The 71,399-nt window shown below is 45.0% G+C and overlaps 1 protein-coding gene across 3 annotated transcripts; it reads left to right on the top strand.

Moving 5' to 3' along the window:
* Window positions 1-26,174: 26,174 nt before the first annotated feature.
* Window positions 26,175-57,202, top strand: LOC122680584 (ubl carboxyl-terminal hydrolase 18-like). Of its 3 annotated transcripts, none has more exons than XM_043882121.1 (11): window positions 26,175-26,269; window positions 36,902-37,012; window positions 38,108-38,204; window positions 39,206-39,351; window positions 46,845-46,924; window positions 47,200-47,346; window positions 47,660-47,755; window positions 48,179-48,346; window positions 54,026-54,157; window positions 54,632-54,681; window positions 56,251-57,202. In XM_043882121.1, exons 2-11 carry the CDS (start codon window positions 37,009-37,011, stop codon window positions 56,294-56,296), a joined length of 966 nt encoding a protein of 321 aa, XP_043738056.1. In that variant the 5' UTR covers window positions 26,175-26,269; window positions 36,902-37,008; the 3' UTR covers window positions 56,297-57,202. The 3 variants fall into 3 exon arrangements, with proteins under 3 accessions (XP_043738056.1, XP_043738057.1, XP_043738058.1); XM_043882122.1 differs by lacking the exon at window positions 26,175-26,269 and adding an exon at window positions 26,276-26,454; XM_043882123.1 differs by lacking the exon at window positions 26,175-26,269 and adding an exon at window positions 35,553-36,088.
* Window positions 57,203-71,399: the final 14,197 nt, after the last annotated feature.

Below are 71,399 nucleotides of genomic sequence, written 5' to 3'. Positions count from 1 at the left end.
TTAATCGGTTTACGTTATACCCTTGTGCTATGTCATTCTTTCAAGGGTTGTGCTCTGCCACCCCTTCCCTCCTGTTGCATGCTCCTTTCCTCAGCCCCATCCGGGCCCACGGTGTTGCCTCTACAATCTTTTAGAGGGACAACCAGAAAATAGCTGGCCTTGGGAAGAAAGTACTGTATAATATCCAACCCCTTAATCCTACCTAGAGCACTGGTCATACTGGAGACATTGGGGATGCCCAAACTCCAGCCCAGGGGTCCCAGGAGGTCATCATGCCTTGACCTGCCCAGGGACCCAATTCTCGGGAGGTCGTCACGCCTTGACCTGCCCGGGGATTCAATCTCTAGGAGTCTGTCACGCCTCAGCCTGCCTGGGGATCTGCGCCCTGACCCGAGGACGCCTGACTCTCAGGTTGCAACAGTACTACGTAGGATGAGCTTACATCATGATATCTATTCCCATCCATGGTGGGCAAACCAGCAATGAGTTAAGATTACAACCCCTTAATTCTACCCAGCACTGGTCACTCTGGAGACTTCGGGGATGCCCAAACTGCAGTCTAGGGGTCCCAGGAGGTCATCATGCTTTGACCTGCCTAGGGATCTGGTCCTTGAAAGGTTGTCATGCCTCCACCTGCTCAGGGATCCGCTAGTCCCAGGGGTCCCAGGAGGTCATCATGCCTCGACCTGCCCAGGAACCCAATTCTCGGGAGGCCATCATGCCTCGACCTGCCTGGGGATTCCATCTCTAGGAGGCTGTCACGCCTCAGCCTGCCTGGGGATCTGCACCCTGACCTGGGGACGCCTGGCTCTCAGGTTGCAACAGTACTGGGTAGGATAAGCTTCAGAAAGCCTATTACTTGTGGGACTATGCCCAGTCTCAGCAATAACTCAGGAGCCCAATGAGAACCCCATTGCCTTTCTGGAAAGGCTAAAAGAGGCCCTCCAAAAGTTTACTAATCTGGATTTAGACTCTTACGAAGGACAGGTGATTTTATTTATTTATTTATTTATTTTTTATTTTATTTATTAATTTTTTAATTTTTATTTTAAAGGACAAATTCCTGTCCCAGTGTGCATCAGTTATCAGAATTAAGTTACAACAGCTACAGCAGCAGGACCCTGCCACCTCTTTAGATGAGATGGTCCAGACAGCCACCAATACTTTTTATAACAGAGAAAAGGAGAAGGCGGCCAAGGCCCAGGAGAAGGAGAGAAAGAGATGAGGCATGCCCAGATGCTGGCCGCCCTCCAGGGAAGCCCTATGGTACACCCCGATTCCTTGAAAGACAAGGCACGAGGCAAATGCCTAATCTGTAGACAGGCGGGGCATTGGGCCAAACCGTGACAGGTCTCCTAAAATGGCTTGCCACAAATGCCATCATCTGGGACATTGGGCGGCACTCTGCCCTCGGGACCCAAGAGCCTCAAGGTCAAGCACCAAGCCTTCCCTCACGATGGTTCAACAGGACAGAAGTGGCCCGCTCCAGCCAGCCCGCCTGTCACAGAGAATCATCACGGGGCTGGAGCCAAGGGTGCAACTGGATGTGGCAGGTAGGTCTGAGAATTTCTTGGTTGACACGGGGGCCACCTACTCTGTCTTGATCTCCTACTCTGGAGCCTTCTCCTCCCAAACCTGTACCATTTTGGGTGCTACAGGAAAAACAACTACTAAAAGATTCACCCAAGCACTTCTTTGTTGCTGGGATGGACAGATATTCTCCCACTAGTTCCTGGTGGTCCCTGAGTCCCTGAGCGTCCTACTCCCTTAATGGGAAGAGACATACTCACTAAACTGGGGGCCACCCGTGTGATGGGAAGCTTTTCAGCCCCTAGAGCTCTACAGCTCCTGGTTACTACTGAAGAACCCATTTCACCTTCTCCAATAGAGAGGGACCAAAAACTATGGGAAGACAAAATTAATCCCCAGGTGTGGGACCAGGGAATTCCTAAATGAGCCCACCAAGCTGAACCAGTCATCATTGTCCTCCGAGATCCCACTTGATTTCCTAACTGGAAACAATATCCCCTCAAAAGAGAGGCTCAAGAGGGACTACAGCCTTTAATAAATAAATTCCTTGCTTGTGGGCTATTGGTCCCGACCAGTTCACCATGTAACACCCCAATCCTCTCAGTAAAGAAAAAGGACGGAACCTGGTGAATGGTTCAAGATCTCTGGATCTAAATGAAGCTGTAGTCCCCCTCCATCCCACAGTACCCAATCCCTATGTAATCTTGAGAGAAATCCCACCCAGTTCCAAGTGGTTTACAGTCTTGGATCTCAAAGATGTATTTTTTTGCATACCACTGGCTAAAGAATCCCAAAATCTTTTTGACTTTGAGTGGGAGGCCCCAGGAGAAAAACACCAACAGATGACTTGGACAGTATTACCTCAAGGATACAGAGATAGCCCCCACTTGTTTGGACAGGCCCTTAGCCAGGATCTCCTAGACCTGGACCTGGGACCTAATGGGAAAATATTACAATTTGTAGGTGACCTATTAATCTGCTCTTCAGATGAGAAAAATGCCCAACAACATGCAATTTGGGTTCTAAACTTTTTGGCAGAAAGGGGATATAAAGTCTCCTGTGCTAAGGCACAGATGGTCGAGACAAAGGTCACTTACCTGGGAGTTCAGATTACACATGGGTCCAGGAGGCTGTCCTCTGATCGGGTACAAAGAATCCTCCAGTTGCCCTCCCCCACGACTTGAAAACAATTGCGAGCTTTCCTGTGGCTAACTGGGTACTGTAGAATCTGGATACCCAACTATGGTCTAATTGCCCAGGCTTTATATGAAAGCTTAAAGGGATGAGATGATTCAATCCCACCGATGTGGGGAACTCCTCAAAAGAAGGCAGAGGCTACACTAAAACAGGCCTTAACTCAGGCACCTTGAGGTTGCCAGACCCAGAAAAAGCATTCCAACTTTATGTCCATGAAAGAGAGGGAATAGCCTTGGGAGTGTTAACTCAAAGGTTGGGATCTGAGCCCCAGCCTGTAGCTTACTTATCCAAGAGACTCGATCCAACTGCTCAAGGCTGGCCCCCCTGCCTTCGAAATCTTGCAGCTATTGCAATCATGATAGAAGATGCTTTAAAACTCTCCTTTGGGGGCAAACTAACTATTTTCACCAGCCACCAAGTAAAACAACTCCTAAATGGGAGAGGCCATTTATGGATGTCTAATCAAAGAATCCTCAGATATCAAGTAATGCTGATGGAAAATCCAGGCCTCACTATATCCCCTTGTGAGGTTCTTAACCCAGCCACCCTCCTGCCTAACCCTGAGGGCTCTCTCCCCTTTCACTCTTGTCTAGAAACCTTGGACCACTGGACAAAACCTTGAGAGGGATTGTTGGAAGATCCTCTGACCAACCCTGAGGAAATCTGGTACACTGGCGGAAGCAGCTTTGTCTTGGATGGGAAAAGAAGAGCTGGGTATGCAGTAGTCTCCAATTTTGAGGCCATAGAGGCTAAGCCTCTGCCACCAGGTACGTCAGCCCAGTTAGCTGAGTTCATAGCCCTGACTTGAGCTTTAGAGCTGGGAAAAGGAAAAAGAATAGCTATTTACACTGACTCCAAGTATGCCTTTCTGGTGCTACATGCACATGCTGCTATTTAGAATGAAAGGGGCCACTTGACCACTCGAGGGTCCCCAATCAAATATGATGATCAAATCCTTAGACTCTTGGAGGCAGTCCATCTGCCCACTGAGGTTTCAGTCTCCCGCTGTAAAGGACACCAAATAGGGAGCACAGAAGTGGCACAAGGGAACCAAGCAGCTGATCAGGCAGCTAAGAGAGCAGCGTTACAGAACCATGACCTAATAGGGGTTGCCACCCTAGTTCCGCAGACTAATTTGCCAGAAACCCCTTCATATACTGAAGGTGAGTCTCTTAAAGCTAAGAGTGAGGGCTTTCAAGAAGATCATATGGGGTGGTTCCAAAAAGAGGGACTCCTTTTTCTGCCTGGGAACCTCCAATGGAAGTTGGTTAACTCCTTACATGCCACCACTCATTTAGGGAAAAGGCCCTCCAAAGATTACTAGAAAGGTCCTTCAGAGGAACAGGCTTTCAAACAACTATAAGACAAGTGGTCTCCTCTTGTCCCACTTGCCAATTAAACAACCCCCAAGGAGCTCGAAGATCCCAGCTGGCCCAGCCCGTCCAACGATGTGGGACCTACCCAGGAGAGGACTGGCAGATGGACTTCATCCAGATGCCAGTTTCTCAAGGGTATAAATACCTACTAGTCATGATAGATACATTCACAGGATGGATTGAAGGCTTTCCCACCAGGACTGAGAAGGCTGAGGAGGTAGTAAGAAAACTACTCCATGAAATCATTTCAAGATTTGGTCTGCCCAGGTCATTACAAAGTGACAATGGGATATCATTTACTTCTAAGGTCACCCAAGGGGTCTCTAAAGCATTGGGCATTACTTATTATCTCCATTGTGCCTGGAGGCCTCAGTCTTCAGGAAAAGTAGAAAGAGCCAACCAATTCTTAAAATCAGCGATAAAAAAGATAACCCAGGAGACCTCCCTGGGATGGAAGGAGGCTTTACCAATAGCCCTCCTCCACACCCGTATTGCCCTTAAGAAACAGGTCAGTCTTAGTCCTTATGAGATGCTATATGGGAAACCTTTTGTTTATGTCAACAACCTCTTCCTAGATCCAGAGGTTCAGACCCTCCAGTCTTATACCATGGCCATTGGGCAATTCCAACAGGATATACGCTTGTGGGGTATGGACTAGGACCCAAAAGATTCTAAGGAGTCACCACTATATGCTCCAGGGACTCAAGTCCTAATTAAAGTCTGGAAAGATAGGTCCCCAAGCTAGCTTTGGCTCCTCTTTTTATATGTTTTTCTCTCCCTGGGCCTGTCCTATGTAAATTGGGACAGCCAGGAGTGCTGTTTGTTTCACCTGAGGTTCTCACTCCGGCCCTCGGACCTTCCTTTGTTCTATTTTCATGGGCTTTTCCCTTCCAGGTCTTGTAGCCACCGCCATTCTGGACTCCTTTTCCCTATTCTGACTACCTAACACTTCCTAATTTTAGGCTTCCGTGTAGAGAGGGTAGCCTTCTCCAGGAAGCCCTCCCTGACTACCTTCTCTGGCTCCTGGGGCACCCACTGCCCACTATGGGATCACTGCCTCTAGCACTAAGGACATTGTATCCTATAGGTCTGTCTCCAGGTTCTCTGAACGAGAGAGTGGGATGTGGGAGAGGCGAGATAGAGAAGAGGTGTCACGGATCTTCTTCTGGGTTAGGTAAGAGAAGAGGACAAGGTCAGGTCTCCCTCTGCCCAGCCTCCTCACTGGCCATGACCCTCAGGCCTTCAATCAGTACCTCCTGTTGGGCAACCACAGGCTGGGACTGCCTGGAGGTGAGGAGGGCGGGGGCTATTTGCTTCCCCCGGGACACTTTGGCCTACCCCACCTCTGTCTGCCCCTACTCCAGCTCCTCAGACCTGGGGCTTTGAACAGAGGGTGATACTTCTTGAAGGTGTGAAGTGACATCTTGGTACCATTTTCCTCTGGCTGGTCGCAAGCCCCCTGGGGGCCCTGCCCCATCCTTCCCAGCATGGAGGACTCAGGGGAAAACATGGTGCATGCAAGATGAGGCTGATGGAGTTATTGGCGCATCACCCCCACCTAGAGATGGGTGACTGAGACCTCCAGAGCCTGGTCTAGCCAGAGCTGAAGGCTTGTGGCCCCACTGGGGCAGGATAAGACCTAGCCTCCTCCTTCCCCACTCTTTCAGGCCCTTCCACTGGCAAAGCAGGGGAGGGCTTTGGAGATGGGGAGGAGAATGGGACAGGGCACGCAGACAGGGAGGAGGGTTGGGTCCTGGAGCCAGGGATGGTTCCTGTGGACACTGGACACTCTACCCCCACATTCCTGGCTACTCCAAAGACTCAGTCCTCCTTCCTTCTGGCCTTCCCCAGAAGTGGGGGGAGGGCAGTACCTGGGTCTGAGCTGGCTGCTTGGGGGCCCCTGCAGGGAGAGACTGAGGTCTTAGACTACAGGGGGTGCCCAAGACACCTCTCCAAGGCACCTCCCTGGCGGGGGGGGGGGGGGGGGGGGAGTCCTTCTGATTCTCAAAAACAGGAAGTCCACCCGCCTGAAAGGTTGTTGCTGAACCACGAAAGATACCGGGATTCGTGGCCTCCGGAGAAGAATTCCATCCAGGGCCAGAGAAGAGGCTTGATCGCTCAGAGCTTTTGTGTAATAAAGTTTTATTAAAGTATAAAAGAGATAGAGAAAGCTTCTGACATAGACATCAGAAGGGGCAGAAAGAGTGCCCCCCCCCCCCCCCAGCCTTTAGCTGGATGTTACATAGCTACTAGCAGCCCGCTAATTAGAGAAAGGAAATGCTTCAAAACTCAGAGAATGGCACCAGGCCCCTCACCCACAACAGGCGCGGAGATAACATTGGCACCAGGTGAGTCATCCTGGGCCATAAAACGATTGACGTAATCATGAAGAAAGGCAGATTTCCAAACAAAGTATGGTTTCATTAACATAGATTAGGAGGACAATGTGTGAGTATAAGATACTGGTTTGTCAAGTCAGTTCTGAGCCTTTAGGTGGAACTTGAAGACAGAGTCTAGGGTAAATACATAATACATTAACATAGCTTAAGACAAACATTTCCATAAGAAAAATGTATTGGTTAGCTCAAGGTTTGAGAAAAGTTAAGCTCAAGGTTTGAGAAAAGTTCAAGAGGAACCAGGTGTTATTATGGCAACACAGAATTTTAAGAGAAACCTCTTTTTAAATTTGTATAGAGAAGGGGAAGAAATATAACACTAGTTTGTTTCCTCCTGCCACTTAAGAGAGAGATAAAAAATATGACACTTGCAGCCTATTTCCTCCATTTGGAGACCTCTGGTCTTCCTGGCTGTTACCCCCGCCTCCCCCCGTCAACAGGCCCCTGTGTATGCAGACACTGGACTCTGGAGGTCCAGGGACCCTTGACCTCTGAGGCCATTTCCTGTTTCCTTCCTCCTGGCCAGAGGGGAGAGAGAGAGAGAGAGGAAGACAGAAATGGCCTGAGTTGAGGGAGAGGCCTGGGAGAGTGTGAACACAAGAGAAAAGCCCAGAGAGCCTGAAGGGAAGGAGGTCAGAACAGGCCTGAGACATAGTAGGTGCTCAATAAATCATCTGGCTTGAGGTCAGAGATGGAGGAAAGGGCTGCTCTGGGGAGAGCGGCACAGCTGGGAGAAAGAGAGGCTGGAGGTTCCCAGCCCAGGGTCCCTGAGTCCTGGCACATGGTAGGTGCTCAATAAATATCTGAGATAATGTTTAGGATAGGCGAGGAGGGAGTGTCCTTGGGAGGGCAGCACTGTTGGGAGGCAGGGAATAGGGGCTCCCCTGGCCTGGTTGCTCGCTGGAGGTGGATAGCCCCCGAGAATCGACATCCCATTGTCCCTGTCTGGCCCCCACCCCACCCTGTGGCCGGCTGGGTCGGACCACTGTCTCAATTCAAGGCCCTTTATTTTTAAAATCCCTGTGGTGTTCCCACCCCAGACCGAAGGAGCAGTGCCAACCACGGATCTGCTGCAGCCTGGGCTCGGGGCTCCTCAGCCATCACGGCGGGGAGTGGCAGCATCTGCTGGGTCGCAGTTTGGGGAGCCCTCATTCACATTTGGAGGCCAGAAATCACTGATGACTGTGACATTTCTTGTTATTGTTAGGTAGTTAGAATAGGGAAAAGGAGTCCAGAATGGCGGTGGCTAAAAGATAAGGAAGAGAAAAGCCCGCTAAAATAGAACAAAGGAAGGTCTGAGGACCAGAGTGAGGACCTCAGGTAGAACAAACAACACTCCTGGCTAACCCAATTTACATAGGGCAGGCCTGGGGTGTGTGTGTGTGTGTGTGGGAAGCATATAAAAAGAGGAGCCAAAGGGCTGGGGATCTCTCCGCCCCCCCCCCCCCCCCCCCCACCGGGGCGCTCTTCTCTTTGCGTCTTTGGGTCAATGTGCCCTCATGCCTCAAGGATGGATTTTCCTGCTATTATCTAAATAAAATAGACTAACACAGAGCTGTAACACTGATTTGTCTAAGAGCTATATAACACGGTCTGTCCGAGACCCAAGAGCTGTGACATGCCGAGGGCTTTAATGTCCGTCACTCCAAATCTTTGTTGTGTCGAGACAACCGAGGAGAATACACTCGCCTGACATTATTAAAATGGAAGGAGATGTTTTCATTTCACAATTACCATGCGCACAGTGTCCTCAAGAGCTAACAGTGAGTCCTCACTTATCTACATTTTTTCGTGAATATGCAGAATGGAACTGCAGAATAGGTGACCTTCTAACTATTGTACTGGGGGCTTAGACGCTCAAGTCTAAAAGGTAAGGCTGTTTGTTTGGCTTAAGGTTACAGAGACAGGACATAGTCTCTCCAAGCAGGTTTCGTGATCTTACAATGGGGATAAAACCACATGATGTCAGTACAAAAATCACGAGTAAAATATCAGCAAACGGAGTCCATACCACGTTAAAAAATATAGCACAACCAAGAGGAATTTAATAGAGGAATTCAACCGTGGTTCAATGTCAGGAATTCTGTCAGTCTAAAGGCCAGCATCTTAACAGGGAAACACCGAAGGCCTTCCACCAAGATTAAGAAGAGGCACTGGTGAAGAATACCAAGTATCTCCACTATGATTTATGTATTTGTTTTTAAATATAAAACAGTTTGTGACTGCACTGCGTCTTCACGGAGCCACGAAGGCTCTTCCTTTCGGGGTGTGGGCTTTCTCTGGCTGTGGTTCTCTGGCTTGGCTGCTCCTTGGAATGTGGGGTCTTGGTTCCCTGCCCAGGGGTTGAACCTGCATCCCCTGCATTGGAAGGTGGACTCTTAACCACTGGACTACCAGGGAAGAAACCCACCATGATTATTTAAGTGGTACTGAAGTGTTAGCTAACGAAATTAGATCCGGGACAGTAATTAAAAGAAGAATTGGAAATGAAGAAGTAAAACTATCTATTTGTAGGTAATTTGATGGTACATTTGGAAAATCCTATGCAAGAAGACTAGTTAGGATATCTGTGAGGAAGCTGGATATTGAGTTAACTTCTAAGAATTAACAGCCTTCATTTTACAAAAGCAACAACCACTAAGGATATAGTAGAAGAGAAAATCTCCATTTAAAACAACAGCAGAAATAGAAATTCTTAGAAATAACAAGAAATATTTAGAAGTCTTTAAGAAAGAAACCTAAAACTCAGAACCAAGAATGGACTTGAGCAAATGCAAACTCATTCCTTAGTACTGGATAGTATCTCAACAAAATGGACATGTCACTTTCCCTAAGTTAATTGGTAGATTTAAGGCGACCCAATAAAAAGGCATAATCAATAAAGCAGAAGTAGATTCTCTGGAATTCTCTTGCTTTTTCTATTATTTGGTGGTTGTTGGCAATTTGATCTCTGGTTCCTCTGCCTTTTCTAAATCCAGCTTAAACATCTGGAAGTTCATGGTTCACGTTCTGTTGAAGCCTGGCTTGGAGAATTTTGAGCATTACTTTGCTAACATGTGAGATGAGTGCAATTGTGTGGTAGTTTGAACATACCTTGGCATTGCCCTTCTTTGGAACTGGAATGAAAACTGACCTTTTCCAGTCCTGGGGCCACTCCTGAGTTTTCCAAATTTGCTGGCATATTGAGTACAGCACTTGCACAGCATCAGCTCTTAGGATTTGGAATAGCTCAACTGGAATTCCCTCACCTCCACTAGCTTTGTTCATAGTGATGCTTCCGAAGGCCCACTTGACTTCACATTCCAGGGTGTCTGGCTCTAGGTGAGTGATCACACCATCATGACTATCTGGGTCATGAAGATCTTTTTTTGTATAGTTCTTCTGTGTATTCTTGCCACCTCTTCTTAATGTCTTCTGCTGCTGTTAGGTCATACCATTTCTGTCCTTTATTATGCCCATCTTTGCATGAAATGTTCCTTTGGTATCTCTAATTTTCTTGAAGAGATCTCTAGTCTTTCCCATTCTATTGTTTTCCTCTATTTCTTTGCATTGATCAGTGAGCAAGGCTTTCTTATCTCTCCTTGCTATACTTTGGAACTCTGCATTCAAATGGGTATATCTTTCCGTTTTTTCTTTGCTTTTTGCTTCTCTCCTTTTCTCAGCTATTTGTAAGTCTTCCTCTGACAACCCTTTTGATTTTTTGCATTTCTTTTTCTTGGGGATGGTTTTGATCACTGCCTCATGTACAATGTCACGAACCTTCATCCATAGTTCTTCAGGTACTCTGTCTATCAGATCTAATCCCTTGAATCTATTTGTCACTTCCACTGCATAATCGTAAGAAGGGTCTTTGATGTTGACTGTGTAGATTACAACAAACTGTGGAAAGTTCTTAAAGAGATGGGAATACCAGACCACCTTACCTGCCTCCTGAGAAATCTGTATGCAGGTCAAGAAGCAACAGTTAGAGCTGGATGTGGAACAACAGACTGGTTCCAAATTGGGAAAGGAGTACACCAAGGCTGTATGTTGTCACTCTGCTTATTTAACTTGTATGCAGAATACATCATGAGAAATGCTGGGTTGGATGAAGCACAAGCTGGAATCAAGATTGCTGGGAGAAATATCAATAACCTCAGATACGAAGATGACACCACCATTATGGCAGAAATTGAAGAGGAACTGAAGAGCCTCTTAATGAAAGTGAAAGAGGAGAGTGAAAAAGCTGATTTAAAACTCAGCATTCAAAAACTAACGTCATGGCATCCGGTCCCATCACTCCATGGCAAATAGATGGCGAAACAATGGAAACAGTGACAGACTTTATTTTCTTGGGCTCTAAAATCACTGCAGATGGTGACTGCAGTCATGAAATTAAAAGACCTTTGCTCCTTGGGAGAAAAGCTATGACCAACCTAGACAACATATTAAAAAGCAGAGATATTACTTTGCCAACAAAGGTCTATCTAGTTAAAGCTATGGTTTTTCCAGTAGTCATGTATGGATGTGACAGTTGGACTATAAAGAAAGCTGAGCGCCAAAGAATTGATGCTTTTGACCTGTGGTGTTGGAGAAGACTCTTGAGAACCCCTTGGGCTGCAAGGAGATCAAAGCAGTCAATCCTAAATGAAATCAGTCCTGAATATTCGTTGGAAGGACTGATGCTGAAGCTGAAACTCCAATACTTTGGCCACCTGATGTGAAGAGCTGACTCATTTGAAAAGATCCTGATGCTGGAAAAGATTGAAGGCAGGAGGAGATGACAGAGGATGAGATGGTTGGATTGCATTACCGACTCAATGGACCTGAGTTTGAGCAAGTTCTGGGAGTTGGTGATGGACAGGGAAGCCTGACACGTTGCAGTCCACAGGGTTGCAAAGAGCTGGACACGGCTGAGTGACCAAACTGAACTGAACTGAATGAAAAGGCCCATGACTTAAAAGCAAACCAAATGATTTATTGTGAAATTGTTGTAGATTCTGGGGAGTTGCAAAGTTAGTACAGAGGTTGTGAACATTGCTCAGTTGTGTCCGACTCTTTGCAACTCCATGGACTATACAGTCCATGGAATTCTCCAGATGAGAATACTGGAGTGGGTAGCCTTTCCCTTCTCTAGGAGATCTTCCCAACCCAGGGATTGAACCCAGGTCTCCCGCATTGCAGGCAGATCCTTTACCAGCTGAGCCACTAGGCAAGCCCACAGAGAGGTTCAGTGTACTCCTAGCCCAGTTTCCTCTAGTGACCATAGGTTACATAACATCACAAGTAGGAAAGTGACTCTGGTACCACGAGTGTGAATGTCTATGCCATTGCATAACATGTGGGTTTGTGTAATGATACACCACCAAGACCAAAAACGGTTGTATTGCCACAAAGATCTCTCGCCCCTCCCCTAAGAACCCTTAACTACTGGCAACCCCTAATCTGTTGAGTATGTATACATCTCTATAATTTTGTAACATTGAAAACGTTATATAAATGGAATCATATAGCATGTAAGTTCTCCTCTGTTCCTACTTTCTAAGAGTTTTAAATCATGAGTAGGAATTGAGTTTTGTTAAATGCTTCTTCTGCATCAGTTGGTATGATCACAAGATTTTCTTTGGCCTGCTAATATGGTGGCTTAGCTTGATTTTTGAATATTAAACCAGCTTTGCATCCTTGGAAAAAAATCCTGCTTGGTCAAGATGTAGAATTCTTATATATTGCTGAATTCTATTTGCTAATATTTTGTGACATATTTCCCCCTCTCTATTCATGAGGGATATTGGTTTGCAGTTTTCTCTTTTTTGTGCTGTCTTTGATTTTGGTATCAGAGTAATACTGATCTCATAAAATGAGTGGGGAATAGTTTCCTCCTCTTCTATTTTCTGAAAGTGTACAATTGATTTTTTTTAATTAATTAATTTGTTTTTATTGGGGGCTAATTATTTTACAATATTGTAGTGGTTTTTGCCATACATTGACAAGAATCAGCCATGGGTGTACATGTGTTCCCCATCCTGAACCCCCCTCCCACCTCCCTCCGCATCCCATCCCCAGGGTCATCCCAGCACACCAGCCCTGAGCACCCTGTCTCATGCATCGAACCTGGACTGGCAATCTGTTTCACATATGATAATATACCTGTTCAATTGACGTTAATTTTTAAAACATTTAGTGTAATTCTGTGAAACCAACTGAGCCTGGTTATTTCTTTTTTAGAAGTTTTAAAAATTATAAGTTGAATTTCTTTATAAGTTATAGGATTATTCAAATTATCTCCTTTATATTGATGAAATGTGGTAGTTTATACAGTTCAAAGAATTGGTCCTGCTCAAATAAATTTTCAAATTTATGTATATTGAGTTGTTCATATTTCTTATGCTTTTATATCTGCTGGACCTGTAGTTGTATCCCTTAATTTCTGATATTGGCAATTTGGTCTTCTTTTTCTCTTCAGTCTTGCTTGAGGTTTGTCAATTTTATTGATCTTTTCAAAGAATAAACTTTCTGTTTCATTGATTTTTCCCCCCCCATTGGATATCTGTTTCTAATCTCATTGATCTACACCCTTTATCATTTCCTTCCTTCTGCTTGCTTTGGTTTTTTAAATTATTTAATTAATGGCTGTGCTGGGGTTCACAGCTTCACTGCTGTGCATGAGGTTTCTCTAGTTGCAGTACCTGGGCTCTTCATTCTGGGGGCTTCTTATGTTGTGGAGTATGGGCTCTAGGGCACATAGGCTTGGTTGTCCCTCAGCATGTGGACTCTTCTTGGACCAGGGATATAACCCCATGTCCCCTGCACTGGCAGGCAGAGTCTTAACCACTGGACCACTAGGGAAGTCTTTTTCTCTCTCTCTTTTTTTTATTTTTATTTTTATTTTTTTTTTTTTATTAGTTGGAGGCTAATTACTTCACAACATTTCAGTGGGTTTTGTCATACATTGATATGAATCAGCCATAGATTTACACGTATTCCCCATCCCAATCCCCCCTCCCACCTCCCTCTCCACACGATTCCTCTGGGTCTTCCCAGTGCACCAGGCCCGAGCACTTGTCTCATGCATCCCACCTGGGCTGGTGATCTGTTTCACCATAGATAGTATACATGCTGTTCTTTTGAAATATCCCACCCTCACATTCTCCCACAGAGTTCAAAAGTCTGTTTTGTATTTCTGTGTCTCTTTTTCTGTTTTGCATATAGGGTTATCGTTACCATCTTTCTAAATTCCATATATATGTGTTAGTATGCTGTAATGTTCTTTATCTTTCTGGCTTACTTCACTCTGTATAATGGGCTCCAGTTTCATCCATCTCATTAGGACTGGTTCAAATGAATTCTTTTTAACGGCTGAGTAATATTCCATGGTGTATATGTACCACAGCTTCCTTATCCATTCATCTGCTGATGGGCATATAGGTTGCTTCCATGTCCTGGCTATTATAAACAGTGCTGCGATGAACATTGGGGTGCACGTGTCTCTTTCAGATTTGGTTTCCTCAGTGTGTATGCCCAGAAGTGGGATTGCTGGGTCATATGGCATCTCTCTCTTTTTTTATGGTTTCTTGTGGTGCAAGGTTTGCTTACTGATCTGAGAGTTCCCTTCTTTTCTAATGTGGGTGTTTAGTACTATAAATTTCTATCCCAGTACTGCTAGTATGTCCAACAAGCTTGGTATGTTGTGCCAGTGGCCTGAGGTGGTCTGTCTTGTGCATATGAAGAAGTATTCTGCTGTTGATGGATAAAATGTTCTGTGAATATTGATTAGATCCCATTGGTTGGTGTCATTGTAGAGTTTTTCTGTTGTACTTGCTGATTTCCTGTTTAGCTGTTTTATCAATTACTGAGAGAAATCTCAAACTATAAACATGGATTTGTCTATTTCTCCTTTTAATTCTATCCGTTTTTGCTTTAGAAATTTGGCATCTGGACTTTTGGGTGCATACACATTTAGTATTTCTCCGTCTTCTTGATCGAGTGTTCCTTTTTGTTGTTATTGTTCACTCAGTCATGTCCAACTCTTTGAGCCCATGAACAACAGCATGCCAGGCTTCCCTGTCCTTCACTGTCTCCTGGAATTTGCACAAACTGATGCCCATTGAATCAATGATGTCATCCAACCATCTCATCCTGTCTCTCTCTTCTCCTCCTGCCTTCACTCTTTCCCAGCATCAGGGTCTTTTCCAATGAGTCAGCTCTTCGAATCAGGTGGCCAATATATTGGCGCTTCAGCTTCAGCATCAATCCTTCCAATGAACATTCAGGGTTGATTTCCTTTAAGATTAACTAGTTTGACTTCCTTGCTGTGCAAGGGACTCTCAAGAGTCTTCTCCAGCACCACAATTTGGAAACATCAATTCTTCAGCACCCAGACTTCCTTATAGTCATCCCTCTCACAAGACTACTGGAAAAACCATAACTTTGACTATAGAGACTTTTGTTAGCAAAGTGATGTCTCTGTTTTCTAATATGCTATCTAGGTTTGTCATAGCTTTTCTTCCAAGGAGCAAGCATCTTTTAATTTCATGGCTGCAGTCACCATCTGCAGTGATTTGGAACCCCCCAAAATATAGTCTGTTACTGTTTCCATTTTCCCCCCATCTATTTGCCATGAAATAATGGGACCAGATGCCATGATCTTAATTTTTTGAATGTTTCATTTTAAGCCAGCTTTTTCACTCTCCTCTTTCACCTTCATCAAGAGGCTTTATAGTTCCTCTTCACTTTCTGCCATTAGAGTGGTACTATCTGCATAACTGAGGGTATTGATATTTCTCCCAGCAATCTTGATTCCAGCTTGTGCTTCATCCAGCCTGGTATTTCTCATGATGTACTCTGCATATAAGTTAAATAAGCAGGGTGATAATATACAGCCTTGGTCTACTCCTTTCCCAATTTGGAGCCAGTCTGTTGTTTCATGTCCGGTTCTAACTCTTGCTTCTTGACCTGCATACGGGGTTCTCAGGAGGTAGGTAAGGTGGTCTGGTATTCCCATCTCTTTAAGAATTTTCCACAGGTTGTTGTGATCCACACAGTTAAAGGCTTTAACATAATCAATGATCCTTTTATCATTATATAATATTCCTTTCTGTTCCTCATAATTTCCTTTGCTCTAAAATCTGATATTAATATAGCCCCTGCTGCTTACTTTTGATTATTGTTTGCATGGAATATATTTTGTAGTCTTACTATCAACCTATCTATATCATTGTATTTTTAAAATTAATTTTTATTGGAGTGTATTTGCTTTGCACTGCTGTGTCAGTTTCTACTGTATAGCGAAGTGAATCAGCTTTGTGTATGCATATCTCCCCTCTGTTTTGGATCTCCTTCCGACTTAGGACACCACAGGTCACCGAGCAGAGTTCTCTGTGCTCTACAGCAGGTTCTCATTAGTTATTTGTTTTACACACAGTAGTGTATATATGTGTCGATTCCAATCTCCCAATTCATCCCACCCCTGCCCCCACTTCCCCCCTTGGTAACCATAAGTTTTTTTTTCCTACATCTGTGACTCTATTTCTGCTTTCCAAATAAGTTCATCTCTACTATTTTTCTAGATTCCACATGTAAGCAGTATTATACATGATATCATTATATTTGAAGTCAGTTTCTTCTTTGTTTTTTTGGCCATGCTTGCAGCTTGGCCAGGGATGCATGGCCATGGGTTAGTTCCCTGACCAGGGATTGAACCCAGGGCCCTGAAGTGAAAGTGGTGATTCCTAATCACTGGACCACCAGGGAATTTCCTAAAGTGAGTTTCTTAAATGCAGTATATTATTGATTTATTTTTTGAAAAGCCACTCAATCTGTTTTTAATTACCAATTACATAAATTAGTTATGTATTTAGATCATAAACATTTAATGTAATTATTAGTATGTTAGGGCTTATAGCTACCATTTAATTTTTGTTATCCCCCCCTTTTTAATGTCCTTTGTTTTTCTATTTTCTTTCTCTTGCCTTCCTATGGGTCATTTGTACCCTTTTTAGAATTCCATTTTGATTTATCTGTAGTGATTTAGAGTGTATCTCCTTGTGTATATTCTGTAGCAGTTGCTCTAGGTATTACATTAAACTGGTATCACAGTCTGCTGGTGTTGACATTTTACCAGTTTAAATGAAATGTAGAAAACTTACATTCCTTTAAGTCTTTTTTACTCTCCCTCATAATTATGTTTAATATTACTTTTAAAAATATTTATTTTTATTTATTATTTTGTTTGGGTGTTCTGAGTCTTAGTTGCAGCATTTGGAATCTTTCAGTTTCAGCATTTGAACTCTTAGTTTCCGCATATGGGATCTAGTTCTCTGACGAGGGATGGAACCCAGACCCCCTGCATTGGGAACCTGGAGTCTTAGCCACTGGACCACCAAGGAAAACCCTTAGATATGGTGTTATTTCTGTCTTGCTGTTTTCAAGATTATTTTCTTCTTTTGTCTTTAGAAGTTTGATTACAATGTATATTGATGTAGATTTCTTTGGCCTAATCTTGGGAGTCCACTCAGTTACTTGAATCTGCAGGTTTATATCTTTTGACAAATTTGGGAAATATTTAACTTGTCATATCTTTGAATAGTTTTCACTCTCACACTTTCTTCTTTTTTGGAGCTCAATGACACAAATGTTAGATCTTTCATTATATTAATAGTACCACCTTTGCCATCAAAGGTCCCTAGAGGCAAAACTATGGCTTTCCCACTAGTCATATGCAAATTGTGAGAGTTGGAACCTAAGGAAGCCTGAGTGCCAAGGAACTGTGGTGTTGAAGAAGACTCTTGAGAGTCCCTTGGGCTGCAAGGAGATCAAACCAGTCAATCCTAAAGGAGATCAGTCCTGAATATTCATTAAAGGACAGATGCTGAAGCTGAAGCTCCAATACTTTGGGCAACTGATTTGAAGAGCCAACTCATTGGAAAGACCCTGATGCTGGGAAAGACTGAGGGCAGGAAGAGAAGGGGATGGCAGAGGATGAGAAAATTAGATATCACCAACTCAATAGACACCAACTCAATAGTTTGAGCAAACTCTGGAAGATAGTGAAGGACAGGGAAGCCTGGCACGCTGCAGTCCACAGGGTTGCAAAGAGTTGGACATGACTTAATGACTAAACAATCACAAGCCACTGAGACTCTGTTAGTATTTTTCAGTCTATTTTCTCTCTGCAGCTAGCATTAGATAATTTATATTGCTCAATCTTCAAATTCACCAATTCTTTCTTCTGTCGTCTTCTGTTGAGCTCACACAGCGATTTTTTTTCTTTTCCTTTTGAACCTTTGACATGACCAAACAAGTTTTTCTTTTTTAATAAGCTTTTCTTTTTTTGGTGCGTTGACTTTAAATACAGATTTTAATACACAGCATTTTACAACACAGTGTTAACAGTGTGCAAGGTTATTTCCTTCCCCTGTGCACATATTCCCTGAGTAATAAGAAAGCCAGTAATTCAGAATAGTAACTCAGCCTTAATGACTGTCACTGAATTTGCTGTAAATGTGGCTCCTTAACTGTGTTCTTTTACTGTGGAACAATGCTAACGGGTTTATGCTCAGCTTGGCCTCTCACCCTCAAAGGTGGGCCCGGAGGAGGCGCTCCCTCACCGTGGAAGCCCTGGGCATTCCTCCTGGCATGCCTCTTGCACCTGGCACCACTTGGTAATGATGAGGTGGCAGAGTTTCTCCAGTTCTTTCTGCCAGTGTTTAAATTCCTCCTTTTCTGCAGCTGGATTCTTATTGAACCAGTTGAAGATTTCATTATACTTGTCCAGAATCTTCTATTTGTCCTCATCTTTGATCTTGCCTTCAAGTCTGTCATCTTCAGTCTTTGCTTTCATATAGAATGCTCAGAATTCAAGTGAATTTCTGGAATACATCTTGTTTCCTCTTCTCATATACAGATTTGTCCTTCTAAGCCCTTGGACCATATGCTTAGAGTTTCCTTTGCTCAAAGAGCCCTTGTCATTTTTGATGGTGATCTTGTTCTATTTTCCTGTACTCTCAGGCATAGCAGAGTCACCTGGGACGCCAATGGAATCCTGAAACTACTTCAATGGAAATAAATACATTAAACTGTGTATCAAATGAATACCACAACCACGTAGAAGAAAAAAATTCAATCCATGGGAATGAACACAATATTTTGATTATATATCTTCTGTGTAAAGATATAAAGAACAGAAAAAAATGACTTGAATTTAATAAGTTTGCCATTGGTAAACAGCGTAGCTATTCTGAAACTCCCACTGTGTGTTCTCAGATTAAGCAAAGAAATAAATAGATTGATGCTAGTGGGAGCCAAAGTTCTCAGTAGAAGATGGAATACACAACTATGAAATGGGATAGAGCACAGAACAACTCTGTAACAGTGGATCATATTTCAGATTTGGAGTCTTCAATATGAACTCACGTTTGCTCCTTTGGATTTTTTTTTTTTTTTAGATTTTTCTTCATATGGACCATTTTTAAAGTGTTTGTTGAATTTGTTAAAATATTGTTTCTGTTTTTATGGTTTGTTTTTTTTGTCCGAGAGGCATGTGGGATCTTAGCTCCCTGACCAGGGATCAAGCCTGTACCCCCTGCCCTGGAAGGCAAAGGCTTAACCCCTTGACCACCAGGAAAGTCCTCGATTTTGTTTTCTTAGCTCTGCCATTGAAAGAACTCAGAACCAATGGCATGCCATAGCATTGAGAACATCTAGTGCTTGTATCCTGGTTTCTAAATACCATCCCCCTCTAAAAGGAATTATGACTCACTGGAGAACTGGCTGATTTCAGGGCTGTCAGAAAAGTATTAATACAAGATGATCCTGGAATATCTTGGGCCAGAAGGTAAAGAAGTGCTCAAAAAATGATGGGAAACATGTCATAAAGACACAGGAGTCAGTTTGACAGAGCTCCTACTGGCCAACTGAGCACCAAAATTGACAAAGAAAGTACACATTGGATATAAACGAATTTTTGCATCCGAAGAAACAGAAAAGCAAAGAGAAGGAGGAGAAGGGAAAGCCCTCATTTTTAGCAGAATGCCAACTAACAAACATAGAAGAACCACGGCAGAATCATTAGGGATTCAAAGATAAAGGCAGCTATTAGTTTGAGCAGTGAAAACAGATTTTATTTGGTAACCACTGACAGTAAGGGAAAGAGCTGAACTCCATTCTAATTGGCACAGAGGTGACTGGGTGTTTCAAGGAGAGAACGGGGGGTGGGGTTGGGGAGGAGGCTCAAGTGAAAAGTCACAGACAGTGGCCTGTAAATGTGATCAGCTGCGTCTGCTGCTGGCAGGGCTCCCAGGGAGGGTTCTGTCCCCACAGAGACTGGGGATAGAGGTCCATGTCTCAGAGGTCCTTGAGACCTCTCAGGTCCTTGAGGAAGACACTCCTGAGTTGAAGGAGGTATGGATACATCTCCAAGGGACAGAAAGGATTCTCAATTATAAACCCTTTTGAATAAATACTCTGAGAAACTAGGGCGTACCACCTGGTATCAGTTAGAACAAACAGTAAATTATTTTGACAGCCTTGAGGCTTTTTCAGGCAAGAACTCAAAAGAGGGCTGGGTGTCCCAAGGATGTGGCTTTGCTGCCAGAGGCTATGTTAAGGTTTGATCTCGTCTCTCTGCTCTGCCTCCCACCCCCCCACCCCCCATGCCCTCACCTCCACTCTATTTTTTTTTTTAATCAAGCTTCTTTGTTTAGGGGTTTGGATGGAGTGTTTGTGTGCAGTTTTTATAGTTCTCATGGGTTAAAGAATATTTACATGTTCTCAAAGCATCTCTCCTCAGATTACTCATTAATTAAAGGGGGATTACCTTTACAGTGGAGAAATCTGGTGGGCATCCTCTTAACCTGGGATGGATGTTATCCTCACCAAGAGCAAGAACAATGGTCATTGGATGGCCTCTGACTAAGGACACAGAGGATACATCATGTACACAGCATGGCTGTCAATCACACGGAACCCAAATCCTATCAGTAGGAAGCAAGCTGATAAACCCAGATTAAAGAACATTTTGGGAAACAAGAAGCCTATACTTTTTTTTTAAAGGCCAATATCATATAGGACAATAAAAAGTCAACTCCAGAGGAAAGGAATCTAGAGACATTAAAACTAGATGAAAAACCAGTGATTGATATTACTATAAACCTATCAGAATGGCTGAAATGAAAAATAGTGACAACACTAAGTGTTGGCAGAGATGCATGAAAACTGGATCACTTACATACTGCTGGTGGAGATGTAAAATGGTATAGTCTGTAAAAGATTTTGACAATTTTTTAAAAAATTAAGCATGTATCATTATACTAGAAATTGCTCTTCTGGACATTATGCCAGGAAAAGAAAAACTTAGGTCCACACAAAAAACTCCCAAAAAATTGTTAATAGTACCTTTATTTGTAATAGATAGAAACTGAAAATAACCCAGATATTCTACAACAGATGAATGGATAAACCAACTGTGGTCCACTAAAATAAAAAGACACAAACTACTGATACATTCAACAACCTGGATGATTTTCTAGAGCGTTAAGCGGAGTGAAAAAGGCCAACCTCCAAAGATTACATGCTGTGTGATTTCATTTGGATAGCATTCTGGGTTTTTTGGCCACACCTGAGGTTCACAGGATCTCAGTTTTCCCCCACCAGGGATTGAACCCATGTGCCCTGCATTGGAAGCACAGAGTCCTAAGCACTGGACTGGTAGGGAATTACCCTACATAATATTTTTGGAATGACTAAGTTATACAAATGACGAACACATTAGTATTTGGCAGAGGTTGAGGTGGGGGGGTGGGGGGAGGAAGTAAGTGTGTCTATGAAGGGTGACCTATGGGATGCTTGAGTCCGTGGACATGTTCTGCATGAACATTGGCTGCATCGATGTCAACGTCCTGGTCATGATATTGTTGCAGAAACCAGTACTTGAGAAACCAAGCACCACACTCAGAGAGCTGGAGAACTCAGGTTTATTACACTGGCAGGCCCACAGGAGTTAACACTCCAAGCTCTGAGCCCCGGACAAAGGGATTACAGAATTTTTATAGACTATAGTGGGCAACACTAATTGTTAATAGGCTGGTTTAAACTAAGGAGTTTCGCATGCATGGGAACAGCAGTCAAGGTGGGAAGGTGAATGCCTGGCCTGGACAGGCATGATTAAGCAGATTTGCAGGTGCTGGGTGATTGCAAAGAGCAGGACAAGGGTGAGTGAGATAAACTCCAGTTCCTAGTACTGCAAGACCCCACTTTCTGAGACTACGTGACCTACGTGATCTAGCCTTTGCAAGGGGCAAACAGCTACAGAGGCAGAGGAGAAGGAGGTTATGTAAAAATTTTAAATTTCCCCTTCAATATGTGCCACAGTCCTACTAGATGGGAAAACTTGAATCTCTCTGCATGATTTCTTACAATTGTCTCAAAATAAAAAGTTTAATAATAAAAAACCTAAATGAAGGAGATTATGACTTAGATTCTGTATTGGAAAAGAGTTGATAAAAAGGACAATACTGGGATAACTGGTGAAGTTTGAATATTGAATATGTTGAAAATAACGCACTGGTCATAGCAAACACCCTCTTCCAACAATACAAGAGAAGACTCCACACATGGACATCACCAGATCACCAACACCAAAATAGAATGATTATATTCTTTGCAGCCAAAGATGGAGAAGCTCTATACAGTCAGCAAAAACAAGACCAGGAGCTGACTGTGGCTCAGATCATGAACTTCTTATTGCCAAATTCAGACTTAAATTGAAGAAAGTAGGGGAAACCAGTAGGTCATTCAGGTATGACCTAAATAAAATCCCTTATGATTATACAATGGAAGTGAGAAATAGATTTAAGGGACTAGATCTGATAGAGTGCTTGATGAACTATGGATGGAGGTCTGTGACATTGTTCAGGAGACAGGGATCAAGACCATCCCCAAGAAAAAGAAATGCAAAAAAGCTAAATGGTTGTCTGAGGAGGCCTTACAAATAGCTGTGAAAAGAAGAGAAGCTAAAAGCAAAGGAGAAAAGGAAAGATATACCCATTTGAATGCAGAGTCCAAAGAATAGCAAGGAGAGATAAGAAAGCCTTCCTCAGTGATCAGTGCAAAGAGATACAGGAGAACAATAGAATGGGAAAGACTAGAGATCTCTTCAAGAAAATTAGATATACCAAGGGAACATTTCATGCAAAGATGGGCTCAATAAAGGACAGAAATGGTATGGACCTAACAGAAGGAGAAGATATTATGAAGAGGTGGCAAGAATACACAGAAGAACTGTACAAAAAAGATCTTCACAACCCCGATAATCATGATGGTGTGATCATTCACCTAGAGCCAGACATCCTGGAATGTGAAGTCAAGTGGGCCTTAGGAAGCATCACTATGAACAAAGCTAGTGGAGGTGATGGAATTGCAGTTGAGCTATTTCAAATCCTAAAAGCTGATGCTGTGAAAGTGCTGTACTCAATATGCCAGCACATCTGGAAAACTCAGCAGTGGCCCCAGGACTGGAAAAGGTCAGTTTTCATTCCAATCCCAAAGAAATGAGATACCAAAGAATGCTCAAACTACTGCACAATTGCACTCATCTCACATGTTAGCAAAGTAATGCTCAAAATTCTCCAAGCCAGGCTTCAACAGTACGTGAACCATGAACTTCCAGATGTTCAAACTGGATTTAGAAAAGGCAGAGGGACCACAGATCAAATTGCCAACATCTGTTGGATCATCAAAAAAAGCAAGAGAGTTCCAGAAAAATATCTACTTCTGCTTTATTGACTATGCCAAAGCCTTTGACTGTGTGGATCACAACAAACTGTGGAAAATTCTTCAACAGATGGGAATATCACACCACCTGACCTGCCTCCTGAGAAATCTGTATGCAGGCCAAGAGGCAACAGTTCAAACTGGACATGGAACAACAGACTGGCTCTGAAGTGGGAAAGGAATACACCAAGGCTGTATGTTGTCACCCTGCTTATTTAACTTATATTCAGAGTACATCATGAGAAACACTGGGCTGGAAGAAGCACAAGCTGGAATCAAGATTGCTGGGAGAAATATCAATAACCTCAGATATGCAGATGACACCACCCTTATGGCAGAAAGCAAAGAAGAACTAAAGAGTCTTGTGATAAAAGTGAAAGAGAAAAAAAAAAAAAAAAGTGAAAGAGGAGAGTGAAAAAGCTGGCTTAAAGCTCAACATTCAGAAAACTAAAATCATGGCACCCAGTTCCATCACTTCATAGCAAATAGATGGGGAAAAAGTAGAAACAGTGACAGACTTTATTTCTTTGGGCTCCAAAATCACTAAAGATGGTGACTGCAGTCATGAAATTTAAAGATGCTTGCTCCTTGGAAGAAAAGTTATGAGCAATCTAGACAGCTTATTAAAAAGCAGAGACATTACTTTGCCAACAAAGGTCCGTCTAGTCAAGGCTATGGTTTTTCCAGTAGTTGTGTATGGGTGTGAGAGTTGGACTATAAAGAAAGCTGAGTGCTGAAGAATTGATGCTTTTGAACTGTGGTGTTGGAGAAGACTCTGAGAGTCACTTGGACAGCAAGGAGATCCAACCAGTCCATCCTAAAGGAAATCAGTCTTGAATGTTCATTGGAAGGTCTGATGCTGAAATTGAAACTGCAACAGTTTGGCCACCTGATGTGAAGAGCTGACTCATTGGAAAAGACCCTGATGCTGGGAAAGATTGAAGGTGGGAGGAGAATGGGATGACAGAGGATGAGGTGGTTGGATGGCATCACCAAGTCAATGGACCTGAGTTTGAGGAAACTCCGGGAGGTGGTGGTGGACAGGCAGTCCATGGGTTGGCAGAGTCAGATACGACTGAGTGACTGAACTGAACTGAACTGCAAGTTGTCAATTTGTCCTTGAACCTTAACTTCTCTGCATGCCCATCTGGTGATCCTCTAGTTTCAGCGACCTGGCATTTCATATGAAGGTGTGGCAGTGGGAATTAAGGTTAAGACCCCTCTGGAATCCTGGCCACAGCCCTTGTAATCTTGTGACTTTAGGCAAGTCACTTAGCCTCTTTTTTTAAAGATTTTTTTTTTTTTTTTTGGATGTGGGCCATTTTTAATGTTTTATTGTTTATGTTTCGTATTTTGGTGTTTTGGCCGTGAGGCATGTGGGATCTTAGCTCCCTAACCAGGGAGACCAGGAACCAAACTAGACCCTCTGCATTGGAAGTTCAGTTCAGTTCAGTCCAGTCGCTCAGTCGTGTCTGACTCTTTGCAACCCCATGAACCGCAGCATGCCAGGCCTCCCTGTCCATCACCAACTCCTGGAGTCCACCCAAACCCATGTCCATTGAGTCGGTGATGCCATCCAACCATCTCATCCTCTGTCAGCCCGTTTTCCTCCTGCCCTCAATCTTTCCCAGCATCAGGGTCTTTTCCAATGAGTCAGCTCTTCCCATCAGGTGGCCAAAGTATTGGAGTTTCAGCTTCATCAGTCCTTCCAATAAACACCCAGGACTGATCTCCTTTAGGATGGACTGGTTGGATCCCCTCACAGTCCAAGGGACTCTCAAGAGTCTTCTCCAACACCACAGTTCAAAGGCATCAATTCTTCAGTGCTCAGCTTTCTTTATAGTCCAACTCTCACATCCATACCTGACCAGTGGAAAAACTATAGCCTTGACTAGACGGACCTTTGTTGGCAAAGTAATGTCTCTGCTTTTTAATATGCTGTCTAGGTTGGTCATAACTTTCCTTCCAAGGAGTAAGCCTCTTTTAATTTCATGGTTGCAGTCACCATCTGCAGTGCTTTGGAAGGGGAAATCTTAACCACTGGACCACCCGGGAAGACCCACTTAGCCTCTCTGAAAATTAGTATTTTCGCCTATAAAACAAATAAAAATGGGGCCTCTATTAGGAACCTGTCATATAGACTTAATTAGGTTTAGAGCTTAGTAGCGACTTTCCTGGTGGCTCAGACGGTAAAGCGTCTGCCTATAATGTGGGAGACCCGGGCTCAATCCCTGAGTCAGGAAGATCTCCTGGAGAAGGAAATGGCAACCCAATCCAGTATTCTCGCCTGGAAAATCCCATGGGTGGAGAAGCCTGGTAGGCTACAGTTCATGGGATCCCAAAGAGTCGGACACGACTGAGCGACTTCACTTTAGGGAACTTGGAATTTCTCAGGGACCCAGTGTACGAGAGGTTCTAAGGTGGAACAGTTCACTTTCTTTTCCCCACCAGCACTGTGTCACAACGGGTTCCCTGTCCCCGCCCCCGCGCCGCCCCACGGGCACCAGAGGACAGCGAGCTTCGTACCCGTATCTCTCTACCGTTTGTCACCGAATCTACAAGCCATCGAATTTTAAGATACCCAATTTAAGAAATTACAAACAACAACAAAAACAAACAAACAAAAAAACCAAAAAACAAAAAAAGAAATAACATCATCGCTTCAAGAAAGAAAAAAAAAATGCTGCCACGTGTATTAAGAAATGTCAAACGATTGTAAAGCACCTCCGAATGATTACGGAGATCTTAAAATTTCCAAACAAGAGCTTATTCTAGGAACGAGCTTAGGCTTCGTTCTGCAAACGGCGCTGCACATTTAAACGCGTAACCAGCGGCGGAGGCTCCGACTCGGCGCTCAACTGCGCCTCCTCCGCTGAGTTTCGCTTTCAGTTCGCAAGAAACGAAAGCCCTGCGGCAGGCCGGGGGCGGGGACGGGGCGGGACGGGGGTGTGGGCGGGGACAGAGGTGCTGGCGTTAGGGCGCGCGGTGCGCGGGGACCCAGAGGGCCAGAAGTAGGGAACCGAGGTGAGTAGGGAGTCTCGGGGACCGAGGCGAGGACAGGGGCGCGGCGACGGACGAGGGGACCGAGGTGGACGGACCGGGCCTCGCCCGCCGCGCCAGCCCCGCAGCCTCCTGGAGGGCCGGACACTGGCTGAGCTTCCCCCGCTTTCGACTTGGCAGCGCGGGTCTGACGCATCGCGGCTCTTAGGGCAAGTTTGGTGGTACTTACTTACTGCAGACTTTGTCTCCAGGGGAGATAAGGCGAGGCTCTCTCTGCTCGTTGCCTCGTGGCTACTTAAGGGATTTATTTGGGCTTGGCGGATTATAATAATGGTCTGTATTCGTTAATAGGTGTATTGGATCGATGCAGTTTTCCCACGCTGATGTACTGATTTAGACTTTTTGCATGACTTTAATTAAAGAAGAAATTGCAAAACTGTCTAAGTTTGTAAAAAAAAAAATTGCAAAAAATGCAGACAAATCTGTGAGATAGAGATAAGGTTTCTTTTAATCCTCAACTCGCTATCATTTTATTGGGTACTATGCCAGCAATTTTTATATGTACACCTCTTCAAAACTGCTCTGTAAGTTTGCTTCCTCCACCGCCCCCCCCCCCCCCCCCCCCAACAGTATATTATGGACATCTTTCCATGGCAAGAGATACGGTAGGTCCACCTCATTTTAAGAACTGGTGAAAAATATGAGAGGTACATCTGTCTATTTAAACACTCCGTGGACATTTAGGTTCTTTTTTTTTTCAGTTATTTTTATTAGTTGGAGGCTAATTACTTCGCAACATTGCAGTGGGTTTTGTTATACATTGACATGAATCAGCCATGGAGTTACATGTATTCCCCATCCCGATCCCCCCTCCCCCCTCCCCGCCCCCCCCCCCCGCCCCCCGCCCCGCCCCGACATTTAGGTTCTTTACCGTTTTTACTGGTGCAGATGATACAGCATAAGTATCGTTCATAGTCACAATTGTGCGAATATATAAGCATATTTGTGGAGAGTTCCTATAAGTAGAATTGCTGGGTCAGTGGGCATACAAACTGAGAAATTTTAAAGATTTTGTTAAATTGTGCAAATCAGAATATTTTAGTCTGAATTTAGACCTTTAAACCTAAAACTCTATTCTATGACCCCTGAAAATCTGGACTTAGAGTGTTTTGAAAATTAAAGCACAGCCTTTACTTTCATGCTTTTTACAGCATTGAGGTAGCTATACTTTGAAATCATTGATATAGGGGCAAATATTTAAAACATTTCTTTTTGGTGGCTCAGATGGTGAAGAATCTGCCTGCCATACGGGAGACCTGGGTTTGATCCCTGGGTTGGGAAGATCCCCTGGAGAAGGAAATGGCAACTCACTCCAGTATTCTCACCTGGAGCATTCCATGGACCTAGGAACCTGGTGGGCTACAGTCCATGGTGTCACAAAAGTGTCAGACATGACTGACACATACTTTCCATTTGGTGTTACACTATGAGGGTGAGGTGGGGGCTTCAGCCTGGACATTTAGGAGGTCTGCTGTGCTCATAGGAACCGGACAGGCCATCAGCTAACAGGTACACAGCTCCTTCCTGGTTTTTGGATCTCTATCAAGGAACTGGGGGAAAAAAAAAAACCCAACTTTTTATTTATTTTTTTAACCAATAAAAATTCGTTGCACAGTATGGATGCCTTTATATTAAATATGGTGATGAGCTTGCAAAGAGGTTTCATCTGGAGTGTTTCAGTCTGTGTGCCCAGCGCATTACCGTTACTGGAAAAGCACACACAGACATGAAATATGAGATCTGAATCTGTTGCCATGATGGGTTGGATTTGGACTGTGAGGCTTGTATCACATTCCAGGCATGTAGGTTTTGTTCTTCTTTGGGCATTTAAAGATGGAGTTGGTTTTCCTTGCAGAGAGTCTAGTAGTGAGTGAAGAGCCAGTTAGAGCCCGGGGCAGCCCAGGTTTCCTGCATCGTGTCTTACGCTGTTTCTCTGAAGTCTCTGGTTGTTTCTGTGGCTACAGTGGTGGCCAGTCTAAGCCAGCTGTTTCTGTCCTTCACATCTCCCATTTATAAGAGTAAAAATTTTAGGAAGAGTGGGTTAAGTTAGTTTTGTTCTTTGGAACCTAAAATTTTGTTAAATAAGAGAGTATTTTTCAGAGCAATTTTAGGTTCACAGCGAAATTGAGTACACAGAGTTCCTGTATACCTCCTGCCCCTCCAGCCTCCTCCACTGTAAACAGTTTGTTACAACTTATAAACGTAGGTCATTATCATCCGAAGTCTGTGCTTTACATTAGGGTTCATTGTTTTGTGCATTCTATGAATTTTGACAAATGTATAATGACATGTATCTACCATGTATCAGACAGAATAGTCTCACTGCCCTAAGAATCTTGTGTTGGAGCCCATTTTTCAGTCATGCATTGAGTTTGAAAATTCAGCATCCTTAAAATATAAATATTCCTCAAAATATATCCATTCTCCTTTCCCCCATCACCACCTGCTTGGCTCATTTTCCCCATCCTTCTCAGATCTTTAAGTTTCACTTTCCTCTCTTTTTTGCCCCACCTACCTGTCTTCTCTGTGACTAGCTCTGAAGTTTCTTGCCTTTCTCTGTTGCCCTTTGGGATCTGGCCTCTCACCTCTCCAGATGATACCTCCACTGGGTTTTACTGTCTTATTTTCAAGGTCTGGCAGACTGCAGAGTAATGTCTCTGGAAAACAGGCTGATCCCTTCCTACTATTTCATCAGATTTCCTTTGATGTGGTCTCAAAGTCCTAGGTTTTGCTCATGGAATTGTCAACTGCCATCATTTCTCTGTCAGTTTAACTTTTCTAGGCTGAGCCTCGTAAGAGGAACAACTGTTTATGACTACAGAAAATATTTACTAAGAAAAGAGACTGTTATCTGAGCCATTTAACATGAGCCTGTTAATTATGCCACTTATATTTAGCTGTTTCCGAGCTTCTTATGTTCTCCTCCCTTCACCTTTTTTATAAAAGGATTGAGAAAAAATTGTAAAACTTCTCATTCCTAATTCACTAATTTTTTGGATCTTAGAATAAAAACACTATTGCTAACAAAGGCTCCCTTAAAAGATATTGAATCTTTTAATATCTTTATGCCTTAAATGACTTATTGCTTATTTAAAATCATATTAATTATAGGAAATTAAGAAATTAAGGGAAATAATCCAGGGAAAGGCAAAAATGATTTGTAACCAATTGGAATTACCCTTTAATGACATTCTTGATATATTTTGTCCCAGTCATTTTTTCTCTGTGTGTGTAGTTATGTTTTATAAAATTGTGTCCATACTATGTAATTTGTAAAATACAGAAAGAAAATAGGCTGTAAAAATGAATTTTGGTGAACAGTCTTCACATAGATCTTTGTATATATATCTGTTTCTTAAAGCCAGAGTCCCAGAGCAGAGTCATGTTAATCAGTAGTCTTTCAGCTAAAAGTGTCAGGAACCCATTTCAGGCTAATTTTAAAAACAGCAGAGGGGATTCTGAGTGGAGATCTCTGGGGGCAGGCATCTGGAGGCTGGGTTGGTCCAGAGTCTTAGCTGGCTGTCTCAGGACTCTGTCTCCTTCTCCATCTCTTGGTTCTGTTACCTGTCATTGGCTGTTTTCCTTGGCTGGGGGTTTTTCTTCCTGTAGTGGGAAAGATAGTTTGATTTACAATCTTCTGGCCTAAAATCTCATCTAAGAAGTCTAAAGGCTGATTATTTTCAGTCTTGATTGGGTCCCGTGACCATTGCTGAAACAGCCACCATGAGCCCTGTGAGGCCAGGCTTCTGAGCCAGGCAGTGGGTGTGGGCTCCACGCAGTCTTCATAGTCTGAAAGTCCAGAGAGTTTTCGTAAAGAAAAAGTGAGTCTGCTACGAAAAGGTGGGGTACTGGGCTGCAGAAATGACCGCTGTCCTCTGAAGTCGTTTTTGAGGTCGTGGTGCACGTTGCCGAGTGTGCGCCCAAGCTGACTGTGGTTGTCCACTCCCCATGGCCGTGTGTGGATGAGGAGCTGATGCTCTGCACCTCGTCTGTGTCTGCACAGGTGACACCATGAGATCCTCACGGCTGACGTCTTAAATGGGAATAAAACAGCCGAGAAATCATGCCCCTTTAGGGAGAGCAATACTGGAACTGAACTGAAAACAGTCTTCATGAAATGACTTGAAGGTGGCTGGTCTGCACGCACGCCTCTGTGCCAGTGGTCGGCCCCCTGCAGCCTGAACTTGGTCAGTGCTTGTTGAGAATAGCTTCTCAGCCTTAATGTGCCTGGAGGCGCATTCACCCGGGAATCTTGTCCAAATGCAGATTCCAGTCCTGCCTCTTTAACAGACTTCAGGTGATGCTGATGCCACTGGGCCAGAGACCTGCCTTTCTAGTGACAAGACGTTAGACAAGTGGTGGCCAATATTTTAGCAAAACAAAAGAAAACCTCCCCTTCAGATCAGAATTATACTCTCAATATTCATTAATTGAGAAAACACACTGGAAATTTCTACATATTCAGAAAAGCTTTTACACCTTTTGGCAGAACACTAAAGGGCTGAGTGTTAAACTCAATGTTTGGTTAGAGATGAGGCTGTATGCCTCTCGCCTGTGCTGAAATGCACTCCAATTTCAGCACATCGCTGGGGTTGAAGAATGGGAGGATCTTACAACTGGTGTCCCCTGAGAAGCGCTGGATTCTCAACAAGGCTTTTAGTGTGGTTACTTCTTCAGTAGTTTCCAGTGAACAAACTGCAGGTGCTAAGTTCTGCAAACTACAGCGTTAGGGTGTGTGTGTGTGTGTGTGTGTGTGTGTGTGTGTGTTATTGTTTGAGTAGCCTTTTAATCACATAGTGTCTGCTATTCCATAGTGTTTGAACATCTCACATTAAGTGTGTGACAAAACCATTCCAAAATCTCTGATGAAGGACGGCAAAACTGTCTTGCTGTCTTTCTCTGACCAGGATTTCTTGTTACATTCTTCTGTGCTGTAGTTACCTCCTGGACACATACTGAAGGGTGTGAACAAAACACTGTATGCCAGACATGCTATATAAATTGTGGGTCCCCTAGTAAAGTAAGAATATGGGGCTCCTTATTAAGCAATTGTGAAGAATTTCAAGACTGCAACAGGGGAGTGTTAAACCAAACCAGGCACTTCTGAGTGTGTCTTTGCAGCTACACAGGTTGTGTACTCATCAAGCCAGCCCTGACTATGTCTGTGACCGCCAAACCATTCATAGCTTTCATCTTGTTTGTTCCACTGTTGATGACAACTGTATGACATTGACATTTAAAAAACTGATTTTCCAGTCTATAAATATTCTTCAAACTTTTTAGGAGAGAATCTTACTGGACTCACCATCATGCTGTTTAAAATAGGCTCTGGTTGTTTCTGCCTGTTCAGATGCTTGGTGTATATGATATAGAAGTAGCACATTTAAAATGATCACTGTTTATTCGATGTGTACAGCAGAATGTAACTCAGAAAATTTGTTTTTAGAAACGTATTTTCCAGAGCAGGTTGTCCTTAGGATTCACAGTTTAGGTAACTGTCAAAAGTCAAGCGTTTGGTTTCCAACCATTGAATTGAGTGACTGTCTAAAGTCATCATTTAGACAAGAATTTTTAACCTCCACAAGTAGACCAGATCTTAAAAAGAGCGGTGTGCTTGATTCATGTGTATAGTCTGTGATGTCTGAAGTTTGATAAGTGTGAACAAACTGTGTTTTGGGTGTTTGGTTTCTTTTCAGATTTTTTTTATATTGTTTCTTACACCTGGATTGAATAGTGTTTTATTCTTGATTTTTTGTAGATATTTTTGGAATTTTTCCTCCTGATGATAACTGGTAAAACTGATGTTCTGGTTTAAATTCATCTACACAAGATTTGGAGTATTTGCAAAAAAAAAAATAATCTGCAAATGAGTTTTTTTTTCTTGAAAGACTCGTGACTTAATTGGAATTACATAATTAAAATTTAAATACAATTCTTAAAGATTATTTTGTTTAATATGAGAAGCCTGACATACCAAACAATTTTGCAAAGTGTAGAATTGTTACAATCTAACTCCGTTATTCTAAATTACTTTAAAATTTAATAAAATTGCCTAACATAGCTTTGTAAATCAGCTATATTCTAATAAAAATTTTCATAAAGTTGGAAGCCAAAAAAGATATAATATCCTCTGTAAGATATTTAGCAAACTTATTCACTCTTTACTATATGTATTTTCAATTTCCATTCCTTTTTTAATATTTTAAAATAATTTTATGCATATAATTAGTGGTCCAAACCATTCACTGTTGCAGCATCTTTCTTTTGCAGTGAAAATTATGCTTTAGTGTCTCAACATAGAAAGTATATGAGATTCTCTACCCTAAGTTGTGTGGATTGTTTGCAACTGGATCTTCAGATATTAACAGTTAACCCAGGTGACCATCGTTTTTTGTTACACTGGTCACCTGGGTGGTGACCACAATGACCATTTAATCATGTGCCAGTGCAGGGACACCAGAAGGGACACTGAGGAGGGCGTCTGGTGGTTGGCCTCTCAAAGGCTGAGGCCAAGCAGTGGATGGATCTTGGCTGAATAATAATGAAGTGAAGCCATGCTCTGGTACTTCCTACTCCATGTGAAAAATGAAAGTCTTCATGCAGTGTTTAGCGTGCGTCTGGCTACAGTGCCACTTTCGTCCAGAGCTCTGGCTGTAGATGGGAGCGACTGGTCTTTCTGTCAGATCTAGGGTTTGGTATTTTGTCTTTTACCATCTGTTCTTCAGCGTGGGCTCCGGTCTGCCTACTTGGTACTCTGTTCTGCAGTCTGTCTTCAGCCTCTGTCTACCCGGTCATTCCCCTGCGTCCCTCTAGGGGACAGGGCTGACAGACCCACATGATTCGGCTTCTGCTTTTCTCGCTGGAGACAGAGCTCTGAGGGAACCTGCCTTTAAGGTTAGGGTTCTTCTTAATTAAATTAATTAAACTGAGTGTCTTTGGGGAAAATCCTGGGAGTGATCTGTGATTCAGGTTTGTCAGCAGCCGGTCCGCTCTGCGTTCCCCGCTGGGCTGGGCAGTGTGAGTGACTCCTTCATGCCCGCGTCAGCCCTGTGTCTTCAGGCCTGTGTCTTGTCTCCTCATACTGGACTCCAAGTTCCAATTAATTCATTAGCTAGTGAATGATAAACGTTTATGAGCCCCTTTCCCCTAGCTGGAACATTACTGGCAAGTACATGCTTTCTGCTTGTCTCTTCCCTCTGCTTTCCTGTCGGAGGTAATGGCCTTTTTGATCATAGTTATCCATTTAAGAAGTTTTACCTCCCGTGCCCATTGATGCCTGAACAATGTAATATCTCATTTTCCTTGAGTTTGAATTACAAAAGAAATATTATATATTATCTTCTAAGAATTGTCTTTTGACTCAGCACTGTTTCTAAGATTCACCCTTTCGGGACATGTTCACTCAGGTGCAACTAAGGAGTATTATTTCACTGTGTAAATTTATTACAGCCCATGTACCCATTCTTCTGACCTTTGTGCCAAGTGCTTGGATTGTTTCCACGTTCTTGCTGTACAAACAGGTCTGATGTGAGCATTCTTGTATATGTCTCCAGGGACGCATGTAAGAATTTCTCTTTAGAATTTTTGGGTTGAAGTTAAGGGAAACTAGATGATGCCAAATTGTTTTCCCACGTGACTGTACCATTTTACACCCCCCCCCGCCCCCGGCCAGTGGTGTATAAGAGATCCTATTTATCTACATTCTTTCCAACACTTGGTTCAATCAGAATTTTTTTTTTTTTTTTTACTGCATTGAGCCCTTGTTGTGGTGCACAGGCTTTCTCTAGTTGTGGAGTGCTGGCTCTAGAGCATGGGCTCAATAATTGTGTCATATGGGCTTAGTTGTCCTGTGGCGTGGGGGATCTTCCCTGACCAGGGATTGAACCCATGTCCCCTGCATTGGAAGTACAGTCTTAACCACTGGACCACCAGGGGAGTCCCCAGAATTCTTAACCAATGCCAGTTAAGCAGTGTAAAATGGTATCTCATTATGGTCAAGGTTTGCAGTTCCCTGACCACTAGTGACCACTTAGCTTTTTATAAAACTTCTATTGCTGGAACTCTACATTTTTTCCAGTCCTGACTTGGATTCACCCATGCAGATTTGCTCAGAGTCCTTTGCACACTCTTCCCACATGCTCCTCCCCCAATCATTGGGCTTCTTTGCACATCATCTGCCTTGCCCCAGGGTGTCCTTTATTTTAAACCATACCCTTTCCTCCATAATAAACTCAGATCCAGACCCACTTTTCCCACAAAACTTGCCCTTGTAAACATCAGGGAATTTAGGTCACTTCATTTAAACACTGAGTCCTGATGGGCCTCTCAGCCAGTGGCTAAAGTGCAGATGGGTGCAAGGTGTTTAGCTACGTTTATTAAGAACCTTAGGGGGAGTTCCCTGGTGGTCCAGTGGTTAAGAATATGCATAAGACTCTGTGTTCCCCATGAAGGGGCCTGGGTTCAATCCTGGTCAGGACTGCAGCTAAGAGATCCCTCATGTTACAGCTAAGATCCAGCACAGCCAAATAAATGTTTAAAACCAAACCCTTAACTTTGTACACTGTGACCTTGTAATTATATTTCTAAGAATCTCTCCCAAATATTGATTTAGCGACTGGTTGTATCTGATGGTCAGGTAAGTTAGAAAGCCACAGACTTATTTGCACCGGGATAGGGAAACAATGGTCATGAGTTTTCGCAAGCTCTGGAAGATAAAGAACAGGGAATTCTGGCGTGCCGCAGTCCATGGGGTCGCAAAGAGTTGGACACGACTGAGCGACTAAACAACAACAAAGGGAATGCTTGAACAAACAATATGGGTTGTGGCCTCAGCTTAGACTCCGGGCAGGCCTGAGCCCTGAGCTGCCGGCAAAGCTGAAGCCCTTTCAGCAGAACTCAGTGAGATGAAAAGGCAGGAGGCTGTGGGAGGCCTGGGCGTGGATCACACTTCCATGTCAAGCCTGCTTGTAGACACAAGGGAACCTTTGTGCTTGGATCGCTGTGTTGGGCAGTGCCCTGCAGACACCCGTGTGCACTCTGGGCAGGTACGGACAGGGTACGGTGCTTGTGACCTTGTTCCGAGACTCCTCCTGAGATTCCAAGCATACCGGGGCGGGGGGGTGGGGGGGAGGACACACAGGTAGCTGAAGTCTGTGCTGTCTGGAGGAAGTGGGTTCTGGTTCACATGACCTCTTTTAATGCTGTGGTTTTGTTGCATCTCTGACCTTTGGTTTGCCTGAGGAAAAATCAGATACGTAGAGAAAGGTTTTATACCTAAAGATATTCACTGTGGTGTTTTTTTTTTTAAGTAATGGTAAATAATTGAAAACAACCAGACTATTCCATAGTTTTTGTTGCTTTATTAGGAATCATTGTGAAATGGTTGATAATGTACTGCTTTTTCTATCTCATTGTACAACAAGAATTTTCCCAAGTCATTTTAAGCGCTTCACAAATTTTCTTGTGTGCTGATAGAGCAACAAAATTACAGGCCTCTTGTCAATGACCCGTGACCATGGAAGGGGAAAAGGAAAAAGCCCAGGGCAGAAAAGAATGTGTGTTAAAGTTTATTATGTGACTGTGCACACATGGGCGTGGTGTTTGGGTTCCCAAGGACATTTGCCAGTCAGTGCTGGCTGAGTGGCATTTCTTGGTGGAGCCTGTTGAGAAGGGTGTATACTCTGTGTGTGTGTGTTGTCTAAGAAACCTCAATAGACTGAGGACCTGCCATTGACTTGCTCCTCCGTTGATGGTGTCGTCCCAGCTGAGATGATCGTGCGAGAGGTGTGCTGGGGAGCACCCTTGGGAAGACACCAGGGCAGGGGGCAGGGAGAAGTGAGCCCAGCAGGGTGGGCAAAGGGGGGACTCGAACTGCCAGACTCTGAAGCAGAGGCCTCAGCTGATCCTGAGGGGAGCTCGGGACTGGGTGACCCTTCAGAGCTATCACACCTTCAGGCAGGTGGTAAGGCCCTCATGCGCCTCATTGTCCAACCCCTGGAGAGGGACTGGGCCAGCTGTCTTCATTGGGGTGAATTCCTCGGGGGCCTCAGTGGGGGGCTGTCGACCACCAACACCCGTCGGCCTGGGGAAGGGCTTTGTCTTGCCAGAATCTGGGTGTCGCCACCTCCCACCACAGGCAACACAGCTGTTCCCACATCAGGGTACAATGAGCCCGGTATTGGGATGGCCCTGTGCACGGCACCCGTGGGGCGTCAACAGCACCCTGGTTTCCCCACCGAGGAGCCAGGACAGGCTTCCTCGGCCCCAGCGTGAGGACAGCCTTCAGGCAGTGGCGCTGATGGCCCCCAGGGATGGTTTGGGCCTGGGAGTGAGCAGCAGGGAGACTCAAGTGTGTGGCCTGGACCCTTGGTGAATGTGGAGCCATTTGCCTGAATAGAGAGCCCGGAGGTAGGGGGAGAGGTTGTGGCCGTGGGTCCTGATGAGGAGACAGTGGGGACGAGGGGCCACGGGGACGGTGCTCGCTGAGTCGTCATTTCTCGCCCTAGAGCTTTGTGGCTGGTCTCCCCAGACACTGACCCTCTAAGACTGGCCCTTGGAAGTCAAAACTGGTCACACAGATGTTCCTCCTCTTCACAGAGGGCCCCCCAAGGCCAGCTCATGAGAGCTCTTCTGGGAAGTGAGGTCGAGCTGTCCTGAAGACGCCTGCAGCTGCCATTGGCCCGGGGACCTTGGAGCGACCGCTGATGGGTATGTGCCGGGACCCCCGCTGGTCCTGGCTGTCTCTGCATTTCTCGGCAGAGCCCGTTGAGAAGGACAAGGCAGAGGAAACCCAAGCCCTCCAGCCGAGGCCCCGCTTCTGCTCTTTTGTCTGCTTAGAAACGCTTTGCTTGTCCACTGGACCCTGAAGCCGTGGAGCTGTGTGGTCCATGATGCCTGCTCTCTTGTGCCTCCACTTCTGCAGCTGTGAAGTGGGGACTATTGAGCTCCTGAGCACATAGGCTTGTTGGGGAAAATGGGGACTGCTTTAATCCCGCGCACCAGGGGCTTCTGCTGAGTGGGGAGCGGACATCCGTGGCCCTGCTGGCCCAGATTCCTGGTTCTTGTTGCCCTAGCATGTACGCCAGAGCCCTTTCCCCAGGAACTCTTGAGAAAGTGGACTCCCTTCCTCTTAAATGACACATTGTACGGTCTGCTGAGCACAGGGTGGGTGGGAAAGGGGAGGTTGGTGGTTAGTGGGTCAGAGAAAGGCTCTCTTGGTTTTCCCACATCCATGTAAGTTCCCTGTAGCTGGTAGCCTCTTGAGGTGAGTTTAGATGAGGTGGGTCCCCCAAGCTTTCTCTTGATTTCCTCCCACTGTGTGGTAGGGCCTGGGTAGGGCGTTTGCACCAGGGTCTGGAATAGATTGTCTGGGAGGGTGCTCTTGCCCCGACCCCGTGGATGCCCACCCTGGCCCAGCTCTGGGGGGGCTGCCGGGCGGGGCTCTGAGCTCCCTCAGGTGCTGTCTGTAGTTTTCTCTTCCTCTGCCTTTACTGCTGCGCTGTTACCAGTTTTTTTTTTTTTTAAATTTTATTTTTTTTCACTGTTACCAGTTTGACAGCAAGGGCTGCCCCTCGTTGTGGCGTGTCTCTTTCCTGGACAGTGGAGACTTCGGCTGCTGTCTCACTTTTCAGAGGCTGGTGTTTCTCGTTTCCAATTTGTTTGCAAGCTCCTTAGTGAATTCTTTGTGCCCCTGAGAGTCCTTCATAGGATTTCACGTCCTCATGAGGGCCGAGAAGAATGTTTGGTGTTTGTTGAGTTCCACGGAGGGCCTTTCTCTCAGTATCTTCCGTCTGCACCTTGCAGGCCCAGTCGGTTTACACAACATTGGACAGACATGCTGTCTTAACTCCTTGATCCAGGTGCTGGTTAGAAACGTGGGATTTGCCAAGATACTGAAGAGGTAAGACCGTTCTTAAGGCAGATAAATGTGTGTATTGTTTTTTGATGTCGTTTATTCAGTTATTCACAGTTATTCGGACTTTGAGAAGTCTTCTTTCAAAAGCTGCCAGAGAAGAGATCTTGTTTTGTACAATCTGGACTATACATTGTAATCATCTAGGAAGTTTAAAAAAATGTGAAATGCCGATCCCATCCCAGATATTTGGTTTCACTTGGGGTCTGGATGGGTGTCTAGGGTGGGGCCCAAGCTTTCGCACTTTCCAGAAAACTCCCCAGATGATTCTAAAATGCAGCCAGACTGAGAACCACTGATGTGGTTAAAAGGAAGTTGAGATAGTATCAGTGGGTGGGTCCATGAGTCTGTTGATTTTTCTCAAATAGCACACACAGTACACACACAGTGTGAAAACCCTTCTCAGTGGGTTCTGCCAAGAAGTGTTGAGGCTCAGCCAGCAGTGACTGAGTGGAACACCATGCCAGTGTGTGCATGTTCACATAATATACCTTATCACTCATTCTTTTCTGCCTTAATCTTCCTCCTTTTCCTGTTTCATGGACACAGGAGGTTGCCTGTAATTAAACAAATCATTGCCAGAATACACTGATGTTCCTTCCTGTGTCCTTCCCAGGACTAGACCTTACTTGCTGTTTCCCTTTGAAGGGCTTCAGGCTGGGCGTGTGCTGTGGACCCAGGACCTACTGCTCTTGCCCTTCATCTTGGTGTGATTCTCACGCAGGGTCGGGAGAGGGTGCCCCATCTCGAGAGGACGCTCTATAGCTGATTTGCTGACATGGCTGCCCTCAGCCTTGTCTGTACATCTTAGTCATCTGGGAAATAAAAATTTTGATAACTGGGCCCCACCCCCAGAAATCCTGATGTGGTCCATCTGCAGAGTGGCCCGGACATGGAGATTTTTGAAAGTTCTCCCAGGTGACTCTAGTGTGGCCCTGGCGTTGAGAACAGCGGGGACAGGGAGGTTCGTGGCTCTTCTCACCCGGCAGGATAACGGTGCCAGCTGGAGCTGAGGAGCGGAGGAGGAGTGTCCCCTTCCAGCTGCTGTTGCTGCTGGAGAAGATGCAGGACGGCCGGCAGAAGGCGGTGCAGCCCAAGGAGCTGGCCTACTGTCTGCAGAAGTACAACATTCCATGTAAGACGGTCCTCCTGCTCTGGCCCTGGCCTGGTGCTCTGAGGGAACGGGGAGATCTCGGAGGGATGAGGGGGAGGGAGCAGAAGAGAGGAGAGTGGAGGGAAGGGGGGCCTGATGGCCCTTGAGTGCACAGGAAGGAAACCCTCCTTGTGTTGGATGCCCACGTGTGGATCTGAAATACCTCAGACTCCCTCATCCTGCAGGGACAGCATTCCTTTCATTGTTCATGAGTGAGTTACTTTCTCTTACTCACTCTTTTCCTGCCTCTCAATGGAGTAAGTCAGCCTAAGAGTCTCCTCAAAGCTGGTTCAGCTGCAGATAAAGCATCCTAAAGAAACAGAATAAAGGATTCGTAAGGAGAAACCATATTCTACGAAAGGAAACTCTTAAATAGCTTAGTTTTTTTTTAAAAAACAGACTCAAATGAAATATACATCACATACTATAAATTCGGTCATTTAAAAGTATACAATTCAGAGGTTTTCAGGATTTCACAGAGCTGTGGAATTATCACAGTCTAAATTTAGCAAATTTTTATCATCCCCCCAAAGAAATCCTCTACCCATTAATAATTGCTCGCCATTCTCCTTTGTTTTTTTTCTGGGTTTCATACATCTAGCTCTTAGATCTAGACCCGTGTTTCATTTAGAGTTAAATTTTGTGCATGGTGTGAGGTAGGGGTCCAGCCTCATTCTTTCGCGTGTGGTATCCAGTTGTTTCAGCACCAGTTGTTGAAGGCGCTCCTCTCTTCTTGCTGAGTTGGTCCAATCTCTTTCCTTATCCCAGTGAGCATCCTCTCTCTTTAGCCTGGCAAACGCCTCTCAGCCATCCTTGTGAGGCAGGCCTGGTGGTGGTGATCTCTCAGCGTTTCTATGTCTGGGAAAGCCTGTGTCTCTCCTTCATTTCTGAAGGACGGCGTTCCTGCATAAAGTTCTGTTCATCAGCAGTTTCTCCTTCCATCCCTTTGTGTATACCTTCCTACTTTCTCGTGGTCTGTAAGGTTTGGGCTGAGAATGTACTGATACCCTTATGAAGCGGGTTCCCTTGTGGGCCATAGGCTTCTTTTTTCATACGGCTTTTAAGATCTCTTTGATTTAAAAAAAATTATTTTTGGTTGCTCTGGGTCTTCGTTGCTTTGCATGGGCCGTCTCCCCAGTCTGGGGGAGTGGGGGCTACTTTTCTTTGCAGCACGTGGGCTTATTGTGGTGGCTTCTCTTGTTGCGGAGCACTGGCTCTAGGGCACGTGGGCTTGGCAGTTGCAGCTCCCTGACTCTATTGCACAGGCTCAGAGTTGTAGCCCATGGGCTTAGTTGCTATGTGACTTGTGGGATCTTCCCAGACCAGCAATTGAACCTGAGTCCTATCCACTTCACCGCCAGGAATTCCTGTCTTTGACTTTTGACAGTATTATGATGTGTTTTAGAGAACAGCTAGTTGAGAGGAATATGTTTGGGGATCAACAAATTTCATGAATTTCAATGTCTGAATGTCTCCCCAGATTTGGGACGTCCTAGCCACTGTTTCTTGAGGTAAGTTTTCTACCCTTTCCCTTTTCTTCTTCTGGGACTCCATCAAAGTGTAGGTTGTTTCCATGCCTTGTAAGTTAGGTTGTTGATTTGAGATCTTTCTTGTTTTTTTAACATAAGCATTTGTAGTCTGAATTTTTCCTCCAGCTTTGCTTTCACTGCATCCCATGAATTTTGGTATGTTATGTTTTTATTTTCATTTGTCTCTCAATATTCTCATTTTTTTTTTCTGTTATGCAACAAAGTGATTCAATATTTCTGTACATTTCAATTAGACAATAGGTCTAATTACCATGGGTTACCATGCAAAGATACTACATAACTCTGTTCCCCACACTGCACATTTAGTACCTGTGCTTCACTTATTTTGCAACTGGAAGTTTGTGCCTCTTAATCTCACTCACATATTTCTTTCCTCTTTCCACTTCACACTGGAGACTGCTCAGGTTCCTTTTTTGTTGTTATTCAGTCGCTCAGTCGTATCTGATTCTTTTGAGACCCCATGGAGTGCAGCACACCAGGCTTCCCTGTCCTTCAGTATCTCCCAGAGTTTGCTCAAACTCATGTCCATTGAGTCAGTGATGCCATCCAACCATCTCATCCTCTGCGGCCCCCTTCTCCTCCTGCTGTCAATCTTTCTCAGCATCAGGGTCTTCTCCAATGAGTCAGCTCTTTGCATCAGGTGGCCAAAGTATTGGAGCTTCAGCTTCAGCATCAGCCCTTCCTGTTAGGTTGTTTGTTTTCTTAGTGTTGAGTTTGAAGAGTTTTTTGTATATTTTGTATCTTTTTAAAATATCTCTTTTGTGAATATTTTCTGTCAATCTGTAGTTTGTTTTCTCATGCTTCTGACAGAGCAGAAGTTTTTAATTTTAATGAAGTCCAGCTTATCAGTTCTTTCTTTTGTTGATTATACCTTGCTGTCATATCTAAAAAAATAATCACCAAACCCAAGGTCGTGTGGACTTAGTCTTATATTATCTTCAGGAGTTTTATTTACAGTTTTGCATCTTACATTTAGGTCTGTTATCTATTTTGTTCATTTTTTTCTTTTTTAGGATATAAGGTCTGTGTCCAGATTGGTTTTTTTCATGTGGATGTTCAGGTATTTTAGCAACATTTGGTGAAAACACTGGTCTCCATCGTGAAAGAGCAGTTGACAGTTGTTTCAGTCAGTTCAGTCGTTCAGTCACATCTGACTCTGTGCGACCCCATGGGCTGCAGCATGCCAGGCTTCCCTGTCCGTCACCAACCCTTGGAGCTTGCTTAAACTCATGTCCATGAGTCGGTGATGCCATCCAACCATCTCATCCTCTGTCTTCCCCTTTTCCTCCTCTCTTCAGTCTTTCCCAAGATCTTTCAATCTTTTGACATTGTTTATTTTGATGTATTTTTGGGCTCTCTATTCTGTCCCATTGATCTATTTTTCTATTCGTTGGTAATACCACTTTGTCTTGATAACTGAGGCTCTGTAGTTTGATATTAATCTTCTGATTTTATTTGATTTTTTCCTTCAGTACTGTGTTGGCTATTCTGAGTCTTCTGCCTCTCCAGGTAAACTTTGGAATAAGTTTATCAATATTCATGAAATAACTTTCTGGCATCTTGATGGGAGTTGCATTGAGTCTAGAGATCAGGTCAAGAGAAAGAACTGGCATGTTGATAATTTTTAGTCTTTGTATCCATGAACATGGAATATCTCTCCATTAGGTAGGTCTTTTGATTTTATTCATCAGTGTTTGTAGCTTTTCTCCTATCGATCTTGTACATATTTGGTGAGATTTATATCTAAGTATTTCATTTCATGTGCTCTAATATAAATTATATTGTGTTTTAAATTTAAAATCTCACTTGTTCATTGCTGATAAATAAGAAAGTGATTGACTCTGTATATTTATTTGCCTTGTAGCCTTCAGTCTAACCATAATCACTTATTAATTCCAGGAGTTTTTGGTTATTTTTCATTTTTTATGTGAATGATCATGTCATCTACAAAGAAGGACATTCTTAAATCTTCCTTTGCAGTCAGTATACCCTTTATTTCCTTTTCTTATCTAATTAGCTAGGGCTTCCAATACAACGTTGAAAAGGAGTGGTGAGAGGGAACTTCCTTGTTTATTTTCCTGATCTTGGAAGAAACACTGCTAGTGTCTCACAATTAAATGTGATGTTAGCTGTAGGTTTTTTGAAGATGTTCCTTATCAATCTTAGGAAGGTTCTGTCAGTTCTTAGTTGGCTGAGAGTTTTTATCATGAATGGGTTTTGGATTTTGGCAGATGATTTTCTTTTTCTTTTTTTTTAAATTAATTAATTTATTTTTTATTAGTTGGAGGCTAATTACTTCACAACATTTCAGTGGGTTTTGTCATACATTGATATGAATCAGCCATAGAGATGATTTTCTATATCTATTAATGTACTCATGTGAATATTCTTTAGAGCCTGTTGATGTTATAAGTTCATTAATTGATTTCCAGTTGAACTAGTCTTGCATGCCTGGGATAAGTCTTGGTTGTGATGTATAATTCTTTTTACATTTTTTGGATATTCTATTTGCTAATATTTTCTTATGGATTTTGAATCTGTGTTCATGTGAGTTATTGATCTGTAGTTTTCTTTTATTGGAATGTTTTTGTCTGGCTTGGTATTAGGGTGAAGATGATCTCATAGAATGAGTTGGGAAGTATTCCCTCTGCTTCTATGTTATGAGGAGATTTGGGGGAATTGGAAGAATTCCTCCCATAAATGTTTGGTTGAATTCATCAGTGAACCTAGTGGATGCTCTGTTCATTTTTCCTCATTCATTTTTCCTTTCATTCCTCAGACTGTATAACCTCAATTGACCTATTTTCAGGTTTGATGATTCCTTTGCCAACTCAGATCTGCTCTTGACTACTTCTGGTGAGCACGTCTGTCCTTGTACTCTTCCAGTTAGGAATTTCAATTTGGTCTTTTACATATTTTTTCTATTGATACTTTTTGTTTGGTGAGACATTGTTTTCATTCTTGAGTTATTTGGAGTTTTTGGATGGTTTAGTTCTTTGAACATATAGTAATAACTAATCTGAAGTCTTTGTCTAGTACAATAACATCTGGGGCATCTCAGTGAGTTTCTAGTGATTGCTTTTTTTCCTGTGTGTGGACCATATCTTTCTGTTTCCTTGTGTGTCTTGTAATTTTTTGTTAGAAACTTGACATTTTAGATAATGTGACAACACTGAACATCAGAAACCCCCACAGTGGGGTTTGTTCTTGCCATTGTTTTTACTGTGGCTGTTCGTTTAGTGACTTTCCAAGACTAATTCTGTAACGTTTATATTCCCTGTAGTATGCGGCCATGGGAGTTTTTGTGTGGTTAGCTAAGTGTCAGGTAATGATTGACTAGAAATTTCTTTAAATGCTTTGCACTAACAAGTCTTCTAGTCTTTGCCAAGGGGCCCTGTGTGTTGACTGGGTGCATCTTCACAGCCCAGGCAGTTTATGATGCTTTGAGCCTTCATTTCATGCTTGCACAGAACCTTAAAATCAGTCAGATGGAAGAGACTGGGGTCCTTTCAGGTCCTGGGCATGAAAATGACTTTCCAGATCACCAGGAATATGTCAGAGCCTTTGAAAGTGTGAGGGCTTCCCTGGTGGCTCAGACGGTAAAGCGTCTGTCTGCAGTGTAGGAAACCTGGGTTCGATCCCTGGGTTGGAAAGATCCCCTGGAGAAGGAAACAGCAGTCTACTCCAGTACTCTTGCCTGGAAAATCCCATGGACGGAGGAGCCTGGCAGGCTACAGTCCACAGGGTCGCAAAGAGTCGGACACGACCGAGTGACTTCACTTTCACTTTGAAAGGGTGCAGTGAACATGTTATTCCCTTCAAGATCTTTCCTTTGAGTTTCTGGCCAGGCTTTTCTTGCCTCAGCTGGCATAGTTGCCTTAGGTAACTGCTTTGTTTATTGTCGCTGAGCATTTTCCACAGATGCCCTAGGAATAATACAGGCTTTCAGCTCTGAGTCAGGTTAAATAACAGCAACCTTCTTTAAATGGGCTTTTCCCTGGAGCTGCTGCAAACAGGTCAGATCCTGGGAATGCTCCTGGCCGGGGCTTTCCTAGGTGCCCAGTCCAACCCCAGCCTGTTGCCTTGTGGCAACTGCAAGGCTTCTGGTTTTCAAGGCCTCTGCAGAGCAGTGAAGAGGGCTTGGGAACCAGCCAGATTGAGGAAGCCGCAATCCCTGCTCTGCAGTTTTTCCTAAATTCCTAAGATTTTTGTAAACTCTTGATTTTGTTGCTTTTGTGGAGGAGTGGGTTTAGAGAGACCCTCTTTCTGCTGCCCCAGGTGTAGCTCATGTTTCTCTAGTTTTCCTAACAGTTTGTACACCTGGGGAAGTCTTATCTAAATTGTGAGTCCATAGATGTGAGTGCATGGATACTCACCTTCTGCTAGAATGTAGATTTCCTGGGGACAGGAACTTTCTCTGGCTTGTGCAGTACCTGTATGTAGCAGGAGTGAAGGAAATTATAGATTGGGCAGGGCCCCTGTATTTCTCAGCTGAATTGAGACTCCTGATTCTGGAATGTGCAGATGAGGCAGGATGTCTCTGCCTGGCAAAGTGACTTGACCCTCTTCATGTCCTGTGTTGGCTCTGGGGCAGGCAGCCTGCTGAAAGTAATTCCCTGGAGACAGCATCAGTTCAACTTGTTCAGTTCAGTCGCTCAGTCGTGTCCGACTCTTTGCGACCCCATGAATCGCAGCGTGCCAGGCCTCCCTGTCCATCACAAACTCCCGGAATTTAATCAAACTCATGCCCATCGAGTCGGTGATGCCATCCAGCCATCTCATCCTCTGTCAGCCCCTTCTCCTCCTGCCCCCAATCCCTCCCAGCATCAGGATCTTTTCCAATGAGTCAATTCTTCGCATGAGGTGGTCAAAGTATTGGAGTTTCTGCTTCAGCATCAGTCCTTCCAGTGAACACCCAGGACTTATCTTCTTCAGGATGGATTGGTTGGATCTCCTTGCTGTCCAAGGGACTCTCAAGAGTCTTCTCCAACATCACAGTTCAAAAGCATCAATTTTTCGGCGCTCAGCTTTCTTTTTAGTCCAACTCTCACATCCATACATGCCCACTGGAAAAACCATAGCCTTAACCAGATGGACCTTTGTTGGCAAAGTAATGTCTCTGCTTTTTAATATGCTATCTAGGTTGGTAATAACTTTCCTTCCAAGGAGTAAGCGTCTTTTAATTTCATGGCTGCAGTCACCATCTGCAGTGATTTTGGAGCCCAAAAAAATAAAGTCTGACACTGTTTCCACTGTCTCCCCATCTATTTCCCATGAGGTGATGGGACCAGATGCCATGATCTTAGTTTTCTGAATATTGAGCTTTAAGCAAACTTTTTCACTCTCCTCTTTCACTTTCATCAAGAGGCTTTTTAGTTCCTCTTCACTTTCTGCCATAAAGGTGGTGTCATCTGCATATCTGAGGTTATTGATATTTCTCCCGGCAATCTTAATTCCAGCTTGTGCTTCTTCCAGCCCAGCGTTTCTCATGATGTACTCAACCTGTAACTAGCCTGTTAATCCCTGTTTTGGGATTATCAGCTTGGAACTTGAATTGATTAACCATTCAGCTGGGCTTTCTGGGTGACTCAGATGGTAAAGAATCTGCCTGCAACACAGGAGACCCTGGGTTCGATCCCTGGGTGGAAGATCTAATTAGTGATGCTCACCGATTATGTGCTGGTTATTGAGTTGGTAAGGGAATTAGACTGACAGAGTCTTTGCTTCCATGGAGCTGACAACTGAGAGGAGAGATAGGCCAAAACAAAATAAAACCCCCAAATATTGAGTACAAATTGTGATAAGTATCACAAAGGAGATGGTGTTGAGTTAGCAGGTATGAATACTTAGTCCGGCAGCTGGGGCAGGAGGGCATGACCGGTGTCCTGGGCCCTCACCCTGGGAGTTGCTTTTCTCTTTGGCCAGTGTTTGTCCAGCACGACGCTGCCCAGCTCTACCTCACAGTCTGGAACCTGATCAAGGACCAGATCACAGACGTGGACTTGGTAAGTCCTAGAATGGAGAGCTCAGAAAGGGAGGGTGCTGTGTAGAAAGGGTGCTGCCATGTAGAAAGGACTGAATGAGGAAACGTGTAGAATGCTCACCACAGTTGTGCAATGTGGCCACTGTGACTTCTCTGCACCTTAGTGAGCAGGGGCGGGGGCAGCCGCTGTTTCCAGAGCTGTGTGCTGGCTCCAGCTCTGGACGTGGCCGACCCGCTCACTCGGGCTCTCTTTGCCCCCCTTCCTCCTGTCCACCCCCCCACCGCCCCACCTTGCAGGTCGCGAGGCTGCAAGCCCTCTACACCATCCGCGTGAAGGAGTCCTTGGCCTGTCTTGAATGTGCCTCGGAGGTGGGCAGAAACAGCAGCATGCTGGCCCTCCCTCTGTCTGTCTTTGACATGGACTCGAAGCCCCTGAAAACGCTGGTGAGGTTCCTCCTGGGGAGTTTGCTCTTCCCTGCAGCCCAATGTTGCCGGCTCTCCCTTGTTTCTGTAATGTACCCTTGGCTTTTAAAAACTAATTTCCATTTCCTAAGCATGAGTCTGGCTAAGTTCTTTGATTTGCAGGAAAAATAAGTCTCTCCTCCCACTCCCCTTGTCCTTCCTGAGATTCTCTCTGAGATCCTGGCATGTGCACCATGCGGGCTGATGTTAGGAGGACCTTGGGAGAACCCTCGTCTATGGGGAGAGGGGTGACCCCAGCTGGAGTAACCCTGGCTTTCTCTGCTCTCTGGGGCAGGAGGACGCCCTCCACTGTTTCTTCCAGCCCCAGGAGCTGTCCAGCTCGGACAAGTGCTTGTGTGGGAGCTGTGGCAGGAAGACTCGCTGGAAGCAGGTACTCGCTGCTGATCAGAGGTTTCCCTGGACCGTGGGGCAGGGGGGGCGGGGTGCTGGGGAGAGGGCACGCTGAGGGAGGGAATCCGCCAGGCTGGGTCCAGGATCCTGGGGCTTCAGATGCCCGGAGCTGTGGATATGCTCCTGGGGCCCCATCACTGTGGGGGTGGGAGGGCACAGGAGCCACACTCAGGCCCACCCTCGCCTGGACTCAGGGAGCAGACTCCGCAGTCCCCTACAAACCCCTGTGGAGCCCTGGGCTGCTCAAGCCTTCTGTGGGAGACCCAGCAGATTCAGAGGAGGGGTGCTGTTCCACTCCCTTCTTTTTGGGGAGGAAGAACATCCCGTTGGCCCTGGTGCTTTTTGGAATTGACCTGTTTCAAGTGCCTGGGACTCATCTCCATGGTGACTATGTTTTTTCCAGGTCTTGACATTGACCCACCTGCCCCAAACACTGACCATCCACCTCATGCGATTCTCCATCAGAAACCTGCGGGCAGAAAAAATCTGCCACTCATTGTATTTCCCCCAGAATCTGGATCTAACCAAGCTCCTTGAGACAGAGGGAGAGCCCTACAGTGCTGAGGAGCAGGTGAGGGCCCTCGTGTTCCTTACACACACAAACACACACACACACATACACATGCACCCTGGCCTCATCAGAGCTCATGTCTTTTGTCTGTCTCCCTCCCCTGAGCTGCCCAGCGTCACACACACCAGAGATGTGTTTTGGGTTTGGGGCGTCATCCTCTCCCAAGCTCGGGAGGCACAGGGAGGAACACTCACCAATGCTTAGTGTGATTCGTGGAAACACACTCACACATTCAAGAAACACTGATCTTTCAAATAGGGAGTTTAGAGTCTTCTCGAATAGCAGCCTGGGGGCTGTTAGCTTCACATTCCCACCAATGTTGTGTTGGCAGCTGCATTTCTGTTAAGACTCAGAAGACTTTATTTCTAATGACTGGATTTGTGCTCAGCTACCTCGCAGCACTGATGGAAGGAACGATACGTCAGAACCTTCCTTTTACATAGGATGTGCCTCAGGCGACCCGCGTCCTGGGTGCTGAGTAGCACCAGCCTCGTTTCCTTCTCCCGCCAGATTACACTCGCCTAGGGGATAAGAAAGCAGCCAGCACTTGGGGCCAAATTGATTTAGAGTAAAGTTGGATCCAGTTGTCTTGAGCTAGTAAGTTGTTGGGAGATTCTGAGAAAAGTGACATAAAAGTCTTTTCTCCATAGGTTTAAAATCCTACATTTATTGCCATATATACATAGGTCCATTTTTGGACTGTCTGTATTGTTCCACTGGGATGTTTACTATCCATGTTCTAGAACTATGTGTTTTTGTTTTTTTTTTTTTTAAATTGAGGCCTGACCATGTGTTTGAGTGGCTCCTATTATAACAGGGTTTCCTTCCCTGTTTGGGGCATAGCATTCTGTTCTTTCCTTCTAGTTTCCTTATTTCCACTTGCACAGCCTACCTAATGAAGTATCTTAAAATTCTTTTATCTTAAAAAGACGTGTGAGGAATTATATAATGTCTCCCTATCTACCAACAGCCTAAACAGTTGTGCAGACTCAGAACCAGTCTTTCTTTACTGGCACCCCATCCTCTTCCTTCTCCAAACCTCTACTGGGTTATTTTGAAGCAAATTTCAGATGCCATGCATGTCATTTGCAAGTATTTCATTATGTCTCTGTAGGGCTTCCTTGGTGGCTCAGACGGTAGAGTCCACCTTCAATGGTGGAGACCTGAGTTCAATCCCTGTGTCAGGAAGATCCCCTGGAGGAGGGCATGGCCACCCACTCCAGTATTCTTGCCTGGAGAATCCCCATGGACAGAGGAGCCTGGCAGGCTACAGTCCATGAGGTCTCTAAGAGTCGGACATGACTGAGTGCCTAAGCACACACCACATGTCTCTCTAAAGAAGAAGCACAGTTTTTCCAAACATGACCAATCCATCTCATAATTATGTAATATCCTCTAATATCCAGTCAGTATGTGGATCTCCTTGACTGTCCTGTAAGCTGTTTGCTGTGTTTGAATCTAGATCCACATAAAGTCTGCACTTGCATTTGCTTCAGTTTGTTCCCTACCTCCCTTGGCCTTTCTTTCTTCTGTAGGTTCCGTTTCTTTGTTGTTCTCCCTCCTTTTCTTTTCCTTGAGATGAATTTATCTGAAGGGTCTTGTGTACACCCAGAATTGGCTAGTGGTCTTGTTTGGCGCATTTCTCTCTCCTTGTGTTTCCTGTAAACTGATAGTTTCATCCAGAGTTTGCCGCAGTGTAATGAGTTTGCTGCAGTGTAATGTTAACAACCCAGCATAATGTCCTCATGCAAGAACAGAAAATGATTTGAGCCCTCCCTTTTAGGGACCAAGCTTTGTTTTGTCAACTAAAAAATATAGTCACAACCTGAAAGTAGAGATTTGTTTTATTTGCTGGGAATGTTTAGGACTCGGAGTCCCAGAGACAGTATCTCAGTAGCTCTGAGAAAACTGCTCCAAGGAGGCAGGAGGGCAGTGAACCAGTCAAGTTGCTCAGTTGTGTCCAACTCTGCAACCCCATGGACTGTAGCTTACCAGGCTCCTCCAACCCTGGAATTTTCCAGGCAAGAGTACTGGAGTGGGTTGCCATTTCCTTCTCCAGGGGATCTTCGTGACCCAGGGATCGAACCCAGGCCTCCTGCATTGCAGGTAGATGCTTTACCATCTGAACCACCAGGGAGTCAGGCTATATACAAGTTTGCAATGGAGGGAGCAGGCAGTCTGAACATCAAAGATCAGGTATTAAGTTAAGCAGTTTAGCATTCTTTGTATGGGAAGATGCAAGCCTCTGGGCTTGAATTCACTCCTTTCTTGTGTACCTCAGCTACCTGAGCACCTCAGCCAATCCTGTTTCCTTGTTTACCTTGCGTCTTGCATCTCCCCCACCCCCACCAGCAGTCACTGTGGGGGGTGGCAGCATCCGCTGGGCCTCAGTTTTGGGGAGCCCTCTTTCACATTTGGAGGCCAGAAATCGCTGATGGCTGTGACAGTTCTTGTTTATTAATAGGCAGAAGATATTTTCATTTCATAGTTTGTACCACCCTCATCCTGTCCCCTTCATAATCCCATTTCAGAATATCAGGTAAGGGACATTATTTGACTGTATTGAGAAGAAAAATACAATTTTCCTGACTCTTGTGGAGATCTTGCTCAAAATGAAAACTCTCACCACTGTTCCCTTTTCACAGAGAATCGTCTCTTATCTAGCCTTTCTGAGACCAAAGGGAGCAGGGTTACTTACCCCAAACCTGGTGACTATGCTGGTCTTTCCCTTACCGTGATGCTCTCTTACTGATTCTGCTCTGCTTCAAATCTGTCTCCTCCAGGCTTCTCTCCTGGGGCTTCTTTCTCTGCTTTTGGATCCTTTCCTGCCCATTTTTATTGGTATTTAGTGTTTCATCGCATTCCTTTTTCTTCCCATTGTTCAAATGTCTTCTCATTAGTTCTTAAGGTTTCAATCATCAGATACTGAGGACTTCCGAGTCCCTATCCCCTACCCAGGTCTCTCTTGTTCCCCAAACCAGGGTGTCCACCTCCTGCTGAGTCCTGAGACTTGCTGTCTTCATCCCCAGACACCTCTGTTCCATGTGTAACTTTATAGCACTAACATCTTCCTAATTTCCAAGCCAAGAATCTGGGGTTCATCCTTGTGGTGCCCCTACTTACTCCTCCCCACTGTATCCATCAGTTACAGTGACTTACTGTTTTTCCTTGACTTTGCACAAATCTGTCCCCCACTTCCTCAGTACTGGAGTGAAAAGCTGGTGCTTTGGAGCCAGGCAGGCTTGGGTGGAGGTCCCACCTCTTGATGAGCTCTGAATCTGACGTGACTTTCTCTACTCCCTGAGCTCAGATTCCATGTCTGCAAAATGGGATTGATGCCAACACCCCGTGTACAGGTTTGCTGTGGATATTAAATGAAATAGTGCATATGAATCACATTTATCTCTAAACATAGAATCCTATTTAGTCATTAGCTGTCCTCAAAATCCACTTCAGAATGCATCATGTTAGATGAAGATATACCATGTTGTCTTGTGAGCCTTGAATGTCTTGTTCTGAAGATGTATTATTATTTTTAACAGTGGACCTCCAGGGAGGTCCCCATAGCATCTTTTTTAAAAATTTTATCTATTTTGACTGTACTGGGTCTTTGTTGCTTTCTACTGGCTTTCTCTAGTTGTGGAGATCAGGGGCTACTCTTTATTGTGGTGTGTGGGCTTCTCATTGGGGTGGCTTCTCTGGTTGTGGAGCACAGGCTCGAGGTGCGTGGGCTTCAGTAGTTACAGATCCGGGCTCAGTAGTTGTGGCTCGTGGGCTTAGGTCTGCAGCATGTGGAATCTTCCCAGACCAGAGATCAAACCTGTGTCCCTTGCATCAACAGGTGGATTCTTATCCACTGTGCCACCAGGGAAATCCCTGAAGATGTATTATTAAGTGAACTGCAAAGTATTTCCTGCTTCTAATTCTTACACTTCTCATGAAAGATGTGAAGACAGTTTTCTCTCAGTGGCTAGACATATTTAGGCATATTTTTTGTATACAGCGTAGGTGTGTGAATATGTCTGTAGTTGATAAAATTGTCATCAAGAGACTGCTAAAGGTGCTGTAAAATCATAAAAAGCTGTAACTTTTAGCACAGCAATAAATAATACAAATCTACCAGGAGATCCAACCAGTGCATCCTAAAGGAGATCAGTCCTGGTGTTCATTGGAAGGACTGATGCTGAAACTGAAACTCCAGTACTTTGGCCACCTCATGCAGAGTTGACTCATTGGAAAAGACCCTGATGCTGGGAGGGATTGGGGGCAGGAGGAGAAGGGGATGACAGAGGATTAGATGGATGGCTGGATGGCATCACCGACTCAATGAACTTGAGTTTGAGTAAACTCTGGGAGTTGGTGGTGGACAGGGAGGCCTGGAGTGCTGTGATTCATGGGGTCGCAAAGAGTCGGACACGACTGAGCGACTGAACTGAACAAAGAACCAGAATGATAACGTTTAAGCTTATTTTGAAGTAGTTCACTTGAGCAAGTATGTCATAAAATATTTGAGTGTGTTGCTAATGGAAATATTCACTTTTTAAATTTTATATTATATATACATTTGTCTATCACCTATCATGTAACAATTCAAATATGCTATTAGTATTATAGTGCATAAATTATATATTTATGCTCATTATTTTTCTTACAGCATATGAACCTTAGGTTTCTAAAGAAAAAAAATGATAGACTCAGCATCTGGATATGACTTTTTAGTTGGTCAGGAGGAATAAGAAATATTTAATTCACAATGCAAAGTAATTTTTTTCTTTGAGGGCACTTTATGATGTAATATGTAAGAAGAATATTGTATCTGAAAGTGAAAGTCACTCAGTTGTGTCTGACTCTTTGTGACCCCGGCAAGAATACTGGAGTGGGTAGCTGTTCCCTTTTCCAGGAAATCTTCCTGACCCAGGAACCGGGGTCTCCTGCGTTGCAGGTGGATTCTTTACCAGCTCAGCTCCCAGGAAATATTATATTTAAATCATGGAAAAATACAATATTAGTTCACTTTTGGGGAAAAAAAACAAGTAATGTATGTGAAGACTTAGCCAAATGCTGAAAGTTAGCTGGTAATTATCATGTTAATAATGCTTGTTGTCGTTTCCTGGCGCTTCTTGCAGGCGGTCAGTCTCTCACCATTTCTTCCTCTCTCAGCTGTGACTCTGCCTCACTTGGAGTCTCAGGCCATTTTCACATCCCTTCACTCTGGTGTTCTCAAACACAAATCTGATGATGTTGCTCTCCTGCGCAGAGCCTTCCAAGGCCACCACTGCTGGGATGTTTTGACTCCTGACTTGGCCTCAAGGGAACCTGATTGGTTCCCTGCACCTCTGCCCCATCCCTCAACCCCATCCCCCTCCACCATCCCCCGGGGTGTGCTGCCAGGCCTCCACAGATCCTTCAGGGTCAGTTTAAGCACATTGCCTCTGGGGAGCTTTCCTCCACTGCTCATTCCTTCTTGTTTTGGGGGCAGAGACTGGTTCCCAGATTTATCTGTAAGCCTGGTATGAAAAACCTCGCTTCACAGCTGTGCTGTAAGTAGGTATGAGCATCTGTGGTCAGAGATGGTCTTCTGGGGCCCTGGGCGCACCAGTGCCTGGCAGAGAGGCTCTGAGAAGCAGAGGGCCGGAAGAGGAGGCGTCATGGGGGTCCCTTTATCTTTGTGTCCTTCAGTGTGGAGGGTACTATGAGCTCTTTGCTGTGATTGCCCACGTGGGGAATGCTGACTACGGTCACTACTGTGCCTACATCCGGAGTTCTGCAGATGGAGAATGGTTCTACTTCAACGATTCCAATGTTTGTTGGGTGAGAAGCGTCCTCCCAAACTGCCCCTTGCCCTGGGTTCTCCATCTCTAATGGGTTCTGAGCCAGGACTGGAAGGCCATTGAGACCCAGACACACTGGGGTCCTGTTTTCTCTGTGTGTTGGGGGGCCTTTGTGAAGTCTGAAGCCCTTTTCTGCATGGAGCCCCATCTGGTTCACAGTTCTGCTACAGTCTGCTGAGCTTAGCGTCCCGGTTTCTGGAATTCTTGGCTCAGGGCCCTGAAACCTTGTGCTCTGGGCTAGCCTATGAAGGTAGGAAGCTCTAGAAAGAGTTACAAAGTCTGGGCCCAGCATAACCAAGTGTAGACAATGCACTTGAGGGACTCGGTGTGCCGAGTGCCTATCACTGGGTGATCGAGCCTGGGGGTAGTCAGACTGGCCTGTCTGGGGGAGGGAGGGCAGCTGGCAGCATCATCACTCTCTGGCCACTTAACCTGGTTTGTCTCTGTCCTGCAGGTGTCCTGGGAAGACGTCCAGTGTACCTATGGGAATCGCAGCTACCGCTGGTGAGGAGGGCTGGGTGGTGGGTCCCATGAGCTCACGCAGGGCATCTCTTGCTGTAGGAAAGGGCTACCACTCACCTTTGGAGGCCCAGAGAATATGCTCAGCCTCGTCTTTTGAGCCCCATCCACTGCACTGCTCCTCTCCTAGTTTATTTTTTAAATTTTTTTCACAGGTAAAGGTTGGACATTACGTATGTATTTTTGAATTAGTTAAAAAAATTTTTGGCAGTGCTGTGTCTTCGTCGCTTTCTCTAGTTGTGGTGGGTGGGGGCTACTCTTTGTTGCAGATGCGCAAGCTCCTCACTGTGGTGGCTTCCTTCGTTGCAGAGGACAGGCTCCAGAGCTTGCGGGCTCAGCAGTTGTAGTGCACAGGCTTAGCTGCCCCATGGCACGTGGAACCTTCTCAGACCAGAGATGGAACCCGTGTCTGCGGCACTGGCAGGTGGAGGCTTAACCACTGCACTGCCAGGGAAGTCCTCCTCTTGCAGTTTAGACCCAGCAGTGCTGAAGTGTCTGAGGCTCCCAAACATCACACCATCCCTGGCTTTGCACGTGCTGTCCCTTCCCCTAGTTTGGCCCTGGGGCAAACCCCCTTCATGCTTCCATGCTTCTGCTCATGCCCACCTGCCCGGTAATGCCTTCCCGGCACCATCCAGGCAGGTTTGCAGGAGCCCCTCAGATGCTTTCCGTCATGTGCTCACCTCTTCACAGCCAGGACCACACTGCTCGGTCACCGTTCACCTACATAACATTCTTTCACGTTAACCATGAACTCTTCGGAGGCAAGGATCACTCCTGTCCTCCTCTGTTGTCTGGTACAGAGGCTTGACTTTAGTCAATAGCAGTAAATATATTGTTGAAAATCAGTAACTACACAGAGGGGAGGCTGGAGAGGAAAACGCTGGGCAGAGATAAAGCAGAGACTTTGCAGGTTTTTTCTGCAGAGCTTCTGGGCTAGAGGTGACATTGTACACTAAGTGTGGTGTGGGATGTGGCCCCAGCCACACGAGTAGGTCTTCACTTGGAAACTGATAAATTGGGTGAAATTTTTCTTGAAATCCTGCCCACCCCCAACCTGCTACTTTTCCTCTTCTCCTTTTCTTCTAAGCATCTCCCTTAGATATACTCTTAGATACACACTTTGTCACCTTTTGGTTGTCAGTGATCCCCCGTTGTTTAGATCAGGGTTTGGCAGAATTTTCTGTCAAAGGCCAGGGAGCAAATGTTTCAGTTTCTGGGATACACAGTCTGTGTCTTGGCTCCTTGGCTCTGCTTCTGCAATGCAAAAGCAGCCACCGGTGGTACGTGAGTGAGCATATGTGGCTTTGTTCCTGTTACATTTACTTAAGTTCATGGGCTTATAGTTTGTCAACCCCTGCTTGAGATGTTAGCTAATAGCTTAACAGTAGTTATTTACCTGGGTCCCCAGTTTTGTCCGCTTTGAGCTGATAGAAGAGCTGATCCAGTAACCCGGGAAGTTTTCTGACGGGTGTTCTATCATGAAGTAATAATGTGGTAATGAACTGTGACTGTTTTGTCTCAGTGATGCCCTTGCACTTTTTTTCTTTCTAGGGGGGAGACTGCCTATCTCCTGTTTTACATGAAGACTGAGTCCTAATGGATGTTCCTTAAACCTTCAGAGACCTACAGAGTATCACCTTCCTCTTCTGTTCCTGTCTCTGCAGACTCTTGTAAGAGATTCTGCAGTGAGGAGAGGCACCATTTTCAAACTGTTTACCTTTTATTTATAGTCAGTGGTGATTATTAGAATATTTAGCAGTGACACTACACAGGTCTGGATCGGTCAGAACGGGTGCCACTGGTGGACTCATGGCTGGGTCAGGTCTGGATTGCTCCTGCTGCACAAGGCGGTGATCCTTTAGCTGGGAGCTGCAAGGTCCGGGTGCTCCCAGGGGAGGAGAGACCAGGCCAGTGCTGGTAGCAGGAGGCAGTTGGGTAACAAAGGGCTGTGGTCAGGAATTATTTCAATATTCTACTGCTAATGTGACTGTACTGGTAGGTACTGACTGTATGTCATTTCTGTTTATAATTTTAAAAACTTTTAGGGCTTCTCTAGTGGCTCAGTGGTAAAGAATCCACCTGCCAATGCAGGAGACGTGGGTTTGATCCTTGATCTGGGAAGATCCCACATGCCGTGGAGCAGCTAAGCCTGTGCACCACGACTACTGATCCTATGTTCTAGAGCCCAGGAGCCACAAGGACAGAGCTCACATGCTTTAGAGCCTGTGCTCTGAAACAAGAGAAGCCACTGCAATGAGAAACCTGTGCACCACAACTAGATAATAACCCCTGCTTGCCACAACAAGAAAAAAGCTCTCGCAGCAACAAAGACCCGGCACAGCCAAAAATTAAAAAAAGAAATTTTAAAATGCGTATCAATTACATGAAACTCAAGTGCTTTGTGATTGTTATTCATTTATTTGATAAATATGTGTTGATCACCTATTCTGTGAAATGGTATGCCAAACACAATAATGAATACAATTCTTTCTCTCAAAAAGAACTTTTTAATTTAATGAAGCTTGATTAAAATACATAAAATACTGGGGGTTTATGCTACAGGAATTTGAAGGGAAATAAATGAAAATTCTTCTGCTCTGTGCCCACAGGAGAAGCCTGAAGGCTTGGAAGGGGGCTGAGAGTGAGGACAGTCAGTTTACAGGGAGAAGCAGACCCAGTGGCATGGCTCAGGCTTCAAAGACCCTCCACACACTTGGATGGAAGGGAGGTGGGGGCTCAGCCCGTTGATCTCGATCCACGCTCAGAAGTTTGGGTCTAGCTTAATAAGTAATGAGGACTTTTTTTTTTTTTCTTTTGGAAAGTGTTCAAAAAGGAAAGGAACAATTAGTGGTGTTTCAGTAAAATGGATTTGCTGGTGACATGGGTTAGAGACAGGATGGCAGCATGTGTGGACAGGCGTGCCAGCCCCTGGAGCCATGTCAGAGGAAGAACGTGAATCGTGGGGTACCCAGGGAAACTCTGCACCAGCCTGGGAAGAAGTGTGTGGACACCCCCCACCTACAGATGAAGTGACTCGGTCATTCACGTGTTTAACGACTTGTTCGAGATTTCATAGTTTGTGAGTGGCAAAGCCAAAACCTCCAACATGAAATGAGGGTGATTTATTCTTTTTATTGGCAAGAATTTAGCCACACGAGAGTAAATTCTCACCGTATATTAGCCAAACAATGTAGTCATGGACAGATCCTCTTCCTTAGTGCTAACCGTCGCTAAACAGGTGTGTGTATATTCCTACCTCTACCGTCACAGACGATCATAAAGCTCTTGGCTGAAAGCCACAGAAGCTGTGTTTTTTTTTTTTTTCCGCAATCTGGAGGCTGGAGTTTGAAATCAGGGTGTCACAGGGCTGGTTTCTCCAGGAGGCTGTGAAGGAAAGTCTGCCCTGGCCTTTCTCCTGGAGCCTGGTCAGGCCAGCCCCACTTTCATCCCCTGTGTGGACCTGAGTCCCTCTGGCCTCCACCTCCATCTTCACTCACTGTCTTCCCTACATGTGTTAGTTGAGGACACCAGCCATGGGTTAGGGGCCATCCCAGTGTAGCATGACCTCTCCTTCACTTGGCGAATTTCATCATTCTGAGGTTCCAGGTGGATAGGAATTTTAGGGGGACCCTATTCAGAGTAGTAAAATGTATTGATTCCTTTAGGCCTCATTCTAAGCATTGGCATGCATATTCACAGATATGAATAATTTTTACATCATGAATTCTACTGGACAAATTATTCTGCTCATTGTTTTTTCTCATAATAGTGTCTTAGGAAAGTTTCCAAGTCTGTATGTAGATGGATAACATTCTTTTGAATTGTTACATTTACTCCGTAAATATACTATATTTTTTCCATTCCCATATTGGTAAATATTTAGGGCATTTCCATTTTTTCACTATTCTGAGTACCTTTAGATGTGTTTTTGTACATGAGTAAATATTTCTGTAGGTACTGAGGGGTGAAATTATGGATCAAAGAGACTGAAGGGAGAAGTTACATGTAGACTCCAAGTTAAAGAGGAAGGGTACTCATAGATCATTTTTAACATCCTGGATTGAAGGAGAAGAGAAAGGAATCAATTGACTTGAGTTTCTGGAAGCAGCTGATTTCTGCGCTATTTTGTTTCTTCTCCAAAGTGCTCCCTTATCCATCCATATATCCGTTTGTCCAAAAATCAAGGTTCACAGAGATGCCCAATGCCTGACCTTGTGTGAACTTTGCTGTGGTCTTGTTTTGAGGGTTTGAGGTCTGTTTTTATTTCACCCCCATGTACCCCTGCTGTCTGCCACCCCAGATTTCTTCAGTGCGTACACCCAATATCTTTGCCCCCTTGTTTTAAAGTAGTACTTTAAGGAATTCCCTGGTGATCCAGTGGTTGGAACTCCACAGGGTGAAGGGCATGGGTTCAATCCCCAGTCAGCCACCCAGGCCAAGGCCAAGTCCTGCCTACTGGGGTGCCCACAATAGTCTGCCCACATAGAGTTCCCATAGACCATAAAGCTCCATTGCTGGTGACCAGATGGGAGTGTGCTGTTGGGCCCCATAGAGTGTCTCCTGTATGAGGCCACTTCTCCATAACAGGGAAGCATGAGCAACCTACATAACATACAAATAAGCACAGAGATTTAGGCAAGATGAGGCAGCAAAGGAATGTCTTCCAAACAGTGGAACGAGATAAAATAAGAACTAAGTGAAATGGAGATGGCAATCTACCCAGTGGATCTCAAAGTCCTGATCATAAAGGTGCTCAGTGATCTTTGGAGAAGGCTGGGTGAACAGAGAAGTTTAACAGAGACGATGTTAAGAAGAAGCCAATGGAGCTGAAGAAGGAAATCACTAATGCACTCAAAGAAAACAGTAGTGGATTGGATTGACACAGCGGAATGGATGGTGAACTGGAAGACCATAGTGGGAGTCATTCAAGCTGAACAGAAAGAAATTTTTTAAATGACAGTTTAGGGACTTTCCTGGTAGCCCAGTGGTTAAGAATCTGACTTCCAAGGCCGGGGATGAGGTTTCCCACCTTGGTTGGGGAACTAGGATCCCACACGCCTTGGGGCAACTAAGCCTGTGTGCCACAACTAGAGAAGCCCGTGTTCCAGACCCCACAATACACAACTACAGAGCCCGTGCTCACCTCTGTCCTTGCTGAGTTTAATCTTCATCCTTCACCGTAACTCACTTTGAGCATAACCACTTCAGGGACTTCTGGGAGCCTCCACGTAAAAAGAAGCCGAGGAGGGGGTCTCTGGGTCCCTGACTCTGTAGCTGGGGTCAGAAGCAGATGGGGGGTGCGTTGTGGGGCCCTCTACCAGGGAGGGGCAGGAGATCCCAGGTGGTAGTTAGCTGAGTCCCAGGCACTCCTGGGTATGAGGCATCCTAGCCCCCTTGGTGCATCACAAAGAGACCAGCTCCCTCCTCCCCACAGCCCCCAGGCCTGGTCCCTGCTTCTGAGAAATTCCCTAGGGTGGGTCCTGGTGCTGGAGGTCGCCATGCTGTGGGCTCCTGAGTCTCTAGGGAGGATAGAGAAGTGGGGGGAGACGTCCACAGAAACAGAGCATCTGTCAGAACAGATCCTGGGGCTGCTGCACTCCAAACTCCACCACCATCCCCAGGTCCACTGAGGCAGGACCATGAAAGCAAGGCTCCTTCCCTCCCCAAGACAGAGACACAGAGGAGACACCAGGTGAAGGCGAAGATGGGAGGGAGGGCCCCATGAGCCCAGGGATGCCTGGAAGCTGGAAGAGGCAGGAAGGACTCTCCACTGGAGCCTCTGGAGAGGGAACTGCACTGAGACACCTTGATCTCAGATGTCTGGTGTCCGAGACTGAGAGAGGACAGGCTTCTGTTGTTCGGAGCATCTGCCCCAGGAAGCTCATGCAGCTGGTGGGAAGCTCCTGCCCTGATCCAAAGCCTCCCTCCCATTAGGTGAGGGGCCCCACAGACTCCATCTCTTCTTCCACGTCTAGTAGGTGGGAGACCCGCTTCTCCTTGCTACTCCAGGAGCGGTTCTGGAGCTGATCTGGGAGTGGTTCTGGGGTTTTGCAGACTGAGCCCCTATGTCCCCATACGAGCATCCAGAGCTCTGGATGTCTGCCTTGCTGCCTGAATCCCTCCTCCCCCACCCAGTATCCGCAGGAAAAGTCAGGGATTCTGCAGCAGGGTCTGCAGGCAGTCTGTCTGGGCCCATGTGGGAACCACGTTTTACTGTTTTCTCAGAAATGTCTCCAGGAATTTAATCTTACTCATTTCCTCTTCCTGATCTCTCTCCCCTACCCTTAAGTTAGACGTTCTGGCTGACCTGTCAGCGTTAGTTAGATGCTGTTCTGCATGCAGAACAAGCCCCCTTATCTTCAAACACCTTTCTTGATGACTCTCTTGTGATTACCTCTGGATCTCCAGGAGGAAGCCTCCTTTAATCCCTGCATCCTGGTCTCTGTTTTGCTTTACTGCTCTCAGTTAAAGATTATAAGATAAATTACCAATAAATATGTGCTCAGTATTTTCTTGGGAAGTTGCTTCTCTGAGAGCTTTCCCTGCACTGTCTCTTACAATCCTGTGTGTTTGTGAGAATCGTTGATTGTGAAACTGCCACAGACCCACGTTCACATCTTCCCTGTAAACACGGTGAGAACCTCCCCTGACCTCACGCTCCGTGCTGACCGCCTCCACATCTGGCTACAGGCCCAGTGCAGGTGTAAGACTGACTGCCCTCAGCCTCCTTGTGTTGTCAGGGCTGCTGCAGCCCTTGGTCAAAACCCGTGAACCCACTTTAATAGGGGTGTCCTTGCTCACAACCCTCTAAGCGCCTCCTTTAGCAAGAGTAACAGAAGTCTTTAAGTCAAAGGGTCCAGAGAGAAGAAAGGAAGCTACAAAGAAAGAAAACCAGATGAAGCCAGCTGGGACCAAGATGGCAACCAATTCTGACCTCCAGCAGACCCTGAGTTTCATTGTATGCTGATTTTACTGTATTATCTATCATATATTAAAAAGCAGAAACATTACTTTGCCAACAAAGGTCCAATCTAGTCAAGGCTATGGTTTTTCCTACTGGAAAAACTACTGTCATGTACAGATGTGACAGTTGGACTTTAAAGAAAGCTGAGCGCTGAAGAACTGATGCTTTTGAACTGTGGTGTTGGAGAAGACTCTTGAGAGTCCCTTGGACTGCAAAGAGATCCAACCAGTCCATCCTTAAGGAGATCAGTCCTGAATATTCATTGGAAGGACTGATGCTGAAGCTGAAACTCCAATAGTTTGGCCACTTAGTGCGAAGAACTGACACATTTGAAAAGACCCTGATGCTGGGAAAGATTGAAGGTGGGAGGAGAAGGGAATGACAGAGGATGAGATGATTGGATGGCATCACCAACTCAATGGACGTGAGTTTGAGTAAATTCTGGGAGTTGGTGATGGACAGGGAGGCCTGGCGTGCTGCAGACCATGGGGTCACAAAGAATCAGACACAACTGAGCAACTGAACTGAACTGAACTGATGTATCGTATTAAGTGACACATCTACCGGTGACTGTGACCAGACAGGAAGAACCTAAACAGGGTAAAGAGGTGGCCTTCCTCTCCCTTTCCCAATGCATGTGCCTCCCCAGCATTAGCTTCACTCCTCCTTTTCTTTACTCTGGAGAATGAAATCCCTCTCTGCAGAGGGCAAGAAGTTGAGCTGTGAACTTGCTTTCTTCTCTGTTCTTTGACCTCTGAGTAAAGCCTGTGCTGTGTTGTTCTTGGCTTTGGTTTCATAATCGCCTACGTGAACCTGCTTGGAAAAAGGAAACCTTCCTTGCTGAGGCAGGGAGCCTCGGCCAGGCTAGGGCCCGAGCAGGGTCCCTAGGACTTAACTTGTGACAGTCTGTGAGGGGATGGTGGTCTGTGCCCGTGGAGCGGGTGGAGGGCACGCCTACCACCACAGCACCCGGTCTGTGGACAGCATGGCCCCTCATGGGCCTGGACTGTGTGCTCTTGTCCCCCCACCCCTGACGCCACCTGACAGTCTGACTCGGTGACGCTGACTGCTGGGCCTCCCGTCAGGAGGGATCCAGAAGCAGCACTTGGAGCCAGATCAGTCGTGTCTTTTCATGGGCAGTGGCGATACTGGATATTAGGATACTGTTTCTAGAAAACAAACAGCTGCTAGAAGCTGATGTATGCTCTGGACTTGAAACCCATGCGCAAGACAAGAGTTCCCACCAGACCCTGGCTTGGAAGCTTCTGTACAAGTGATGACCACCCCGGTGCTTCCTTGCCAAGTCCTCCAGGCTTCCTTGGTGGGCACAGCTGGACTCACACTCCATGGGCTCCCCAATCCAGAGTCTGAAGGGCCAGTGCTGGCAGGGCCTGGGGATGAGAGTGGTCACTCCACCAACCACCAAAACCAAGCCCATGCCAGGCTCTGCTACAAGCCTGCTCGCATTTGCTCTCCCCACGGCCCTTCTGAATATTAAGTGCCCATCAGCACAGCTTTCAACGCTGTTATGGAAAATGGCCACAAGGCGGCAGCATTTTTCATGCCCTTTTTTCTTTTTCTTTCATTTAGATCTTATATTGAAATAGAGTTGATTTCCAATGTTGTGTTTGTATAAGGCATACAGGAACTTAATTCAATCATGCATCAATGCATATGTATTCTTTTTCGGGTTCTTCTTCCCATATACAGAAGATCCTAAGAAGTACTGAGAAGCAAGAGTCAGAGAAGAGAATAAAAATGCAGCAAGTGGTGGTGGAGGTGTTGGAAACAAATGCAAAATAAAAAAAATGTAATCCTGTAGAAGCAGGGCTCTACAAATTTAAAGCATGGAAACTGGATTCTGGAATTTTTTTTTACAGTGGGTGCGTTTTCCCTAAGAAACTTCCAGAGAAGCCACCCACCGTGCCTATTGGCTTTGATTTTGAAATGGAGAAAAGAATCAAACAGCGAGAAGCAAAGAGGATATTGGAGGATAAACACTTTAAATTTATGCAAAGCCTTGCCCTTATTATATCTTGTTAGGTGTTGTGGGTGTTCCGGATAAGAAAGAAATTCCACTCACTGTCTCCAGGACTCCTGCCTTTGGAAGACAAGAACCCCAAAACCCACCCAAGGGGGTGAGGATGAGGAGCAGTCAGGAATGATAAGAGCTTAACAACTGCCCCCTTGTGGAGTACATTTTAAGCCCCAAATCCCGGTGAGGAGAACTGTGGAAATACCCCTTTCTCTTTTGACTCAAAAAAGTCACTTACAGAAAGAGAAGAAAATAAAACAGCTGCAGAAAGGGGAAGTGTCCGAGTTCTAGGCACTTCCTTTGCCTCATTTTACTGCCATTAACCTGCAGGAGAAGAAGATGAAGAACGCAACTCAGGCTGAGCCTTCCGCTTGGAGCCTGGCAGAAGAGGTGCGTGAAGGCACAGACGTGGTTTCTCTTTATGCCCTGGTGACAAAGAAGGCTCCTTCTGGTGTGATGAAAAGAGCAGCTCTGGTTCCCGGATGGTGTCTGCAGACGAGTCTAGCGGTGGAGTCGACTGGAGAACTTGGGTGGTACCCACATAGGCAAGGGCTGCCCACTTACAGTAATTTGTGTGGCTTCCATCCTCCTCCTCTATTTTATATGTCACAATATACAGTTGATTTAGCTTGTAATTTATTCACTTAAAGTATAATTTTTACTGATCTTATCCTTCACTTTTTATATTTAAATTTAAAAATAGAGATACTTGATTTAGTTTATAGTTTATGTCTGATTCTTTCCTCTTCTCTGTGCAAAATAAATTTGGAGTTAAGGAGTGCTTTGCTATGAGCGGGGAGCCTCATTAACCACCTGACGAGGAAGAGACTTGACTGCTGAGTCCCTCACTGAGGCTGTCTGCCGGCTTTGGGCAGAGCTGCTATTCATGCACCTTCTAAGACCCTTGTTGGTTCTGACAATGAGGCAACGCTGAGCAGGACATGTTTTAAGTCCTCCTGTGACCTGGTCTGGAATCAATATGTTTGTCTTACTAAAAATTAACAAAGGCAGTTCCATACTCCTCTCGACAGTGATTCTTAGCATCTCATCAACACCGTAAGTATTCTCTTTCCATGTCTTCCCCACCATTTTCCTTTGTAGACTGAGGATGGCCCTTCAAACAGGTGCAGAGTGTTCCCTCACTGTGGTTTCGATTTGCACGTCTCTAACAATTCCTGATGTGCAGCATGTTTTCATAGGCTTTGATTTTAACCAGTGTGTGTGGAATTGATTGTGGAGATTTTCTTCTTCACAGTCTGCCTAGTTTTTATTTATTTTCAGTTAGTTACCCATGGAAATCTTTAAAGTGCTGCTATCATTTAGAGCCCAGCAGTCCTTGTGAATATGAAGTGTTTATAAGTGTTGCAGTGAAATAAGAAATAGTTTTCTTTTTCTCTTTTGCCTGTTGAATCCTTGTCTACTTTAACTGTTCCTGATCTACAGTGTGCGCTAAGTTTCCTTCTTTTGAGAAGACTGACCCATTATGTAAGCACCTGTGTGTGTGTGTGTGTGTTAGTCGCTCAGTCGTGTCTGACTCCTTGTGATCCCATGTACTGTAGCTCACCAGGCTCCTCTGTCCATGAAATTCTCCAGGCAATAATACTGGAGTGGGTTTGCCATGACCTTCTCCAGGGATATCCTGTACCTATTGCCCTCTAACTGTGCATGAACCATACTTCGCATCTATTATGTTTTAATTTCCTGTTAGTCACATCCTTAAGTTAAGTGATGCTTAACTTTATATTACTCTCTCTGCAAACCTTCCCTTGTCATTTGTTTGTCCCTCTTTTTGCCTTACGGAAAGAAAGCCACAGTGCAGTCCACAAAAGGCAATGGACCCACCTGGGCTCTCTGATGCCAGTCTGTTGACTGTTTTGAAACAATGCAAAAAGAAAGAATACAGGATCCTTACATGTTTGCTCTTTATCTCCAGCCTCTGAGTATGAGGCCCAACTGTGTAATCCCCTTGATTCCCCATCGGGGGAGACACAGTTCTTGAGGCACAAGCCTACTGTGTTCTCTCCTCTGCCAGGAGGAGATTAAAGCCATCTTTCTATTTCCTCAAAAAAACATTTATTTCCAGAAATAAGGTTCCTATATTCTTGTTCCTTCCTGCATTGTTTCAAAACAGTCAACAGGTTCATCTTCTGAAAAGAAGGAAACTCAGTTATCAATGCAGACTGTAGGTCAGGAATAGCTAAAGTAGAGAAGGAATCAAAAGACCAAAGAGAAAAAAGTTTTTCTTATTTTACAGCAGCATAAGCAGTAGCTTTAAAGTTTCTGTTGTGGGAAATGGCCACAAGGAGACAGGATTTCTTCATGCTCTACTCCTGTTACTATAGTAACCAGAGCTTTAGGGTTACTCCTAGTTCGTGGTTTCTACTGAGACATGCCAGAAACCTGTCTCATTGATTCTTTTTTTTTTTTTTTAAACTTAATGTTTACTTCTTTTGGAGGATAACTGTGTTTGTGTGTGGAGAGATTCTTCATCAGTTATCTTCATACACATATTGATTCATCTTTTTTTTTTTTCACATACACATTATTATAGGGTGTGTAGCACACCACCCTTTCTAAAGTAGGTCCATGTTGATTCTATATTCTATATGTATTTGTGAGTATAAATTAATCCCAACTTCCCAATTTATCCCTTCCACCCATAACTCCCCTTTGGTAAAACTCCATAACTCCCATGCTTGTTTCCTAAGACTGTGCATGTATTTTGCTTTTATAAAATAGCTCATTGGCATCAGTTTCTCCTTCTGAAGTACTTCATTTACTATGATTGTTCTAGATTAATCTATGATAGCTCTAGATTATCCCTGAAAATGGCATTCTATTTTTTCATGGCCAAATCATATTCCATTCTATGCATATATGACTTCTTTATTCACTCATCTGTCCATGTATATTTTGGTTATTTCCATGTCTCAGCTGTTAATGCTGCTGCAGTGCAGGCTTGTGGGTATTCTTGTTGTTGTTCAGTCGCTACTTCTATCTTGCAAAATGGAGACAGTCCCCATGAGACACTCAATCCCCTTTCCCCTCCCTCAGTCCCTGGCACCCAGCATCCTGCTCTCTGTGAATATGGAGCCGACTGCTCTAGGGGCTTGTATGAGTGGACTCAAACATCATTTGTTCTTCGAGTCTGGCTTATGTCACTGAGCATAATGCCCTCAGGGTTCATCCACACTGTAGCATGTGTCAGAACTGCCTTCCTTTTAGGCTGGACAACATTCATTGCGTGGATGGACCATGGTCTGCTTGTCCATTCTTCTGTTGAGGGACACATGGAATATCTACATTCATCTCTCACATCTTGTAATATTTCTGGAATAACTTCAGAAAGTCCCATGAACCAAAAGTCATTCACCATTAGCTACTTTATAAACCTTTTATTTTGAAAACCATCAAAGCTCAGAAGAAGGGAAGAACGCATGTGAGCTTCACTTATGTTTAGGAAGGAACGCTTTAGGTATTCATTTTATTCCCCCTGTGTGTGCTATGCGTGTGCGTGAGGACATGTGCTGTTTGTGGGTACGGTGTAGGTGCTCAGCACATATGTGTGTGGCGTCTGCGTGTGTGTGTGTGTGTGTGTGTGTGTGTGGTAATGGGTCATGGGCTGGGGCCTTGGGGCCTGAGGTGGGCAGGCGGGGAGCTCCCTGTGGGTTCTCTGCTCTGATGGTGTCTATGCCCCACCTCTGCCTGCATTCTCCGCTCGGATGCAGTGCGGGGCCCTGTGGGCGTCAACCCCTGCACGAAGTCACTTGCCAGGGAGCCTAGGAAGTGTCAGGCCCCCTCCCCACGACCCTGCGGGGAAGCAGGACCTGAGCGTGCTTCACCCTTAACTGACCATCAGGATGGACGGACCTGCTCTCCCCGCAGGACCCTGCAGGACAGTCCTGCCTGGGCCACTGGGGCAGCGCCTCCTGCTGGAAGCCTGGGGCGCTGCAGCCGGGCCACTTCCGGTCTGTCCTTGCTGGACACTGGGCTGCGCTCCAGGAGGTTCCTGGCTCTCCCGGGGCGCTGACCACCACGTGTCTGTAGAATCTGGTTACAGTTTTGTTTTACCCGTTGAAATGTTTAGTGACAACGCTTTTGTTCCGTTTTCTGATGTGGGTGAAGTGTGGAGCCAGTGATGATTTCTTCAAGAAAGGTCCTAATTCCCACACGCAGGTGAGCCCCCTGTCCAACGATGAGAGACCCCGGGTGTGTGACCTGTGCCTCCTTGGAGTGAAGCCCTAAGCTACTGACCAAGTTCTGTCTACACGGTAGGTTCAGACCTCCCCAAGCCCTGTCTACACTGATTACGTTTAGATGAGACCGTGTGCTTCTGCAGTGAAAACATGTACACCTGACCGCGTTCTCTGTGCAGTAGGACGTGGAGACCCTGGTAGAGACCCGGCCTGGCCTCTGTCCTGGAAGACTCCGTGCCTGCGTCTGAATGTCAGTGCTCAGACGTCTGGGGTCTGCAGCTGAGGTGGCTCTCTCTGGGTAACTGGGGTTCCATGGTCAGTGCTGAGGTAGGGCTCTTGGTCTTTCCCTCTGACAAGTTCACCTCCCCTGGGCTCATCGAGACACCTCAGGTGGGCTACCTGGCTGTCTTTGTTAAGTCTCTAAGTCGTGTCCAACTGTTTGTGACCACGTGGACTGCAGCATGTCAGGCTTCCCTGTCCTCCACTATCTCCTGATGTTTGCTCTAACTCATATCCACTGAGTCAGTGATGCCATCAAGCCATCTCATCCTCTGTCGTCCCCTTCTCCTCTTGCCTTCAATCTTTCCCAGCATCAGGGTCTTTTCCAATGAGTCAGCTTTTCCCATCAGGTGGTCAAAGTATTGGAGCTTCAGCTTCAGCATCTGTCCCCCCAATGAGTATTCACAGTTGATTTCCTTTAGGATTGATTGGTTGGATCTCCTTGCTGTCCAAGGGACTCTCAACAGTCTTCTCCAGCGCCACAGTTTGAAAGCATCAGTTCTTTGGTGCTCAGCCTTCTTTATGGCCCAACTCTCACATCAGCTGTAGCCATGGTGTCCTGACCAAGGGAACATGTGACCCCAGTTGGGGGGGGCGGGCGGGGAGGTCTGGGGACTATGTGAGTCTCACCCCATCTGCATGGGTCAGAATCATGTACAGAGGGAGACCATTCACTCAAAGCTAAGAAAAAGGGAAGCATACATGTGAGCTTTACTTGACTTGTGTTTAGGAATTAATGCTTTACAGTATCATTTTATACAGGCCTGTGCCTATTCCCTGCTTACCCCTATCAGGTTCCACATCCCTGGGGCTCTGGAGACTCCTCAGGTGAGCTACCTGGTAATTATTCCAATTCACCAGCACGAGCATGGAAAGAAGGAGCAGGTTTACCTTCGCAACTGATTGCAGGGCACACAAATCAGGCAAAAAGCCAACAAGCAGCAGGTGAGGTTGCTGCTGGGCTCTCCTTCCAGTAGAGTGTCCATACTCAGCAGAGACCAGGCGTGCCCCTCGTCTTCCAGCCCAGCGTCTGGCGAGTTTTCACAGCACCTCAGCAGGACAATGAAAGACCGAGACTGCCAGCACCAAGGTAGTGTGTTCAGCATTATCATGACAGCTGTAAAACCAGTTAATATCACATAGAACCGAAGGGAAAGAGGAGGACTTCTTTGGAACAAGTGTGGGGGAAGGAGACTGACCCAACACTTCTATCTACCAAGCCAGGAGCTTACAGGAGCTCACTCGTTTCCACCAGAGAGGCCCAACCAGCAGAGACCTGGTGTCCTAACCAAGGGTCTTAGCACCCTAGGTGCAGGGTCTGGGAGGGGGGTCATCCTAGAGACTGTGGACATGTGACCCCAGGTACAGGGTCTGGGAGGTGTGTTACCCTGGGGACTATAGACATGTGACCTCAGGTTCAGGGTCTGGGGGGTCACCCTGGAGACTGTGGTTGGGCAACCCCAGGTGCAGGGTCTGGGGATTATATGGGCCTCACCCCATCCACATGGGTCTGGATCCTATATGCAGAGACCCCATATGTGCTCTTTACCTCAGTGTGTCTATTCCACTCTGAGATTTCCAACATCTGACTTGAAGGTGTTGCCCTGATTAACCTGTGGTCCTTTTTCTTTTCTTTATATTGTCACATTCACATGAGGTCAGGCACCTTTGAGTGAGTTGCTGCTCTGCATTCTGCTGAGTGAAAAAACCTTTGGTGGTATCATGTTAATATCATAGCATATCATATATCTAATTCATAGGGTCACCACTGCCTGATTTCCTCTAGACCAAGTTCGTGTAATTTAATGTGTAATTTATTGTTATTTTATATTGGGGGTAAAGTTGGTTTCTGATGTTTTGTTTGTTTTAGATGTACGTGAACTTGATTCAGTTATACATAGATGTATATCAGTTCTTTTTCTGTTTTTTTTCTCATATAAGTTATTACAATTTGTTCAGTAGAGTCCTCAGTTCTATTCAGTAGGTCCTTTTTCATTATCAACTTGATGTATATTTTCATCCCAAACTCTTAATTTATCTGTCCTTTCTAACTTTCCTTTGCTAGTCATAATTTGATTTTCTCTGTCTATGAGTCTATTTTGTAAATTAGTTCATTAGTATGAACTTATAGATTTCACCTGTATGTGATATCTTAGGATATTCATCCTTTTCTCTCTGAAAAGTATTTATAGTATGATAATTTCTTGGTATATCCAAGCTGCTGCCAATATCATTATTTTATTCTGTTTTATGGTTGAGTAGCATTCCAGTGTTTAGATGTACCATGTAGTCTTCATTTTTCTGTCAATGGACATTTTGGTAGATTCTGTGTCTTGACTATTGTAAATAGTGCTGCCCTGAAAATCAAGGTGCACATGTCATTTTGAATGGTGATTTTCTCTGGACCTAAGCTGAGGAATGGGATTGCTGGATCATATGATACCTCTATGTTTAGTTTTTCAAGGAAACTCCATGCTGTTTTCCATCATGGCCTCACCATTTACATCCCACCAAGACTGTGGGAGGATTTTATTTTCTCTACATTCTTTGCAGTAATTGTTCTTTGTAGATCTTTTCGATGAAGGCCATTGTGACCAGTGTGAGGTGATACCTCATAGTTTTGTTTGGCATTAATCTAATAATTACTGATGTGGATTATCTTTCCATGTGCTTTTATTATTATTTTACATCTTGTAAGAACAGTTTACCTCTTCAATCCGGCTTCTTTAAAGTTGGCCCTGTTTGGAATTTTTTCCCATTGATTTACCCCAGGACATTTCTTGAGGGCAGGTGTTATTTACAGCCCTCTTGGACTTGTGACTATTATGAGCCCTTTAGCATCTCTTTTAAGGTGTATATATTGATCTGAACCAGCTAATTACTCCCTGTCCCTCTGCCTTTCTTTTTTGGTAACCATGAGTTTCTTTCCTAAGTCTGTGAGGCTGTTTCTCTTTTGAGAAATTTATTTGTATCCATGTGTAGATTCCACAGGAAGTAATATCCTATACTTGTCTTTCTCTTTCACTTACTTCGCTTAGTATGATTATCTCTAGTTTCTTCCTGGTAACTGGAAATGGCATTATTTCATCCTTCTTTTCATCTGAGTAATATTGCATTGTGTACATGTACCCCATTTTCTGTCTTCATTCATCTGTCCTTGTGCACTTAAGTTGCTTCCATGTCTTGGTTATCGTACTAGTGACGCCATGATCGTTGGGTGCAGGTA

The sequence above is a fragment of the Cervus elaphus genome, chromosome 22 (assembly GCF_910594005.1).
Source record: "Cervus elaphus chromosome 22, mCerEla1.1, whole genome shotgun sequence".
Lineage (NCBI taxonomy): Eukaryota > Metazoa > Chordata > Mammalia > Artiodactyla > Cervidae > Cervus > Cervus elaphus.
The sequence above is the reverse complement of the archived record's forward strand: the minus strand, read 5'-3'. Positions and strand labels throughout refer to the sequence as shown.

Bases quoted from the DNA above. Each gene is read 5' to 3' on its own strand.
- LOC122680584 (XM_043882121.1), top strand. The intron at 38,205-39,205 runs GTAAGACCGTTC...CTCACCCGGCAG, and splicing joins TTTGCCAAGATACTGAAGAG to GATAACGGTGCCAGCTGGAG. The intron at 48,347-54,025 runs GTGAGGGCCCTC...TGTGTCCTTCAG, and splicing joins CCTACAGTGCTGAGGAGCAG to TGTGGAGGGTACTATGAGCT.